Here is a 59535-nt window from a genome sequence, read left to right as displayed (position 1 = left end):
CACATGTCAGTGAAGTGATCCCTATTTAGGCTTTAAAGAGCCTGGATAACTATGTTTCCCCCTTTTATAACCATTGCTCCGTGTATATTGCCTTACTCTTTGGATTGCCACAAAGCAACCAGCGAGATTGGAGAAAGGTTGAGAAGACATTGTGAGAGGAAACGATAGCGTTGTGAAAACGAGACGGACTGTGAATGGACAGAAGCAGAAATGCTCCTACACCACCACATAATTATTATGTGGACAGTGATTCCGAGTAGGCCGTTCCTATCGAATAAATGTTCAAGGGTTTTCTTTTGTAATTTTGTTTCCCTTATAAAAAATCATAATGCTGTGCGATGAAGCGCCCAGTTTATGACTGGCAGCTGCGTTTAAACAGGGAGCCCTTCACAGACAACTTTAACACGTCCAACGTTGTTGGGCGCACATGGCTAGTAGAAAATATAAATAGATAGCAAGGTCTGGATGTATATACTGTATGTAGTCTTAGAAAGCTGGACTAAAATTAGCAACAGTGTCAAAAGAGTTTATTGTCCTGTGTGGTTTTAAGAGTCAGCAGTGAGATGATGAATGAATTGTGTCCTTCAACATTCAGAAAGAATAGTACCTCTGTCTTTGATGTCACTCTTTGGGCTCTCAGGCAGCCATTATTTACAGTATGTTAAACATTCATGTGGGGTTCTGCACCTCATTATGTTGCAAACAGATGATTATTTGCTATCTAGCTATTCTGGTAATGGAAAGGTCTGCCTAAAAGCTTTGATCCTAGTACTTTATCTGTACAATTTCTTGCTGTCTACCGTTCTTCAATTTCTCTGTCAAAATGAATAAATGAACAACCATTCTTACATATTTGAACTCACCTGAACAAGTAATTCATCATTTATATAAACCTGGTTATTTTATTCAGGGTTGCAATGCGCAAGTCTGTTCTAGAAGCATTAAAGCATTAGATAATTCTAAACGTTTAGACAAGGACAAGCCATTCATAACAAAAAAGCTTATTTGGTCCATGCACTTCATTCTTTCAAAATAATATGACATTTAGTTTTGAAGGTCCCTAAAGTCCCACTGTCTGCAACAGTACTTGGTAACTTATTCCATCTGCTTATGGTTCCCTGTGAGAAGATAAACTTCCTAATGTTTGACACATTTACTGTTAAAAAGTTTCCAGCTATAACCCGTGTTCTTGTTGAACTCATTTTAAAGTAACAATCTTGATCCACTGTACTAATCTATACTAATAAAAGGCAAAGCCCTCACTCACTCACTCATCACTAATTCTCCAACTTCCTGTGTAGGTAGAAGGTTGAAATTTGGCAGGCTCATTCCTTACAGCTTACTTACAAAAGTTAAGCAGGTTTCATTTAGAAATTCTACGCGTAACGGTCATAACGGTCAACAAAGTCCACCATGTTGAACTTTCTTATTCATGTCCCCATCTTCATGAAATTTGGTAGGCGGCTTTCCTGCTCTAACCGAAACCAATGTACGTACTTGTTTTGGTGGTATGATGCCACTTTCAGCCGCCATATTGAACTTTCCAACATCATTAATTCACCAGCTTCCCGTGTAGGTAGAAGGCTGAAATTTGGTACTTATTTCGGTGGTATGATGCCACTGTCGGCCACCATATTGAACTTTTCAATGGTCTTTGTTACTTATGGGCCCATCTTCAAAAAATTTAGTACGCGGGTTCCCAACGCTAACTGAATTCTACTTACGTACATATATACGTCCATAGCCTGCAGCTCGGTCACCGTGTGAGGCGCCGTTGGGTCCCCCATCCCAACGCCTCACACGTTGTTGGCTGCCTGCCTATATAAGGCCATCCGTCGCTCCAGTCTCTACATTCCCTTCCTTGCTTCGCCACGGGAATCACGTCTCCCTTCTGATAACTACAGCCTTTTTATTTAATCCACGGCTTCTCTGCTGTTTTATTGTTCATTTATTATGATTATAGTTATTGTGTAGGTATTTTAGACTTACTTTACATTGTTCAGGTACCCATTTCCTTTATCATTCCAACCATACCCCCATTAACATGTCTATCGAGGTGATCACCATTGATCAAAGAACTGTCACTTACCGAGTGGTTTCCATGCCCGGAGATGGCACCTACCTTTTCCATTCTCTTTGTTACATATTGCACGGCCATATCAGGCTCACTCTTGATATCCGGAGGAACATTGTGTCTTATGTATTGAATGACTGGGACAAGTTCAAGGTGTGGACTGATGACGGTACAGGAGATAATTATACTACACAGGAGCACTATAAGAGTGAAATGCTTAAGTCCTTCACCTATGCATCTGCATGTGAGTTGATGGCTGCCGCTGAATTGTTCGGTTGTCGCTTTCAAGTGTACCGAAATGGCCAAATATTTTACACCCTTCGACAACCGCCAATGCCTCTTAAACATCTTAGATTGACAGGTGATGATTTCAGTAGTGGACACTTTGATGTTTATGAATGTTTAAACTCTTAAAAGCTTGATGTGAAGTTATCGATGAAACCGGTTGTATACTTACAACGCTTGACAGATGCCGAATGTCTCTTCAACACAAGTCCTACAAATACTGTCATAATTGAAACAAACCATGAAACTCAAACCGATTATAACAGCAGCAATCCAAGCTGTGAGATTTGAAACAAGATTACTGTTCACATGGCCAACTGTACGTTGCATGCTCAAGAGTAAGCTCAGCGCACAGCTTGGTCATATTACAACCGGAGGGCCGAACTCACAATGTGATATACAAAGAGATCCTTAACAAATAATTATTGGTATATTTTCCCCCAGTTTAAAAAGGTTTAATTTTCTTCATAATAATAATTTTAAGGCAGTACTTTGCCGCTGCAAAGCGTGGGTAATTTGCTAGTTCCTTTAATAATTTTAAACATTTCAATCATGTCACCTCTTAATCTCCTTTTGTTTAAACTGAAAAGGCTCAGTTGTTTTAATGTTTCCTCATGACTCCTCCCCTGAATCCTGGAATCATAGTTGCTCTTCTCTGGACTTTTTCTAGTGCTTCTATGTCTCTTTTGTAGCCTAGAGACCAAGAATATACACAGTACTCCAGGTGAGTTCGAAACAGCGTGTTATAGAGCTTGAGCAAATCATCCTTTGAATTGAACTCTATCATTATGCTATATACCATAGCATTGTTAGCCTTCTTAATGGCTTCTGAACACTGTCTAGAAATTGAAAGTGATGAGTCCACTGCGACTCCTAAGTCCTTCTCATAAGGTGTTCTTTCAATTTTCAGACTTACCATTGTGTATTCAAATCTAACATTTTTACTTCCTGCACATAATACTTTGTTTATTTACATTAAAATTCAGCTGCCACAAGCCTGCTCAAGATTGTATGCTGTCCAAGTCCCTTTGTAATGAGTGGACTGTTTCTAGATTATCTGCCAATCCAAATAACTCAGTGTCACTTGCAAACTTAACCAAGCTTGTATTACTCCTATCCAAACCATCTTAATATAAATTAAAAATTGCGATGGGCCCCTCTGGGACACCTGGTTCAACATCATCCATCTCTGATAAGGTTCATAGGATCATCACACTCTGCTTCCTGTGTTTTAATCAGTTCTGCATGTGATAAAGTAGGAGCAAACATTGGGTAGGGCGCTAGTCTGGTGGAGAGGTCACATCGCAATCACATGTTGGATAAATTCAGATAAAGCTTCCAACATTAGAGGGCGATAACAATTTTCAAGCACATTTCAGGCTTCATTTTTTTCTTTGTTCGTAGTTGTTCGCGGAGCATTGTGGGAAAGCAGTTTCAAAACAAAAAGCTGTACGAAGAGCATTGCATATGTGTATAGAAATCCGGAAACATTTCCAAAAAGACGCCTAGGGGCTGTGGATTTCCTGGACGATCACGGACCGTCGCATCCTCTGTGGACATTTAGTTTGATAACCTTTGTTTGTAGATTACGGCTTTCTATTTAAAGTTGTTATGTTTCGTTGAACCTTCTGTCCCGCACATAGAAATAAGTAAAGAATACAAGTGCTGAAGCTTTGTTCGAATCATTTGTTTTATATATATTTTACATTTATCTGTATGCAACATGCTATCTGAGTGAAAGACAACCTGCACCCCGTGCTTTTCTTATCAGCAGCTTCTCAGTAGGGTGGCAGGAATGGCTTCCGCCGGAGCGGAGAAGTGCTCCAAAAAGAAAACGGAGAAGAAGTTTGCGGCGAAAGAGGAGGCGAAGCTGCTTGCGAGCTTCATGGGCGTCATGAACAACTTGCGGAAGCAGGTGAGCGTGGATGTGCTTGGCGGAGGCTTCTGCGGCTGGAGGGGGCCTGCGCTCCATGAGAGACGCCGGGGCCGCTTGGCGAGGACGAGGAAAGGAAAGCGCTGCTGCTTCGTGTTAGGATCTGGAAAACTGGCGTGCAGATTTGCAATGCGATATTAGTTGGCAAGGGAATGTTTGTGCAAGCGTCGTTTAACTCCTTTTTTTTTGTCTTATTTTTCGAAGTAACTTTGCATCGTTGCCCAGGACATGTACTTAACGGTTGGTTCTCTTCGTTTATGTAATATGTCTAACGATTTTATCCATAACCACTTAATACACTCATTCGGTCCAGCTGTTCATTTCTGCAGTAAGAGCGTTGCCGGGACACATGAGATAATCAGAGTAACGAGTTTAAATGCATTGGCCAGACAATCGTTGGTTAAACAGTTCAGCAGATTCTCCAGTAGGTAGGTACAGTAACTGTAGACTAGCGCGAGGAGAAAGTGGCATGTTTTTCATTTTCAAAGTTAATTTTAAGGTTATAGAAGATGTGAAACCGTGTCTACAATACAATCCTAAACGATTAATTTGTATGTAGTTTTTATATACGACAGTTAAAAGAATCACGTATGAACTCTATGAAATCACTTTTTTTTTTGTCCAGTGCCTCCTGAATGCCTAGTACAAGAAAACCCTCACATATGACATTGTTTGACTCATGTTTATGTGTAGTTATGCAGACATTCAAGATTTTTGGTATACCCCCTATATTTGGCCCACTAGACCCCAACAAAATCATTCAGGCTATTTTTGGACCATAGTTTGTGTAGGAAATTAGTGTTATGATAAAGAGTAAACCAATCGGTGTCTTTAACAAAAATACGTAGAAGAATATGTGTATGCCATATCAACCAGCCCTACTAATGTATCATGTGCTTTTGCCTTATTTTTAATTAACGACTTGTTAACATTCAGACACATTGTTTCTTTTTTTTTTTTTTTTGGAAAGTTAAAAACAGAGAAATATTGATCTGCTCTGGTCCCACAAAACATATGGATGGTGCTCTCAGAACAAAAAAAGAAAATTGGTAGTTTTGGAAACGTCTAGTGTGGCAAAATGAGAGCACCAAGAAGCCACAAAACTAAGCAACGTGTTTCAACAAATAGCAGAAATTGTCTTCTAATTAAGAATCAGAAGGCAGGCAGCGTGCATAATCAAAGCTGATTGATATTGTTAAAGTTTGTATTTCAAACCCAGACGTTGTGTGTTCAGATCCTGCTATTGCTCCTGTGTGACAATGAGCCAGTCACTTCACCTGCCCATGCTCTAATTGGAAAAGCAAAAGAAATGCGATCAGTTATATCTCAAATGTTATCAGTCGCCTTGGATAAAGGCATCAGCCAAATAATTAAATGTAACTAACAGCAACTCAAATTCAGAACCTTGAGTTAGCTAAATGTCTGTTAGGTTATTTTGCATCTCTTTATTGTTTGGCTGCTGGTTAAAGAGAAAATAATTAAGGGTTCTGTATTTTAAATAATATGTAATAAAGGAAATTTGTTGTGATCTACTGTCATTTCTTAATAGATCCATTTAAAAAATAGCAGTAGTATTGTCACATATATAGAGTATAGTTAAGTTCCTACTTAATTTCTGAACAACATGTGACACACTGCCACCATGATATACAAGAATATTACAGGTAACTTCATTCAATGGAGTAAAAAAAAAAAACAAATCGGCTTACCTGATATACTCCTTATCCCCGTATTAGCACATGTCCGCAACCTCCTCCTCCTCTTGGTCAGTACACATTTAATGTTTGTAAAGCATGGAATAGACATTTAATTGACTTATTGCGCTATATTGGATCTATATCTAAAGCTACAGTATTAGGCGGGTTGCAGTTACATTATAACCTGATTTCTTTACATGTACACTGTTGCCAGATTACTGTAATACATTTCTATTCAATAAAGCTGTAAAACTGAGTGCTAATTAGGTGAACAAATTAATTTTGTCCTGACTTATCTAAAATATTAATCTAACTCAACCTGGACCAAATATGAACTGAGGCATGAACAACCTTATTAGGGAAAAAGAATATAGCTAGCCATTATTATATTCGACAATCACCTAATTTCTTAAAAGAGCAATACACTATAGTTATCAGTATACTGTAGTTGTAAATCCACTCAAAAAGGGCAAAAAAACAAGTCTCCATAACACTGTTTTTCTGAAGGAATTCATTGTATGGCAGATAACAGCTTTTTAATGAAAGTGACTGTAATGGAAGTCTGTAACAGCGATCACTTTACTGGAATCTTCTGGCTTAGTGTGCAAGTAGAACAAAGTATGTGCACATTTGTTACGTTTTTGGCAAGTAGAAGACTTTATGTACAAGTTTGTTAATGTTTTTGCAATTGTTTGTTTTCACTTCAAACTTCTATGAAGGAGTCCCTTGCAGGAGTTGTTGCTCATGGGAGCTAATAGCAGAGAGACTGGAATGTCCAATTGCGCTTTCAAATCGAACTTTTGGGGTTCTTGAGCTGCATACTGTATAGTGTGGGACTGAGTTTGCTATATCTTGGCAAAAAAAAAAGTCATAACTGTTAAAAAATATATTGTTAGAAGAGGATGAGTCTACAAATTTGTGGATTAAATTATATACAGCCTCTCTGGTGTCCAATTATTCTTTTTTACTGTTAGTAATGTTTTTCTCAGCCGCATACTTTATAAAATATGGCAATTTGTTGGTTCTTGTGGAACATAATATTGAAAAATAGAACTTTTGAGGATGACACAGTTTTTTTATCCAAATGTAGTTATAATAACTAGGTCAAGTTAGAATGTTTTTGTCTTGAAAAGGTCAATTTGAAAAACTGACATCAGATTATAAGCATAAAAGAAACAACTAGTAAATTGCACATCTGTGTAGCAAGGTAAACCGTTTCAAGTGCAAAATGCATGGCCATTTGAACCAGTTATTTCATAATAGTCCTATAAATGTGTTCCATTTTCTCCAGTGAGTCATCTTTCAATCCATTTCTGAACCCCACTTCACTATATGGTTGTGGAGAGTTGTAACCAACGCTGGCATCACTGGGCTTCATTGAGTACCAGTCCAACTTACGACATGCTCATACACAGACAGCACACACCCTTATGACCTCTGGCACTCAACCAAATTTGAATCGGCAGCCTGCCTTCAGACATGTCTTGATTCACGTATCTTGAGAAAGTGGGATAAAAGAGTACCTAGAAAAAACTCTTGTGAACACACAAACAGTGACCAGGCTAGCTGGCCAGTAGCTAAGCCCAGATCCATAGTTCTGTGAAAGGAACACTAACTTACTGATAATGAGTTACAGGTCAAATATAAAGGGCATTTTTCAATTTCAGTTTGCTTGTTGGCATAGCAAAACTCACAACATTCAGGGTTACTATGGCTGTCATTCATTGGCTTACTATGTTCTAAAAATGGCTGACTTTCCCCTCTCTCGCGTGCTGTTCAATATAAAAGGACATTTTTCGCTTGTAGGTATTTAGATGCTTCTCAAAGTAGATCGGATGCTGGTTGTCTTTAACACGCTTCATAAGACTTGAGAAAGTTTGAGTTGTTTTCTGTGCTATGATGCAGTATATCATATTACATAAGATTAAAACAGAAATCTACTTAATCTAGGTGCCAGTTTCAGCTCTTTTATATTATTGGATGCTGTATCCAACCAAAGTCTGGGCCATTTTTCTTAAATGAACAGGTTTCCAATCTGGATTCAAGTTCCTGGCATCAGCAGCCTAAACAAAATGAGAGTTTTGAAAGGAATGTTTTTGAAGTAACATCACTGTAGATATTGCTAATGTATACCTTTTGCAAATATACTCATAGATAAGTCCTTGGATTGAACATCTAAAGGCGTGCTGGAGCAGGTACATTTCAGTTCTATTTTTTGAGTGACATATCATAATAAAACTTGCAGATGGCGAAGAATAGTAAAATAAAAAGGATGGGTGTCACTGAAACAGGTGAGTGAATAAATGAAAGAGAGGGAATTGTTGATGATAACTGTCTCCTCTTTTTCTTTTGTAACTGTAATTTACTGTATTTTAAGTATTTGTTTTCCAAAGAGAAAAGTAACAAAATGTTCATGCTTTGTTACAAAATGCATTCTCAGTCTATAAAGTAATAAATTAATGGTAAAATCTCTCTTATATCGAGATTCCTCCATTTTCTCTCCTTTATTTCTGTAGAAGACGCTCTGCGATGTCATCTTAGTAGTATCTGAGAGAATGATCCCTGCTCACAGAATTGTCCTTGCAGCAGCCAGCCAGTTTTTTAATTTAATGTTCACATGTAAGTATTAATAAATGAATGCATTTTCTGAGTACATTTTATATGCAAATTTATGCTTCAAAAATTAATTGAAGAATGATTTTTTTTGTATTATAGTATTATCATTCTTCTATTTTGATAGTTATATTTGCAGACACAAGCAATAGGTGTTTTCTGCTGTCACCATAGTATTAAATTGAATGCCAACAATATTATATTTCAGTCCTAAAACTACATAGTGCATATGTAAGCTTAATAAATCAGTTCCTTTTTGTTATGCTCATCAAGCCTGACTGTGTAAAAATAGGAAGAAGCACTTTAGGTATCTCCTGCAGCTACTTTGACCGAGCTGTGGTTCTGAGAAACAGTGATAGGAATTATAATTTAGTCTTTAAGTTTCATGTTGGCTAAAGTCCTGCACGTGAAGCTACCTGTATAAACTCCATTTCACTTAGTGTTGTAATGGGATAAGCAGGATTGGAAGCAAGGTGACAGTAGGGACATATAGATTACCTTCAACTTCAGACTGAAGTGCTAAAGCAAAAAAGAAATAGTCAAAGAGGAAAGACGAGGAAGTGCTGTAGTAGTAGTAATGGTAGTATTGTGACGGGTACAGAGTATTTTTATGTTCTTACTCTAGCACCATGAAACCAAGAATACATTAAAATACATAACTGCATGATATTAAATAGAAATCATATCAGCTTATAAAAGAAGAATACAAACATGCATAACAATATAAGAAAAGAAAACAAATCCTGCTGCCCCACTTGTGTTATTTATCAGCTAGAGTGGTTTTTCTACTTTTCTACCTCCCAATGTCAATAAAGTAGACTACCCTGCCCCACTAGCAAAAGCACAGCTAAATTCCTTTATTATTAATTTAGACTAGATTTTTCTTATTTCAGAGGTTCATGTGAAGAGGGTGTCAACTTAGGGGTTTAATTGAAAGGTTAAGCAAGGTTATATATGTTAAATACAGGTCTGTGAGGCAATGGCCTGCAACAGGTAACCGGACCTGTTGAAGTCTCAACCCCAGTTGCTAGGACCATAGATCTGGAATTGCAGAGTGAAAGTTAAGGGCAAAATTGCCTCCGTATCTCTCACCTCTTAGCCTGGAAAAGGGTGACAGATGATTTGAGTATTCCTACAGGCCTGGATCTAGACACCAGATTTGCTTAACCTTATCCATTTTATTATACTGTCTCTTACTTACTGCCAGAGTGTCTTCATTCATCCCACATTTCATTTATGGAATCCGTAGCCTAATTCTTCAAAAGCTGACTTTGGCAGTGTATTTTACAATCCTATTGCTGAGAAAAATCAAGCACTGGAGATATAATCTCCAAAGAATAATATAACAAACTCCTTACATATGCTGTGCCGTGCAGTGCATGGAGTTGTACACACTAGTTATGATGAAAGTGTTTGAGAGTAGCATTGCAACATACTCCATAGACTATTCTAGATAGTTTGGGCCACCTTTAGCTTTCTTATCACCTTAAGTAAATGCACAAATTATAATCAAGTTCCAAGATTTGGATTTAGTGTTACTCTTTGAAACTTGATTTTATGTTTCTTGGGGATCACCTCCTCCACACTGATCCTCAACCTTGAACCCCAAAACAATGCTTCAGAATGAGGTTTACTAATGATGCAACCATAATAGGCCTGAACACCAACTATAATAACATTAGTGGTGCTACAACAGTAAACTCTGTTTATGTCTGCAAACCTGTGGGTAGACCATCTTAACATCTGCCTCAGTAAGAATACTGTTGAGGGGGTCAGCAGAGTTATATTTTTTGGAGTCACTATCACTAATGACACAACATGAGCACAGTATACTTCAGCTCTCATTATAAAGGCCTAACAAATCCTTTAGTTTCTCTGACATCTGAGGCAAATCTGGGTATCATTGCTTTATGTTGGCGTGCAACAGAATTCATAATAGTAATGTGCAGTCTTAGATAGGCAAATAATATTACTGAAGACCCCATGCTTCTTTCACAGTCACTTCTCTACCTCCTCTGATCTGTAATCTAGATTTAAGAACATTTTTTATCCTTATGCTGTTTTATATGTATTTACTCCAATGTTATAATCATTGTCTGTTGTATATATTATACTGTTCTCAATGGGAATGTAGAACTCGGTGTATTTTTATACATAACAGTAAATTTGAAATTGAATTTCAATTTGTTATGCAAAAGTTGAATGATTTAGATTTTGTTTATCCGTATAAAAATGTTAGAGATCATGTATGGAACTCTTCATAGTAACAGAATGATACTGAAACTAGAAAACATTTTAAATATTGTAGCTTGTTTATCATAATAAAAAATGACTTACTTTGAAGTGCAATATAGATTGTTCTTTAGTACATTTTCTTCTTGGTCCATGTGCAGATGTCAAGTTTACACTGTGTTTCACCACAAAATGACAGTTTTTCAATCTTGATTTACAGAGGTGTTTAATTTCTGTGTATGTTTTCATATTTTGCAGCAAATATGCTGGAGTCAAAAGCATATGAGGTGGAATTAAAAGATGCAGAACCTGATATCATCGAGTTACTAGTGGAGTTTGCATACACTGCAAGGTACACTTCCTACATTTTGCTTTGATAAACTTTGCTTTGATTTTAGAAACTTTGTTATCTTTGTTTATAGCGGCTTTACCTAATCTTTTATTTTTAATATTGGATTTTTTTTTTGTTAGAAATATTTAGTTGACCTTTTAAGATTCTGCAATTTGAGTTAGGCTTCTGAAACAACTTTACAATTTTCTCAGAATTATGTGGTTCACTAAATTAATTCAGTTAATTTACATTAAACCTAGTTCACTTCACAATAATTATAAGTTCAGTATTAACAATAAAATGCAACATAAATGTGAACATAAACAGAGGAAACTGAATTTAAAAAATATGCTCAGGTGTTCCAAAATATGCCTTGTATCAAATGGTCTGCTTATTAATATCATAAAGCTATCTTTCACATTGATGTACTTCATAGTAAATCTAAATATAACATCTCAGACTACAGTTTAGTGCTTTATAAGACAGGATCCAGCCCTTAAAGAGTACCTATCTATAACAGAATATCATTTATTTTGTTGGGTTATTTTCTGAATGTTTTGTGAATTTTTGCCATGTAGGTTTGGTTCTTGCCTTCTAATTGATGCTGTCATGGATGGATGCTGACCACTACAAATCATTCCAAACAACTATTAACATACACTCTGATGCCAGTTTCACAAAATTAAGCATTATAGTAAATTTTGACATTGTGTGTTTTACAGGATTTCTGTGAATAGCAACAATGTTCAGTCATTACTAGATGCTGCAAACCAGTATCAGATTGAACCTGTAAAAAAGATGTGTGTTGACTTCCTTAAGGAGCAAGTGGATGCATCTAATTGTCTTGGTAAGATATACATTTGCCAGTTTTTTTCCATATATAGTTTTTGTAAATTAGACAGATAAGACTTAGTATTCCCCTTTTATTTTATTTTTTAATAATTTAAATAATATTAGTTTCCCTGTTAATGGTTTGAAATATAAAAAAAGTGAAAGAGAGAGTGTAATTTAAAAGCAGTGTTTTAATATTTTTTGTTCATTGAAGGTATCAGTGTCCTGGCAGAGTGTCTTGATTGTCCAGAGCTGAAAGCCACTGCTGATGATTTTATATACCAACATTTCACGGAGGTCTATAAAACTGATGAATTCCTTCAGCTGGATGTGAAGAGAGTCACACAGCTGTTAAATCAGGATACCTTGACTGTGCGAGCAGAGGATCAGGTAATTTGAAAAATTAAAAACTGCCCCTTTCAAAGGCCCAAAGTGGCAGAAATGTTTTGGGCACAGCTGTCAACATGTTGTGGGAATTCAGGTGATGGAAGTGGCCAGTTGTAACATCTGCTCTGGCATAGGATGACTCTTTGAAAGTGCAAGGAGAATGGGACGTTAAGTGCCAACAGCACCATACTGCCAGCCTGCTACTGTCACTAAGGTATACCAAGAAATGACAGTTACAGTGCAAGTTAAGAAAGTTGCTAATCTCAGCAGTGGCTCATGGATGAAAGTCTCTTGGCAGTGTGTGTTAACAATGAGCCTCAGAGGTATGATTAAACAATATAAGCTGCTTGTCAATGCATGCAAGGGAAAAGTATGTAGCTACATATACTACTGCACCACAGGTAGGATTCCACACGGTGCAAGTGACAGTAGCTGGTAGATTTAACAGTGATTTAATGTGTACATTATTGTGTTCTGGTAGTTTGCACTTTCAGTGCAGAAATAGCAAATGGTTGGTTCCATGTAGCTCTTCAGGGCTCTGTCAAATTACTGTGCTAATTGCAAGGCAATATCCATTGTCATTTTGTTATGATTTTGTAATTGTTTTGGTCTGCATAGAAAATGTGCAGGCTATGAAATATACATTTTGTGAAAGGTAGTATACAAATCAATAACTTTTACAATTATGAGATGGAAGATTTCCAAGTTAGGTTAATTTGCTGCATAAGCACCCTGTAATGATGTACTTGTTTTGTATCTGCATATTTCATTAGTATCAGGTTTAGAGATATCATGAGTTTGATACTAGAAAATTCTTGTAGCCCAGTATGGAAAGCATAGGAAATGTTAAAATGAGAACCTGGTCTCTGATGATGTTACCATCACTAAACACCACCACTTGCAGAATGGAAGAAACCACCAGCTAGTATTACATACTGTGCAGCAAGCAGAAGTTCATAATGTTAGAAGGTGAGACCTCTGCATTAAGGTGAATTCACAGCTGTGTTCAAAGGACCATCACAGGACCTTCTTATCATTGTGATGTGGAGTGTTACCCTGCTAAACAAGCCAATTTACTTAGAGATACATGGCTGTCATAAAGATCTGAACCTGATAGATAACAATATTTAGATATACTGTGTCATTTTAGTTGTTTCTGTTCCATGGGCACCCAAATCATTTCACAGCCACCCCCATGCTGAATTTTTGAACATCCAGCGGAGTGGATCCATGGAGTAATTGGAATTTCACCATACCGTGGTTCCATCAATAGAAATAAGCAAAAACCTTTGATAGAACAGACCAGGCACTGTTTTTCCAGTCACCCAGTATCTGTGTTCTTTAGCCAATACAATCTACACCTGTTTGTTTCTTGTTGATAGGAATGAAACATGGTGTGATCTTAGGCTGCCCTACCATATCGATGATGATCTCAACAATTTGTGCAGTGTCATTTTTCATCTTTTAGAAGCAAGTTGAATTCAGATGTCAGTTAGGCTAAAACCATGCATTAAATAGCACAGTCAACTTATATAAAGATGTCATTGAATGGTCGGTAATGTAGGAAAGTGCACTTGTTTCTCAGTATTTGTGTCCCTATGTATATAACACCAGTTTCAATGAGAAAAGACAATTCATTAGAACAGAGCTTGTTGCATCCTATGCATGTAATGTTTCCAAAATGTTGTTTATTTGAAGTTTGAAAGTTTACAAGGTGCTGCTTTAAACTACACTACTTTGGTAATTTGCCCCATATACAGTATCTACAGTTCTGTTTGTAAACTAAATGGTATTTCTTCTACAATCCTTTTGTTTTTGCATAAATTATTTTTTTTTTCATTCAATGCAAGTATTAATTGTATTTCTTAATTAATCATTTGGCTTTAATATTTAATAAAGATGAAACATAAAAAAGAAAGTAAATTAAAAAAAAAAAAAGTTAAAAACCTTACAAAATTCCCACACACTGTGCCATGTTTTATATATGCAGAATCTTAGTTATTTGTATATTTTTTTCACATCTGTAAATTGACCTATTGCATGATTTTTTTCTTGCGTCATTAATAAGGAATGCAATCCTGTCCGTGAAATAATTCAAAACCATAAAAACAAATAAGCCTCCAAACAGTTTTATGTATGTAAAGAGTAGTTTTAATTTTATGGTGCATTCCTGTTTATTCTTTGAATGTCCTTCTTGTTCCCCAAGGTATATGATGCAGCAGTTAGGTGGCTTAAATATGATGAGCCAAACCGGCAACAATACATGGTGGACATCCTGGCCAAAGTCCGCTTTCCTCTTGTGTCAAAGAACTTCCTGAGCAAAACAGTGCAAGCTGAACCTTTGATTCAGGACAACCCAGAGTGCCTCAAGATGGTTATCAGTATGTTATTTTTTAAAAATATTCTCACATGTTTTGCTAGAATGCTGTACTATATCTGCCGTATTTGAAATTGCAAATACGTTGAATTTCCTTCTTTTTATATATTTTAGGGAAAAGAGCTAAAGGCAGTGAATACAATGACTTATTTTGCTGTGTTGTCTATTACAAATATTCTTTTAAAAAGACACATCTAAGATTATAGAGATTTCATTTTTAAGTGTTTATTGTTGTTCTAAAACTAAATTAAATACTTTTAAACAAAAATTGCTGACTATGGATTCTCCAATGCTAGTAGTGTGTTTTGAAATAAGGTTGATAAAAATCTTTGATCTATTATATCTGACTTTCTCTAAACATATGAAGCCTCAATGTATCTTTATTCTGCTTTCAAGGCATGTTAAGACAGCAGACCCTTTATTTAGTTTTATTGCTAATGTCATATCTGGCCATAACACTTCGAAATATTAAAAATAAAATGAAAAAGTTATCAGTACAATGAAACATTTTTTTTAATTATGCTTTTTAATTTCTTTTGAAGTTACACTTTTTTGTTTCACAGAACATGGACAATAGTAAATGTTCATTGTATTGTCAAAAGATCTATTGATAGGATTTTGTTTTCTTACAAATACATCTTGTTTCCTAAGGGAAGTAGTATAACAAAAGGGGCTATGAACCTAGCTCATATCTTGCATTCAATCATGTTTTTCCTACTCTGGTCATTGTTGAAGAAAAAGTAAAGGGAATAGTGTATGGCATTGAAGCTGAAATAAATAAGAATCTTAGAAATTTTATAGACAAGATTATGTAGGCTGTCAAGCTCATTTGCAATGTGCATATTTGTTGGCAGCAACCTGTGGATCTGAGTAAAAATTGTTTTGTGGTATATGTGCCTTTTTCTATACATGAATTGTGTTTTTTTTTTAGTGTTTTAATGTTGTGTACCATCAGGTGGGATGCGGTATCATCTTCTTTCTCCTGAGGACCGTGAGGAGCTTGGAGAGAGCAGCAGACCGAGGCGTAAAAAGCATGACTACCGTATTGCGCTGTTTGGGGGGTCCCAGCCACAGTCTTGCCGCTACTTTAACCCAAAGGTAGAGTATATACAGTTGATTATTTACCACAGTCACTGTAGAGTAAGATTGAATCAGAGGTGATTAGTGAAACAAGCAACATCTTTATACTTTTAACCATAATGTATATTCCAAACAAGTGTGTCCTGTTTAATCAGTTTTCTGGTTTCTGACAATGTTATTCTTAGATTAATTTTTTATGAAAAAATGTATTTGGAAGAAAATACATCATCAGAACTCAGTTCTGTAAAATACTTGAATTTAAACTCAGTGAGTAAATGTCTGAAAAATGATAATCAATTAGACTAGACAAACCATTAAAAAAAAGAAAAATATAAACAAAAATGCGAAAAAAGTTTCCCTTATACTGTATGAACAAATCTTAAAAGCGGTTGATTGCTAAATGACATATTCTTATGTCTATGCCTGCATGACAACCCTATCATATATTTTAACCTTCAGGTTTGTTAAAAAAAATACAAAGTACATTAAGAGTTTATATAACTTCTGCTACTACTGCTAAGCAATAATCAAATCAAAATTTTAAGTACTTTTGTTTTTGGTTTTTTATTTTATTGCAGGATTATAGCTGGACAGATATACGCTGCCCATTTGAAAAACGCAGAGATGCAGCCTCTGTCTTTTGGGACAATGTTGTTTACATTCTGGGTGGATCACAACTTTTCCCTATCAAACGCATGGATTGTTACAATGTGGTTAAGGACAGTTGGTATTCTAAACTTGGTCCACCTACACCTAGAGACAGCCTGGCAGCCTGTGCAGCAGAAGGCAAAATCTATACTTCTGGAGGTTCAGAAGTTGGTATGGATAGTCTCTTAAAATAATTTTATGCAAATCTAAAATTGCTCCTAATTCAGCATCCCAATAAAACTAATGTCATATAGTTTTGCAATCCATAGTATGGAATACATAAAATAAGTTGTTACATATCTTGTCTTTTTTGATGTAAATATAAATACTTTAGCTTATTTAGCCTGTGCCAGAAATAACTTTACTTTCGTTGGCAAGACCCAATTTTATATAGAATTTTTTGCCACTTTGTATACACAGACTTTGTTCCTCAGAAACACAGAGCTTTCTGCACTGAATACATAGTAAAGTGAATATAAGACAAAAAGAATATTATAGAAATGGTTCTTTTGCTAAACTCTACAGAAAATGGAAGGGCAATAAAGAAAATGAATTAGGTAAAATCAGTGCCTAATTCCTAGTTTGTCTCTAAGTATACCCTTTTTTCTGTTGTTTTTGGTAAAATAAGGTCTCATTGAGAGTAAAACATGATGCCAAGATAAAAATAATTCAGATCAGTAACTTGAAAGAATATAACATGAATTATTTCTGTATGTAAAACATTTTTGAAAACAATAGTTTAAAAATATTTTGATGCTTTTTGTGTACATAACAAAGTTATCTTTAAAATGTGATTGATTTCATATTTTATTACTCTATAAATCACCAAATATTAAGCTATTGCTAATTTAGTACATTTAACAAATGAGAACAATTTTCAAAATGTTAAAATTAAGTTTAGGTTTATTGACATTTCTAAACAGTAATACATTAATAAACTATTGGGAGTATCAACATGCTTACATACTAACAAGAGAAGAATACATATAATTCTTAAAGTTCAGACTGCGTTAAATGTAATATTTTTGTTACTAAACCAGCTTGCACTGTGTTCCAAATGTAATTATATATTCATTGTCTTAATCCTAAAAATAAAATATAGCACAGTTCATTCCAGTGATGACAAAATGCTGATCTGTTATTTGAAGCTTAACTCAAACCAAGTCTGTATTCTTTTTTTAAGGGAATTCTGCACTTTACCTTTTTGAATGCTATGACACAAGGACTGAAAGCTGGCATGCTAAACCCAGCATGCTAATTCCACGCTGCAGTCATGGTATGGTAGAAGCAAATGGCTTGATCTATGTGTGTGGAGGAAGTCTGGGCAATAATGTGTCAGGAAGAGTCCTTAACTCTTGTGAGGTCTATGACCCTGCAACAGAAATGTAAGTTCTGAGCATCAATTGACTTCACTATAACAGAAATTGCATATTACTGAATATGGCATATATTCATAGGTCAAAAATAATTTTTAATTTGTTTAAAATCTTAATTACTAAATGGATTACCTGGAGAAATATTCAGAAATTTACTTCAGTCTCTTAACTAGATGATGTACACAGGCTGAGGTATTTGTCCATTATGACATCAGACATGACATACATTTTACAGGCTCACCATAATTTTCACAGGGTGTGTACGCTTTCTCCTTAAGGAAAAAATATATTAAGGAGGTTTCTCATTTATTAATGCCCCATTAAAGTTTATATTGCTAAAATATGTTGTTTATATTTAACTTCCTGCCTAGTTATTCAATCCAAAGCATATGTGCTATATAATGCAAATTACAATTTTTTTTTCTTTTCTTTTCATGTTACATCACCCAGCCAATGAGATACAGCAGGACAAAGATATCTGGGTTACTTGTTTTGTTTCATATAATTAAGGGTTACTTAAACGTATTGATTATTATAATTGTAGAGCCGTGCCATGTTCATGCCTACATCAAATTGTGAGCTTCTGGACCCAGACTAATTTACTTATTGCATATTTAAAGAATATACAAATACCAGTGTCATCTGCAACAGAGAAAAGACAATTCTAGGATGCTAGCCTTAGAAGCAGAGTATTAAAGAAAAAGCCATATCTGAAACTGGCAAATTTAAAAGAAAAGGTTAAAATATGGAAAAGAACATAGACATTGAATGAAAGATAACTGAAAAAGTGTATTATGGTCAACATTCTGGAATCTTCTTTTTTCTGTTGTAGAAGACATTTTGCAAGTATTTTAGGAGGAAGCCAACTGACAACCTGTAGGCATATGTTTCTTAAACAACACTCTGATGTACTTATCCTCTTATGCAGTTTTTCCTTTCTCTTGGTTAGATCTAGTCTGCCCTCTTTTCTTAAGTTAGTAACAGGCTCCTTTGTATGAAGTTTTCAGTTTCTTAGTAGTCTGTTGCATGATATAATCTTCATTCTGCAAAAAGAAAAAAAAACACACAATAGACTGATAATGTTTCTTGGGAAATCAGTTTCATTTTGAATACTGTACAGAGCTTTGCTTTTGGAATGCCAGCACCTTGCAACGCAAGTGAACAGAATAACCGGTTTCAGTTGTGCTAATGCAATCACAAAGGCTTCTGTAATAACCAATTGGCATATGTACATGACTAATTAAAAATAAGCTATGGCAGTTTACCATTAAGACACTAAATGAATGGCTGCTGAAAATAGGGCTTTGCAGTCATATATGAATAATAAATTAGTCATTCATTTCAAGCAGCAATAGCTATTAGGGACAGTAGTAATATATTGGCTATATTTTAAAACCAACTGATAAAAATGGATAAAAATGGTATCCATTTCTAGCCAAAGCATGAAAAATTCTGGTTGTGTCCAGATTTTTGACTGGAAGTGTAGTTTTTACATGATCCTACCCTTGTACCTACTATTAGAATCTTCTCTAAAAATCTTGTCACTTTTTTAAACAAATACTTACACTTGGAATCTTCTCAGTGTTTTATTATGTAATAGTTCTTTTAGACTGTAATTTCATTTCAGCAGAATCATTTAATATTGGAATGTGACCTATTTACATTTTGAGTTTTATAATTTGTCAGTTGCATTGTTGTACATGAAAATGTGGTAACATTACTTTTTTGGCCCCTATGTATATGGAGGGATGGGTAAAAGTAACATTGGTAGTGCATAACACAATTATAGTTTTCTGATACAAGAAATACATAAATAGAGTAGAATCTCAGAGTTAACCTGAAAGCCAGTATATGGAAATATAAATATCGAAAACGGACATATATATGATAGACATACTGTGTATATATAATAAATACTCACTTTCTTTCAGATGGACTGAACTATGCCCCATGATTGAAGCAAGAAAGAATCATGGGTTAGTCTTTGTAAATGACAGAATCTATGCAGTTGGTGGACAGAATGGAATGGGTATGTTGTCTTCTGGTTTTGATTGGCCCCTTTACACACCCTTTATTGAAGTGTTTATTAAACCATACTTTTGGAAATCATTACTTCACTCCTCACATTCTATCAATATTGCTGTTTTTGGAGGTCCTACTATTCTTATTTATTCTTGCTGTGCCTGCAGACTACCAATAGAGTGTATTTTTTTTATACCGTATTTACTCGTGTACCACGCGACCTCATGTAAGACCCAAATTTTTACAAAGAAAATCGCGGAAATATTTTTGCCCCATGTACGATGCGCGTTGTGATTGTATAGGAAACGTTTAGAGAGAGAGAGAGAGCGCTGTCGAGTGGGAGTGCGAGTGAGTGAGCGAGCAAGAGAGAGAGAGTGCGAGCGAGCGTGGTACACGCATAAATACAGTATATAAATTATGAATTTTATTCTACAATCATTCTGAATTCAAATGAAATAGAATAAATCATGGATTTTTGGGGTCTGTAATAATCTAACGCCCTGCTTAGAGTTGCTTGCTTCAGGGTACTCAGTGCTGACATGACACACTTTTTATCTACTCATGATCCTGTATGGGAAAGAAAACATTTGGAAAATTAAATGAATGGGTGTAGTTACTACCTTTCATATATTTTCTCTAAATTAATAAGGATTTTAAGAAGTATGTATATCAGTTTGATTACAAAAGAATTTGAGTAAAATAAAACTGACATAAATTTATTTGAAAATGACCTTTGTCAGATATTTTGGTTCTTGCTTCATTACAATGACTTAAGGTGCATATCAATTTTAAGTCTGTCCACTGTCTGTTTATTGCTGCAATCTCAAAAAAGCTAACTCTTTACATACCTTTCTGTTCATTTTACAGGGGGTCTGGACTCTGTAGAATACTATGATATTAAAGTCAATGAATGGAAAATGGTGTCTCCCATGCCATGGAAAGGGGTAACTGTTAAATGTGCTGCTGTTGGATCAGTTATTTATGTTTTGGCAGGATTTCAGGGCGTGGGTCGCCTGGGACATATTTTGGAGTACTATACTGAGACTGATAAATGGGTGGCAAACAACAAGGTGCGGGCATTTCCAGTTACAAGCTGTCTTATATGTGTAGTGGATACCTGTGGAGCAAATGAAGAAACACATGAAACATAACATTAACAGTGATCATCCACAAAGCTCTGCAACAATCATTGCTGCGCCTTTTAAATATAAACTATTATTCATTGCACATGAATTATTAAATATACACAATGGCACCAATTCATACAGAAATGTATTATAGAAGAAACAATTTCAGTGTTTTACTGCCAAAGATGAAACAAGTCCCATGATAATTGTTTTTCATGCAAATGAATACTGAAATATAAAAATACTGTGGGAGGATAAGCTTCATAAAAGATTTTGTTCAGTCACCAGGTCCACCTGGTTTCGTGGATAATTTGTATTAAATCATGAGTTGGCAGGTTGATTCACATTTTGAATAGGTTATTTCTTGTTTGCCCTGTATTTATACAGTCATTAGTTTCTTGGCTGTGCCTCTATTTCACACTAAGAAGGTATATTTCTTTTTAGAGTCATTTTAAAAATGAGAGAAAAATAATACTGTATCACGTACCATAAGTAAAGTATTTAATTTTGCCTCATTCATGTAACTTTAGGACAATGTCCTTTTATTTATGCCATACTTGTAATTTTTTATTTAATATGCGTAATGTGCAGCATGTTAATTCTTCATTTTGCCAAATATTTATAGTATTGTCTCTGCTGATTGAATAATAATGCTTATTAAACAGAGCAGTTTGTTTAAACAATTATGTGCTGGGAAAACCACATTTGCTTTGGCCCTACATCTGTGTTTTAACTCCTGGCATTCTTATACCAAAAGCTCAAAATGGATTCCCAGTCTGTTTTTAGCATTTTTCAAACTCCTGATATTACTTCTGATAATGTTGTAAGCATGAAGTAGAATGAAGGCTGCATAAGTGTAAATTGAGATTTACAAAGTATTATTTAATGGAAGCAGGCATTATAAGGAACATGGAGAGTACTGTAAACAGGTATGGTAAGACCAGAAGTCAATTTTTTACATTAATAAACAAATTGCTTGATGCATTTTGTAATACCAATGCTTCTTAAAAATATTGTAAGCAGAATTTTCTTAGTTTGGTGTTACATAGAAATAATTTTCATGCTGCACTATGTGTAAAATTGTGTATTTATTTACAAGCATAAACTTTTTGTTGTACATATTTTATAGTCCATAGTAGTGTCTAGCAGTTTAGTTTGATGCTCAGAATTCAAAGAATTGTACTATTATAATAATGATTTTTTTCACAATTACTTTTAATTAACTCATTCTATCACATGATGGGCATAAAGTCCTCCTTTATAAAAATGTTGTATAGACAAAAACAAAATCATAGTTATTTAATGCTACTTCTGAGAACTGTAGATTTACCATACTGGTAGCAGTTTTATTCAGTCTGTAGTTGTTTATATTTGATCTAGATTATTGTGAATTTATTAGTTCAGTGATTGTTGCTTTCTGCACCTCTCAGTTATTTAATGCCTTAGTGCTGTTTGTGTTATTTTAGAATTAATACATATTTATCTGCTTGTGCATTAGAAACTAGTAAGCTTCCGAGACACCCCTCATATCTGTTATTACAGTGTGTTTAGAAAACCTGATATGAAAATCCTTAATATTGACATTACATTCTTAGTAAGTATATTAATCCTGCAATTTGTTCTATATCAGAAAAGCCCTAAATGTTAGTTTCTGTAGGCATGTGCCTTGTATTTGTTTAAAGAGACTGTGTGTTTCAGTAAAGTCTTACCTGATGTTGTGTTTTGTTAAATAATGCTTGTGTCATAGCAATGCCAGGAAGTAACTTTCGCTTACAAGCTATTACTGCTATTCGCTGATTAGGTAATAACATTCTTTTCTCCAGTTGGAAACTCAGTGTTGTGTTTTAATGGTTTAGATTAGAAGACTTCAACCGTTTTGCAGAAGAAAAATAAATCATTCTTTAACCACCTGATCTGGACTGGGGAAAAAAACAACTTGTTTTGACTGAATGGCCCAAAAGGGTGGCAGAATTGATGTATACGTTTTATACTGTGTGATTCATTACTGGTTAGCCATGAAATACTTGTTTACAATGTTTGTATTTTTACTGGTTAAACCTGGCTTTTATTTGTGCAATGTGTCTGAATTCTACTAGTGCTTCATTTATTTAAGCAAATGAAATTGTGTTAACAGCGTGTGCAGTGAACTATGATTTGTGATGTGTGATTTTCATTTTGTCTTTTTTATTGCATTTTGTATTACTTGTGCTGAATTTTTGTCATCTGTTTTATATTTACCATTTAATATGTAATTATAATGTTAATTTATTCAAGAACACAGTATGGATGTGTTATCTTTCTCACCCCCACACTGGTTATATTTTGTAGTGTTATTCAAAATGTTTGCTTTGTGTTGTGCTCTCATTCATGGACTAAATTGAATCTGGGTCAATAAACAATGAATCTTTGTAATTTTCCTGGCTTTGGAGCTAACATTCTAAGAAATTCTGAAAGCTGCAAAATATTTTAATACATTTAGGCTGATTTTAAAAACGTGATCATAAGGGAAATGTGGAAATTAAAGGATAAAATATGCATTTACAGAAGAATAAATGATTATGCTAGAAAAATGTGAGGTGGTAGTAGGGAAAAATGAATGAAAAAAACAGCTTGCGGAATCTAGTAAGTGTAATTGCCTTGCATACAGTTCCACATTTGAATGATATGACAACTGAAATAAATCATTTAATGAAGAATATAGAAAGCTAAAACTTTTAAACATACTGCATAGGCTTAATGGTATTTGGAAACCATGGTTTGGAAGAGGAAGGAAACCCTAATAATGCCAGTTTCACTGGAATAGTTTAGTAAATAAAGAAATGCTATGTACAAGCAATTATATCTGTTTGAGAAACCCTGATTCCCCCTTTTTTCCTTTAGGACCCCTAAATTGTTTTCATGGCTTCTTTGCAAATGATAGACCTATGATGATTTTAGATAAACAAAAGTTACTACATGTAAACCATATCTCAGCTGGGTTACAGAGATATAGGTAAAAAAAAAAAAAAGTAAATTACCATTGTTATACAGTCCCCTCAACAATTATTGGTACCCCTGGTAAAGATGAGTAAAAGGGTTATAAAAAAAATCATCTTTCAGTGAATTATCTTAATTTCACACTGAGAGAATATAGAGGTATAGCATGGAATTGGAGATCATTGCTGTCATCTCTTGTGTGCTCTCCTCTTTAGCTCACTCTGCAGGTTTTCAGTGTGATTGAAGTCTGGGACATGTGATGGCCATGGCAGAAGCTTGTTTTTGTGTTGACAATGTTTTGGATCATTATTCTGCTGGAAGAGCCGATGTCGGCTCAGTTTCAGTTTCTTGACAAAAGCAACCTGATTTAAATTTAAAATGTCATGAGATTCCATTGGGTCCATGATACCTGTACCCTAACAAGATCCCTGGAGCCTTTGGAGCTAAAACAGGCCCATATCATCACAGTAGCCCCACCTTACTTTTTCGGTATAGCCATCCTTCTTTTCACACCCAACCCACCTTGAGTGCTTGTCAGTTCTCGTTGCTTCTGCCCATAGCACACAGTTTCAAGCAAACTCCAAGAACTTGCATTTGTTGTTAAATAACAGAAATTGCCTTGTTCCGGCTTGCCTAGTAATCTGTTGACATGGAGGTGATGTTTGATGGTAGTTTTGGAGATGTGGTCACCCCAAGATGCTACTTATTTCTGTAACAGATCATTGGGGATATTATTTTGACTCTCTTCACGGTGTGTGGAGGAAAAATTAACTTGGGTCCACTTCCAGACCAGTTGGTAATAGTCCTAGTTGGTTTAAACATTTTAATTATTGCCCTAACATTAAATAAGGCAGTTTTTCAGACGAGTAGCTATTTTTTTACAACCATACCCTGACTTATGAAGTCCCTTCTCCCTCATTTGAATTTTGTGTTGTTTTTCCCATGTTGATAAGTAATTAAGAGAATCTGAATTCCATGCCATGTCATATTTATACCCCAGTTAATCTGGAAGTCATGGATTACTGCTTGAAAGTTCCTATACACTCTGATCAACTAAGAGATTTAAGATATAAAGAGCAACAATGCTTCAGTTACACTTTGTTCATAAGAATTTCTAGGGGTGCCAATAATTGTGTTACATGTGGTTTTGTTAAATAATATTTATTCATGAGGGATTTTTTCCAGAATATATTTACTTAATTTTAAAGTTGGATTTCTTTCATTTTTTTCAATGTGAGATTAAAGTAATTCACCAAAAAGTGATTTTTTTTCACTCATTTCTACCAGGGGTTGCAAATAATTGTAGAATGAACTGTAAGTACTACAGCAAAATCATAATGAAGAACATTATTCTTAAGTTAATGAATTACAATGTCCCTGAGACTTGTGGATGCCCATGGCAAATGTGGACATGATCGCAAACTGATGGTAACTCATTTGAAATGGCAGTAATAGCTCACTTGATAATAAAGCAACATGAGGAATCAAGCACTCACCTTATGCAGCTCTGTCTTGCTCTTTTACCTTGGGAATATTTCTTTTTACTGTTTTTCCATTCCAAGTTAATTCCATACTGGTGAGGTATATCACCTCAGGATGCACAAGGCTTGTCAGATAGGAGGATTTGACCAAGTACTCTTGATTACATATGAACTGTTACCAGCAACTCTGTTGATCTGAGCACTTAATGAAGCAAAACTGAGCACTTAGTTGTATGAGTGGATATTGTCTTTGAAGTGTCAGTCCTGAGGGTTTTCTGCAATTCTCATCAGATATTTCATCACGGGCTGAAACTTGTAAATTAGTAATCCTTCCTTTTTCAAGAACATGGCACCCTTACAACTGCAGTACCTGAGCTTTTGAGACACATTAGGTCCCTTGTTTAGGCAAGGATTACATACCTTGGCATCAGAAGATGTGAACCCACACAATGTCTGGGCCAGGATTTAAATCCACCCTTCTTGATCCCTACCATACCATCCATGGATTAAGGTAAATCATAAAAATACCAACAAACATTTTTGCGGTCACTTTAAAAGCACCGCATGCTAATTTACAAAAAAAGCAAATTCAGTGAATATAAATGGTATTTGGTAATTGCACAGGGAAAAATGTATCATTACATGAGTTATAATAACCAACTGTCTATGGTGAAAATATTACTTCATTGAATGTTATTTTTTAAAGGCAGTCCTACTAGCTCTTTCTTTGTGTAGTCTCTCAGTGACTTTAGAATAAGTTTGACTATCCAGCAACTCTGTTCCTTATTATATTTGCTCCCTCATACAGGTCTTTTCCATTCTCATTATTCAAGGAACAGTAGATGGTGTAACTGCGGTGGGCTGGCGCCATGCCCGGGGTTTGTTTCTTGCCTTACGCCCTGAGCTGGCTGGGATTGGCTCCGGCAGACCCCCTTGACCCTGTAGTTAGGATATAGCGGGTTGGATAATTGATGGATGTTGTAAATTAAACTGCTATGTAGTGAGGATACTCCATCATTTAATTTCTGCTCCAGTGCCCCGTGAAAAAAAATCTTGGCAGCTTCTATCATAACTTTTTCTAACACAAACTTTTCCTCCTTTTTCCTTACTGTTAACAGCTCCTGTTACAGACATTCTCTTATTTTATTTTTAGGGATAGTGCTCTTTCCCCTATCCATGTCAAGCCTGCATTGGTTGAGATAAAGAAAGAAAAAAAATGACTTCTTTTGGATCAGTTGTGCAAGATATGACAAACTCTTTACCTCAGAATTGTCCCCTTCACTCCCACTTGATTTTTTTTTCTGCTAAACAATATATTTGTTTCTGGTCACAATCTGTGTGTACAATTATTTTGAGCACTTCAGGATTTGTTGAAGACTAGCTTCTTTTTGCTTTACTTTCCAGAAGGAATAAGGAGAAACTAAAAATAATGTAGGTGACCAGGAGAAGAAATGTTAGAAAACCAGACAAAGAGTTGATACCGAAAATCTGTTCTACCTTTTGTCTAAATCAAAAATCAAAGTTGAAGCCAGAAAACAAGGGTCTGTAAAAATACCAACAACCACACGCAGCGATTTCTTTTGATTTTTTTTCTATAAACTCGAATGACCAAGAAATGCGTAGTGGTGCTAAAGTCAACACTGTGTACCTCAGAGTGCCACAACAATTAATGCTCATTTGGTAGCACCTAGGAAAAGACACACACAAAAAAAAAGTACAAATGATGTCTAATCCGAAAACAAATGGCAAAACCTGTCATACAGATATATAAAGTAACCAGTGATGGCACACTGTAGAATACACTTGACTTGAGTATTCCTAGTTTTCATCCTCTTTCTCTGTAAGTTTAGCATTTGTTTGCTCAGAGGTTGATGCGCTCGCTGCTCCCTGAGAACTCTTCCTTTCTCAACCCCGCTTCTTCTCTTCTTTCGTCTGCATCTTTTCGTGTTAAAATTGATTAAAGTCAGTGTTTGTGTTGCAATTACTTAGTACATTTTCTTTAATTTTTTACTTAAGCTGACACTTACAGTGGCTTGCAAAAGTATTCAGCCCCCTTGAACTTTTCCACATTTTGTCACATTACAGCCACAAAAATGAATCAATTTCATTGGAATTCCACGTGAAAGACCAATACAAAGTGGTGTACACGTGAGAAGTGGAACGAAAATCATACACGATTCCAAACATTTTTTACAAATAAATAACTGCAAAGTGGGGTGAGTAATTATTCAGCCCCCTTTGGTCTGAGTGCAGTCAGTTGCCCATAGACATTGCCTGATGAGTGCTAATGACTAAATAGTGTGCACCTGTGTGTAATCTAATGTCAGTACAAATACAGCTGCTCTGTGACGGCCTCAGAGGTTGTCTAAGAGAATATTGGGAGCATCAACACCATGAAGTCCAAAGAACACACCAGACAGGTCTGGGATAAAGTTTTTGAGAAATTTAAAGCAGGCTTAGGCTACAAAAAGATTTCCAAAGCCTTGAACATCCCACGGAGCACTGTTCAAGCGATCATTCAGAAATGGAAGGAGTATGGCACAACTGTAAACCTACAAAGACAAGGCCGTCCACCTAAACTCACAGGCCGAACAAGGAAAGCGCTGATCAGAAATGTAGCCAAGAGGCCCATGGTGACTCTGGACGAGCTGCAGAGATCTACAGCTCAGGTGGGGGAATCTGTCCATAGGACAACGATTAGTCGTGCACTGCACAAAGTTGGCCTTAATGGAAGAGTGGCAAGAAGAAAGCCATTGTTAACAGAAAACCATAAGAAGTCCCGTTTGCAGTTTGCCACAAGCCATGTGGGGGACACAGCAAACATGTGGAAGAAGGTGCTCTGGTCAGATGAGACCAAAATGGAACTTTTTGGCCAGAATGCAAAACGCTATGTGTGGCGGAAAACTAACACTGCACATCACTCTGAACACACCATCCCCACTGTCAAATATGGTGGTGGCAGCATCATGCTCTGGGGGTGCTTCTCTTCAGCAGGGACAGGGAAGCTGGTCAGAGTTGATGGGAAGATGGATGGAGCCAAATACTGGGCAATCTTGGAAGAAAACCTCTTGGAGTCTGCAAAAGACTCGAGACTGGGGCGGAGGTTCACCTTCCAGAAGGACAACGACCCTAAACATAAAGCAAGGGCAACAATGGAATGGTTTAAAACAAAACATATCCATGTGTTAGAATGGCCCAGTCAAAGTCCAGATCTAAATCCAATCGAGAATCTGTGGCAAGATCTGAAAACTGCTGTTCACAAACGCTGTCCATCTAATCTGACTGAGCTGGAGCTGTTTTGCAAAGAAGAATGGGCTTGGATTTCAGTCTCTAGATGTGCAAAGCTGGTAGAGACATACCCTAAAAGACTGGCAGCTGTAATTGCAGCAAAAGGTGGTTCTACAAAGTATTGACTTAGGGGGCTGAATAATTACGCACACCCCACTTTGCAGTTATTTATTTGTAAAAATTGTTTGGAATCATGTATGATTTTCGTTCCACTTCTCACGTGTACACCACTTTGTATTGGTCTTTCACGTGGAATTCCAATGAAATTGATTCATGTTTGTGGCTGTAATGTGACAAAATGTGGAAAAGTTCAAGGGGGCCGAATACTTTTGCAAGACACTGTAAGTAATCAATCTGCCTCAAGAATGATTTAAGATATGAAGAGGTAGGGGTAGGGATGGGAACTGTGCCCATACGCATGCGGCGCACAGCCGCCTTGCTGCACGCTACTGAGAGTTGATTCTACAATAAAATAAAAAGAGGAATAACCCTGGAGGTCAATCATCACCTCGAATGCCGATAGTAGACATCATGTAGTATATGTGTGCCAAATTTCAGGTCAAAAGGTTTGCGAGATACAAGTGATTTAAAATCCTGGACAGGCAAACGGACAAACACGATAGCGTATTATATATAAATATAACCAGAACTCCAAGAGGTGAATAATTAATATTAAAATGAGTATAATTTTTGTTGATATTACTCCTTTTACCATTCTGCCTTGCATATGCAGTTATTGGTACAGTAATCAAATAATTGTAAAATCCCTAGATCCTCTACTGTTAGCTATTACGAAATCAGACTGCCAAAAGGGTCTGTTCCTTTTCTAACAAATAGAATGAGGGTGTTAGTTGAGTATCCCTTGTTGGTTCAAATTAAGATTACTGAAAACAGAAACCTTTTGAGCTCCTCTTATCTCTTCTACTGAGGTTCAAGGGCATGTCATTCATGATATGAACATACAACCCCAAATCAGAAAAAGTTGGGACAGTATGAAAAATGCAAATGCAAAAAGAGACAGTGATTTTTAAATTTAATATTTTTATTTCATTGCAGACAGTATGCACCCAAGATATTTCATGTTTTGTCTGGTCAACTTCATTTCATTTATTAATATACTGTACATATACACCCATAACTGGATTTCAGCCCTGTAGCATATACAGTACTATAGGTTGGGATGGTAAAGCATTCACCACTGTGTACTGTTGTTATTCCTTCTCACAACACTTAAAAGAGGTTTTGGCACCAAGGATACCAAGCAGTGAAGCACTTCAAGTGTAATTTTGTCCCATTCTTTCTGAATACACGTCTTAAGGTGTGCAACAGAATGGGGTCATCTTTGTCAGCTTTTTCATTTCAAAATTTTCTACACGTTCTCTATTTAGGACAGTTCAGGACCTGTACCCTCTTCTTCCTCAGCAATGTCTTTGTAATGTATGCAGAATGTGGTTTTCCATTGTCTTGTTGAAAAATGCGTGGATGTCCCTGGAACAGATGTCATCTTGAAAGCCCTAAACATCTAATTAAAATGAATGCTGCCATCACAGAATTATAAATTACCTTTGCCAAGGGCACTAACACAACCCCTTACCATGACTGACCCTGACTTTAAGACTTGTTGCTGATAACAGTCTGGATGGTTCATTTCGTCTTTGGTCTGGAGCATGCGGTGTCCATTTCTTCCAAAACACATTTGGAATACTGATTCGTCTGACCAAAATTCATGTGTCCACTGTGTGATGGTCCGTCCTAGATGCCTCCAAACCTAGAGAAGTCAACAGCACTTCTGGACATAGTTAACATAAAACATAAGGCTTTTATTTTGTTTTTGCACAATAGTTTTAAGTGGCATTTGTGAATATATCTCTATATTGTACTGCTTGACAAAGATTTGCCAAAGTAATCACTTGCTCATGTGGTTATATCAGCTGTTGATGAGTGTCGGTTGTTGATACAAAGCCATCTGAGGGATTGGAGATCACGGTTGTTCAGCTTAAGCGTGTGCCCTTGACCTTTATACACTGAAATTCCTCCAGATTCCTTAAATTGTTTAATGGCATTATGCACTGCAGAGGGAGAGATATATGCAAATCCCTTCCAGTTTTTCTTTGAGGAATATTGTTTTTAAACATTTCAATACTTTTTCTCATACAGTTGTTGACAAAGTAGAGATCCTCCCCCTGTCTTAGCTTCTTTCATGGACCCTGCTTTTGTACCAAATCATGAATGCAATCACCTGTTTGAAATCTCATCATTGGTTAATTTTTTTTACCTCACTACTGGACCTAATTTGCCCCCATCCCAACTATTTTTGGAATGTGTTGCAGGCCTGAAATGTATGACTAGATGTATATTAACAAATGACCAGATAAAACATGTACTATCTTGGGTTCATACTGTCTGCAATGAAATAAAAGTCAAAGTAAAATTATGAATCGCTGCATTTTTTTTTATTTGCATTTTCCATACCATCCCAACTTTTTCTGATTTGGGGTTTACATTAAGTGAGTCTGTAATCCAGTTAAGACACATTTACACTGCAAGGTCAACTTGGCCCTATTCAGTTGTTTTTGCGTCATCAACACCAATTGGATTTTTTTCTATTTAGGCCGTGACAAGAAAATATTGAAAGCATTCTTTGAGTCAGCATTTAGATCCACGTAAATCCATGTAAATCTTTATTTTAGTTTTCAGAGTGTGGTTTGTGTGAAGAAGCTCAAACCACATTGTTCTCTGTTGTAAAAAGTTGAGGAGCATTATTAACTTGTGCCTAAGACAAATAGTTTTTTTGATTGAAAACAAAGACATGGGCTTCTTGGAATTCCACCCTCGTTTTCTGTTACCCCTGAATTATTTTGCCAGTCTCTAACTTTGTGTTTGCTAAACTCAGTCCTAAGGACTCACTGCGGCTGCAGGTTTTTGTTCCAACCAACCTCTGTTTTTAATCGGACGCCTGGACTAATTAAATGAGCTGTTATTCCCCAGATTCTATATTTGGGGGCCAATGTAGAAATTAAAAATTACTAAGTTTGGTAATTTTTTATTAAAATCTGCTAAGCAGTTATATGGAGATAATGTAGTTTTTTTATACCTTTTAACAATATTTTCCATCTGATTTTCATTCTGCTTTTAGAAGACGATCTGGTTATTTAATCCATTACTCACTAATTAGTGGGTCTGATGCTGAAGTGGTGGCAGCCTTTCATCGTTCAGTGTTATTTGTCCAGATGTCTGCTCTGCTTGCTTTTAATTGGCTGTACTAGGATAAATAAAGGAAGCAATCTACACAGAAAATTGGCAAAATAATAGGAAAACAGCAAAAGAGACTTAAGCATTTAAAGCTACAGTGAAAATGGTAACATTTCTAAATGCCTTATAAATCATACTGCTGTGCTTTTCTGAATGCAGAACAATAGATGAGGTAAAAAAAGACCAGCTAATAAATACGATCAGTTATTATTGTGAATCTGGTTTGAGCAAAAACCTGCAGCCACAGGAGGTCCCCAGGACTGAGTTTGGGAACCACTGCTTTGGTCTATTGACCTGGGCCTGTTTGACCGATCTTTGAACCCTAACCCTATTAAATTACTTTCTGCTGCTCTGTGAAGTCCTGCAAACCAGTTTCATTATTGAGAGTGAATCAGACCAAACATATTAATGTGTAACGAGGTGGCATGTTTGAGTTTTGGTTTGGAATGGGATAACTATTGTGTAGACAAAATATACGGTAAAATTATAAAGGACTGCTCAAAGAATTATCTGGAAACAGGGCTAAAAGGGGCCTCAGGATCTCCATAGTATCTGCCAAAAATGAAAAGCCTTTGTGGAGGGGGGTGTGGCTATGGGTGGGTGGTGCCCAACCAATGACAAATCAGTAAAAGTAATGTTTTAGCTTATTAGGTTTCCCTCACTACATATGCAAATGCCCACCCGTAGGTGACATCCTAGTAACACCAATGCTTAAGGGGAAGATAAACTCTTTTGATTCCATTTTCTTCACTTGGGTAACAGAGATCTTTATTTTGCACTAACATAAACATTATGTCATCAGTCCAAGATGTCACTCGTTTTTTGTATGCTATTTGATTATAAGCATATGGATCAGATTATCAGTTACACACAAAAGTCGTAGCAGTAAAATACATCAAAATTATTTAGCTATGAATTTTTTCTCTCTCACTGGATCAATGCAATCCGAAGCAGAATAGGATGCAACACATGAAACATGTCTGCCCTGAGCACTTTCTCATACTAAGAGAGAGAGAGATGGGAGCATGCACTTGTAGCACGTTGCTGCATCCACCACACGATGAACCACCTGGATTGGGACTCGAGTGCAGTGGGTGACACCTCAGCACCACACCGGAACAGTGTGAGGTTTTTTTTATGGTGGCTGGAGTGCCAATCCTGCCACCGACCCCCAAGTTTTCCCTGCAAGTTAGAGGACCTTCTTGTAGGGTTGGATACACGTTAACATCATACCCTGGATGAAGCAATTGCAGGTTTAGGGTCTTGCTCAAGGGCCCAATGGAGTAGAGTCACTTCTGGCATTTATGGGATTAGAACCAGCAACCTCCCGATGGTTTAAAATCATGGATTAGGTTAATGAACACATCCTTAGGGTGTGGGAGGGAACAGGAGCGTCTGAAGAAAACTGACACAAAGTGTGCCAGGAATCAAACCTAGGTAAAGCATACTGTATTCTACTTAATATAGTAATAATAATAAATAAATATATAATTGCAGAAGAACTTTCTGTTAGCTAAAATATGTACTTGAATATTAATGCAGCATATTTAAGATGCTAGGATATGATGAAACCTTTGATAATGAAAATCAGGAAGTAACACCCAGTCTAGTTAACAGGGGTCCTACCAGAGAAGAGCATACTAATAAGCATACGTAAATCGTTTAATGAAAAGAAATGGGGAACTCTGATTAATATAATCACCAGGTTTTTGTGATGGTAGGAAAGTGTAGGGGTTACCTGTGTTTTACGGCCCCAGGGTTCCTAAATGATATCCTGAACAGCAGCAGTAGCTTGGGGTTTGGCCTCAAAAAGCACTTTTCATGAAGTAGGAAGTAGGAAAAAATGTTTTAAAACATAATTCTGGTACCTAATTATTTTTGCAATGTCAGTGATTTTCGGTTGTTAATGTAAAATTAAAGAAAAAATGAAAAAAAAAATAAAAGCACTTCAGCAGATGTTTTTTTGCTGACTCCAGATGTATCCAATGATCATTAGAGACACTGCCAACTCACCAGTTACACAAAGTAAAGTTTGTGTTACTTTATTGCTAAACCACCTTTCCAAACGAAGTGATTGATCAACAACAGCATTCTGTTCAGGGATGGACTGCAGTGAATCACCCTATCAGTGCACCAAAGAACCTTTTCATTTTCAAAGAGGATTTCTCACTACTGTGAAAAGTGACAAGCAAGTTGTTGGCAATGAAATGCAAACACTTGGGAAGTAAACTGAAGCATTTTTGACTTGTGATCTGCTGTCCATAAGGCATTTAAAATAAAGATTTTGCCAATCAGTACATTTCAACTTCAAGTTTCTGAATTAAATACAATAAGTGCAATAACAGCCAGAAGCTTGTCACGACTGAAATCAGAACCACTTGTGCAGCCTATAATTTGGCTGCAGTTTGAAGACCAGTTTTTGTGCATGTCTCATTCACAAATACTCTAGATTCAGAAAGTATCCAGACTTCTTCATCTTTTCATATTCTGTTATGTTGTAGCCTTTAAATTATTTTTCCCCAACAAAGGCAACACTCAATACCCCAGAGTGACAAAACTGGATTGACACAAGTATTCAGATCCTTTGCTATGATACTAGAAATTTTGGCCTATGTGCATCCAATTTCTAATGATGACTGTTGAGATGTTTCTATGCCTTCACTCTTAAAAATAAAGGTGGCACAATGGTTCTTTAGAGTGATGCCACAGTGGAACCATTTTTGGTTCCCAAAAGACCCATCCACACGAAGGCTCCACAAGGAACCTTTATTTACAGTGGTGTGAAAAACTATTTGCCCCCTTCCTGATTTCGTATTCTTTTGCATGTTTGTCACACAAAATGTTTCTGATCATCAAACACATTTAACCATTAGTCAAATATAACACAAGTAAACACAAAATGCAGTTTTTAAATGATGGTTTTATTATTTAGGAGAAAAAAACCAAACCTACATGGCCCTGTGTGAAAAAGTAATTGCCCCCTGAACCTAATAACTGGTTGGGCCACCCTTAGCAGCAATAACTGCAATCAAGCGTTTGCGATAACTTGCAATGAGTCTTTTACAGCGCTCTGGAGGAATTTTGGCCCACTCATCTTTGCAGAATTGTTGTAATTCAGCTTTATTTGAGGGTTTTCTAGCATGAACCGCCTTTTTAAGGTTATGCCATAGCATCTCAATTGGATTCAGGTCAGGACTTTGACTAGGCCACTCCAAAGTCTTCATTTTGTTTTTCTTCAGCCATTCAGAGGTGGATTTGCTGGTGTGTTTTGGGTCATTGGCCTGTTGCAGCACCCAAGATCGCTTCAGCTTGAGTTGATGAACAGATGGCCGGACATTCTCCTTCAGGATTTTTTGATAGACAGTAGAATTCATGGTTCCATCTATCACAGCAAGCCTTCCAGGTCCTGAAGCAGCAAAACAACCCCAGACCATCATACTACCACCACCATATTTTACTGTTGGTATGATGTTCTTTTTCTGAAATGCTGTGTTCCTTTTACGCCAGATTTAACGGGAATTTTGCCTTCCAAAAAGTTCAACTTTTGTCTCATCAGTCCACAAGGTATTTTCCCAAAAGTCTTGGCAATCATTGAGATGTTTCTTAGCAAAATTGAGACAAGCCCTAATGTTCTTTTTGCTTAACAGTGGTTTGCGTCTTGGAAATCTGCCATGCAGGCCGTTTTGCCCAGTCTCTTTCTTATGGTGGAGTCGTGAACACTGACCTTAATTGAGGCAAGTGAGGCCTGCAGTTCTTTAGACGTTGTCCTGGGGTCTTTTATGACCTCTTGGATGAGTCGTCTCTGCGCTCTTGGGGTAATTTTGGTCGGCCGGCCACTCCTGGGAAGGTTCACCACTGTTTCATGTTTTTGCCATTTGTGGATAATGGCTCTCACTGTGGCTCGCTGGAGTCCCAAAGCTTTAGAAATGGCTTTATAACCTTTACCAGACTGATAGATCTCAATTACTTCTGTTCTCATTTGTTCCTGAATTTCTTTGGATCTTGGCATGATGTCTAGCTTTTGAGGTGCTTTTGGTCTACTTCTCTGTGTCAGGCAGCTCCTATTTAAGTGATTTCTTGATTGAAACAGGTGTGGCAGTAATCAGGCCTGGGGGTGGCAACGGAAATTGAACTCAGGTGTGATACACCACAGTTAGGTTATTTTTAACAAGGGGCAATTACTTTTTCACACAGGGCCATGTAGGTTTGGATTTTTTCTCCCTAAATAATAAAAACCATCATTTAAAAACTGCATTTTGTGTTTACTTGTGTTATATTTGACTAATGGTTAAATGTGTTTGATGAATAGAAACATTTTGTGTGACAAACATGCAAAAGAATAAGAAATCAGGAAGGGGGCAAATAGTTTTTCACACCACTGTAATTACTTTGGTAACAGGCTCCATGCAGTAAATACCCATGAACAGATGGTAAAAGATTTGTGAACTACTGTGCCAAAGGGACATGATTTTCAAAGAACTCTTTCTGCATACATAAAGCAACACAGGCAAAGTGCAGGCTTTCTTAATCTGTTAGTGTCATGCTAGGTAGCCTATCATATATTAAAGATTTCATTTTTTTTCTTACACAAGTTTTTCAAAGCAGAAAGAACCCATCCCAGAATTAAATGGCTCTATGAGGAACCATGTAACTCTAACAACAATTACTGTGTGGTCAACTCAACTGATCTGTCATGATTAGGAAAGTCACATACCTATCTATAGAAGGTCCTACAGTTGACAATGTGTATCACAGCAAACACCATCCATGAGGCTGAAGGAACTGCCTGCAGAGTTTAGCGACAGGATTGTGTAAAGGTACAGATCTGAGGAATGATCCAAAGAATCCCTGCAGCATTGAAGGTCCCCAAGAGCACAGTGGCCTCCATCATTATTAAATGGAAGAAGTCCGAAACATCCAAGCCTCTTCCAAGATGGCAGAAAATCCTCAAATCCAAGTGTGCTAAGTTTGTCAAGTTATACGCAAAAAACCCAGACTGTAATCACTGCCAAAGGTGCTTTAACTAAGTATTGAGCAAAGGGTCTGAATACTTGTGGCAATGTAATATTTCAGTTTTTTATTTTGAATATATCTGCAAAATTTCTAACAATCTTGTTTTCACTTCTTTGGTATTATTCTTGGGTAATGAGTGTTGCTTGATGTGGGGAAAAAAAGAAAATGATTTTAAGGCTGGAACTGAGCAAAACATGCAAAAAGTGAATGGGTCTGAATACTTTCTGATTTTAATGTGCATCTAACATGCCGTCACTTATGAATAAATTGAAATTCCCTAAAGGATTATCTGAATCTCTCACGTCTGCCTTGCGCCCTGTAGATCAATGAACTGCAGCTTTGAAAGTTGACCAGTGCTCTTGTCAAACCAGGCTCTTTCAAACCGAAGTAGAGTCGAAGTTTACCTTTTGTGCAAAATCATCACCTTCGTATGCTTCACTGTCACTAGAACCAGAATCTAACATGTTGTCACTGGCTATTTCTAAATAACTGCCATTATTAAAACACAAAAATCACTTTCCTCTTCAGGTTCTTTCAAATCCAGTAGATCGCAAGTGGATCTCCCCTGCTGCCTCCGCCACTTGAAGCAGTAGACGGGTAAACTCGAAGACGATTTTTTGTGTGTTTGACTAGCGGGGGACGAGTCATCTTACGGTAAAGGGTAAACAGAACACAGTCAGCCAATCTAGCAGCAGTAATACTTCGTGGGAGAAAATTATATATATACATAGATAGATAGATAGATAGATAGATAGATAGATAGATAGAGAGAGAGAGACAGATATGTATGTGTGTGTGTGTGTGTCTTCATTAAATCTGCAGCTTGCGGGGCTCAGGGCTTCACATTTTATAGGTGTGGTAACGATTATTATTTTGCGGTAATCAGATCAAAGTATGATATGTTTTACATCGTGTTTAACATAATTATTATGTTCATGTAAATGATGTATGCTTTAATTACTTTGTCCTTGCATTAATTAATTGAAGAAGCCTACTCTCATTGGAAAGCACAATACAAAAATAAACTGAACTGAGTTTGACTTCAGTTTTCTCAGGAGGTTTAATCTACAATGCAGACATCAGTGTGTGTGTGTAGTACTCAACATGCTTTAATTGTAAACGTGTTTCTTACCTTTGTATTGACACCAAACACTCACTACTGCCTGGCTGCCCCGTTCTGCCGGCCGGTAGCAGCGTGCTGAACTTTTATTTACTGGAGCGCAGTTTGCTTTTATTTTGATATGTTCTCATGACGAAAGCACGGGAAGTAGTTCTTTAGTCCTTCATTGACCAATAGGCTGCGTGTAATTCCGGTGGGTTGTCATTATCAGGACGCAAAGACTTAGTAGCTGAGTTTTGCTGAGCCTAGAAATGGTGGTGTGCAACTTTTTTTTGCAAGGAAGGTGTCGGTTTGGGGAAAAATGTTGGAATGAACATCCGCGAGGAGGAGGAGGAGGAGGCGGAGGCGGCGGCGGAGGAGGAGGAGGAGGAGGGGAGGAGGAGGAGGAGGGGGATATCAACGTTCGAATCGTGGAGGCGGAGGTACTTGACCAATCTTGTATCGTGAGAACTGCTATAGTTGAAAAGTAAAAAAACTTGAGAAGTGTACCATCTTATAAATAGATGTGCACATGCATTTTAACAAGTATTACCCTTTTTTGTAATTGGCTGTTTAATTTATAATTCTAACATTAAGATTGACGCACATTTTGCAGTTGAAATATAGTAAATATCAGCCTTCCTAAGTAAGGATTTTATAATGTTTCGATGAGTTCTAATGAACTAAGCGTTTTTTTATATCCCGAAAACACACGTATTGAGTTTTTTGACAATTCTGTTCTGCGATCGGCTGGTTTTGCCTCTGAATCACTTCCCGCCTTCCCGGAGATCCTGAAATTGATGCGCACGTTAGAAAATGTTAGACACAACTGTATCTGTCCCAAGATGGGTAGAAAGATTTAGAAATGTTAAGTCAAGCATTAAATGACAGTTTTCACCAATGCTTTTACGAAGGACACGGTTGTATTATTTTGTATTGTTACTTTAGAATTTCTTACCCTTTCAGTGATGTATTACAGCTGAGGAGTTAAGTTACAGAAGGGTCAATAGCAATTCAGTTATTCCGGGTTATCATGTAGCAGTTAGTAGCCATACATTAGAAGTTACTGAGCTGCAGAAGAGGTAGTATAAACTGATTGGTTCTACCGGTGTTTTCATAACGGACTCTTTGTCATAGGTCAAGCAGATGGATTTACCGCCCACAAGTAAAAACTGCTAAGTGGTCAACTGGTACGACATCAGATCTTACCGAATTACTTCCTGAGGTATCCTGGTGTGGAGGTAAACACTTTGAGGTGTAAAGTTATTGAGTAGGCATCCGTTAACAGAAAGAACATTTATCTATATAGCGCCTTCCAATACAAAGCATCATCCAAGGTGGATTATAAGTGGCATTAAGTGGAAATAAACAAAAACGGTCAGATGGTCAGAGCGTATAATTAAAAAATAAATAAATAAAAAAAATCAACATACAGTGGAGAAAAAACCTCTGGGATTCCTTGAGCAGAAACCAACCCAGAACCTTTGAGTTACATACATTACATTGTATGTCTAAGATACAAAAAAGAATAAAAAGAAAGTCAACCTGTGCAGATGTCATCAGGGACAGGACGTCGGTGATCGTCTTCCTTCCGCCAGCCTCGGAGAATTTTGTCCAGAAGGTGATGGCATGGGGCCACCACCAGATACAAATAAGTTGCAACAAAACACAAATGATGTGACTGGTCACAAATTTAACAGAAAGGCAGATTTAAGAAGTAAGATTTGATTTCAGCACATCCTGCTGGTACAGTACAGTTTTTATCTCTATAGGTAGATTGTTCCAAATTTTTTGGAGCATCTCCCCACTTCTTTTTGAGAATCTGAGTTTATGATTTATATTGTAACGGGACAAACACTCTAAATTATATAAAGGTGCATGATTATTCAAAGCCTTATAAACAATTAGCAGAATTTTTAAAATGGACTCTGATTGACACAGACAGCCAGTGTAAAGACACCAATACCGGTGCATTGTGGGCAAATTTCTTCATTTTAGTTAGGACTCTTCCAGCTGCATTCTGAACCAGCTGTAATCGATAGAAAACTTTTTTGGCAGACCTGTTAGTAGTGCATTACAGAAATCTAAATGGCTAGAGACAAACACATGTATCAGATTTTTTGCATCTTTAAAGGACATAAAGGACTGAACACCTTGGGATTAATAAAGTATCTATCTATCTATCTATCTATCTATCTATCTATCTATCTATCTATCTATCTATCTATCTATCTATCTATCTATCTATCTATCTATCTATCACTTAAATGGAAAGAAATTTAGTTCCTGTGACAATTAATAAGAGGTTTAAAATTATGGTCTGAATGTCAAAGAACCCCAAAGATTTATTTACCTCAGATTTTTTACTTATTTCTACTTTTTCTATTTTTTTTAAAATTTGTATACCTTTTTATTTTAGATGACAAGTAGTTCAGTTTTCTCCTTATTTAAGTTAATTGATTTTCTGAGGCAATTTACGTGTAGATGCTATCAGCCAGACAAAGTCTATTATAGCAACTGAGACTGGGCAGGAACCAAGTCTGATATCAATCTGTTTACAATTGCTCAACTTAAAAGCTTATCTTTGTACTTTGATGGGAAACCTATTTAAACTTCATTGTACAGTAGGGGGTCACAACATTGCTTGCATTGCTACTAGAGTCCATAGGATAAGGCACAATGCAGAACTCTTCCACTTGAAAGGCCTCATTTACAGTACATGGACTTAATTTACCTGTATAGTTACAAAACCTGAATACTTCCCCGGTGTTTTGTCATTTTCTTAATAATTGGCAAGTCATTTTTATATTGATTGTTAATGGAGAATATGAAACATATGGGCTTGTTTCTAATAATTGTATACAGAAATAACCAGTCATTTTTTTTGGATTATCTTTAAAGCAATGAGTCTAGTTCAAAATTCCAGCTTCGGTCCTACCAAATACAATGCCTGGCCTAATTTCATATCTGAAACTCAAAATTCTTTTTAATGTAATACTGTATATTATTAAAAACTTTAAGGAAAGAATAAAGGAAATAGGTAGTCCTTGTGTACTGAAATCTTTAAGGTGAACAACAACAACAGCAGCTAAAAGTGGACACTGTTGCTTTACAATTGACCTCCAGTCAATCATTTAAATAACTAGCACATTTCCAGGGTAAAACTCTAAAGTTAAGGGCTCATTATTCAGGTTGTGAAAATGAAGAATAAAAAGATGGCTAAATTAGGTAAAGGGTACAAAGCAATATCCAAGTGGTTGGATGGCCCAGTAGGCACTGTTGGTTCAACCATCAGGAAATGAAAGCTACTTCAAATTACCCAGATGCTCTTTGTAAAAGGTGGACCATGAAAAACCACATATTTTTGAGAGAAGTTAGAGAGACAGACAGAGAGAGACTAACAATCATTTTGAAGGAGCTGCAGAGGTCTGTAACTGAGATTGAAGTAAAGGAGATCCAGTCAGCTGTATGAAGAGCTCTGTGCAACATTAGCCTTTATGGGATGGTAGCATCAAAGAAGTTATTACTCAAAACAAAGTGAAAGCACATTTAGTGTTTGGCAAAAAGCTTCACAGTGAGCTAGTTATATTCTTGCAGTGATATATATTGGTGGTAGTATTATGCATTTGGCCTGGTTTTTCCCTGCATGGACTGGTTATTTGTTTGAAACAAAAGGAAAAATGGATGGTGTAAATGAAAACAAATACTGAAAGAGAATGCGTTTCAGACTGCTAACAAAACACACAAATTTTAGGTGAAAGTCCATAGTTCATCAGGATAATAATCTAAACACAAGGCTAAAGTATCCTTGGAGAGGCTCGGTGAATGTCCTACATTGGCCCAGTCATCTCAGTTTTTTTTGTTTTTTTTGAAAATATGTGACATTGTTTGAAAATTGTGGTGCACCAGTGCCACCTGACTAACCTGAACAATGTGAAGCTTTCAGCCTACATGACTGGGCGTAAATAACTTGTAAGCAGTATGCACCGCTTGAACATGCAGTCTACCAAAAGATGTAAAGCTGGAATTACTGCAAAAAGTGGACCTACAAAATACTGAAGTATGAGGTCTGAATACGTACAATGAAGACAGCATTATTTCTTATTTTAAAGATTTTTTTCTAACATAGAATGTCACTTAAAAAAGCTGTTTTGATTTGCAAAAAATATCACGGAGAACACAGTCTCAATGTTGAATTTGTTCCAGTAAAACCAGAATTTGTCACGAGTCTTAATGCACATACAGTGCCTTACACTTCTAACTGAAAGACAAATGTTGTAATTTCTTAATCGTTAAAACTTTTCAAAAATTTTAAACATGAACTTTCATTCATTCATTTCATTTTTATTTTTTTTTTTTTTACACCAATGTTTTTGCTAAGTTGAGACTTTAACATTATTTTTATTATTTGAATTCAATCCCTTTTTCTGTCTTTTAACAGGGTTTGGCAACAGAGTGTGGGTTAATCCTTCACATAAGTCTCATTCCTATAATGAGTCTCCTACGTTCTCTAGGCAGACTGGCTGGGGAAGAGATGATGAGAATGATGGGCGTGGTGCCCGTGAAAGAAATCCGAGGAGGCATGGAGGAGGAGGAGGAGGTTTTGATACTTTTTCTGGATTTTCTGACACTGGATCATCCAGATTCAACTTCACCAACCAAAACAAATTCTCACATTTGAACACCCAACAAGAATGTAATGTTGATGATCAGGAAGATGAAACAGAGACACTTCTGTAAGTATGGCAAAACTTTCAAAATACTGCATTAATAATCATCCATTATCAATCCAGTTACTTTCTTTGATGGGTGGAGTGGTGGCTTCGAGGCTAGGGATCTGCGCCTTGCCGGTTAGAATCCCTCAGAAGTGACTCTACTCCTTTGGGTCCTTGAGCAAGGCAATTAACCTGCAATTGCTTCCTCCAGTGTATGATGTCAACGTGCATTCGGCCCCGCAAGCAAGTCCTCCAACTTGCAGGGAAAACCTGTGTGGGCCTCTGAGCCCTGTCAGTGACCGTGTGTACCATCAGTCCTAAATTAGTATCCACTTTCTTAAATAGCTCCGGAGTGGGGTGGATTTTGATGGGTGCTGGTGGTGTTGTTCTTGAAAATTTTAATATGAAAATTTTGTTTTTTTTTTTTTTGTTACTATACTATTTGTTTGACATCAATGAAAGCTGATTTCAAAGAAAAAAGTATCTGTTCATCACATATTTAAATATCAGTCCAGATTTCCAAACATGTACTACCCTGTAACTGCAATATAAGAAAGGGCAGAGCAGGATCTATAATGATTATAACCTGTTAACCAAAATATTTATTTACATATATTAAATAAACTGTGCACTCAATCATTCTCTGCATCTCCATAATTAATAGTTTATTTAATATGTGCCAGTATGTCAATTTAAGTTAATTCAGTTAATTTGCAAAAATCTTTAATCAAAGTAATACACTATAATTGGACTGAAACTTGATATATGTGAGGTTTACAAGGCCCTATATGAAAAGTGATTTCTGGGCTAATGGACAGAACTAAAATATAGCCCATGAGCTGACTAAGATTGTATTAAAATTGAGGTGGTGGTGTCCATAATTAATTAATTTGAAAATTCTATTTAATTTTATTTTTTTTATATAGTTTTCCCACATAGCCTCCTACTGTCATGCAAAACATTTCAATGCTCCATTATTGTTGTATTGAGAAAAGTGGTATAAAAATGTAAAGAATAATTATTATTATTGTACACAGATTTATGTTCGCTTTTTAAAAATCTGAAATTGCACACTGTTGCCATTAGGTGCCACTGTTTCACTGTTACTGAGAAACTGACTCTGGCACAGATGTCCGTACACATTTTTAGGCAAGGGTCCTTCAGAAATAAAAGTGGAATCTGACTTGTAATCCATTTACCTTAATATTTTGTCCATTGAAAGAGATCTGGTGAGGGCCCCATTCTTTGAGATTTTTAATGGGAAAAATGGGGAGGACTTTATAATACTCCATATTAGTCTAATAATATGCTAGAAAAATATTTTGTGTGGTAGGAAAAAGAAGGAAAAGAAACTTGCTTTACCTGAATTGCACCAAGAAACAGTGTTCACAATGAAATGTATTAAAACATATTTTAGATGAGGTGAATAATATGGAATATTGCCTGGAAATCAGGTATGTGCAGAATCAATATAGAAATTTCAAGATCTGACTAATTTACCCTTTCTTTTATATCACAGGGTAACCACTGAGTCATTCCTTGAATCAGCCTGCTATTACATGAATCTTAATGCATATTACTGATAATATTATTAAACAGATGCATGTAGAAATGCTCTTGAGCACAAAGTACATAGTTTTGCAGAAATTGCTGTCTGTTTCTATATAATGTTGGGTAATTTGGCACCTTTGACCTGTTTATTGCACTATCAATTAGAATCACAGTAGGAACATTTAAACCTGCCTGCTTTACTTATTTATTTATTGGCTGTCTAATATGAGTGATTTCAGCTATCCTCTAAGTGATTTGGTCTGTTTCATTTTTTTGTACATGTAATATTTAAATTTGGTGAGTTCATGTTTTCTTTTCAGGAGCATGATTAAAAAGGACATGGAGAGCTGGGAGCAGTCAGGGCAGTGGCTTTTCTCTTGTTACTCAGTTGCTAAAGATACATCTTGTCTAACAGGTAAACTATTTATTTTTTTCTTGATTAATGTTTTTACAATAATTATGAATATTTTTGTGTTTCAAAGAGTGCTTCTAAATTTGTGTAATTATCACTGTTAGAGCTTACAAATTGCTATACTGTGTTTGAGGATAATTCAGCTCTGTGAAAGTTGGTAACTCCTTTAATTTGGAATCAATATTTTTTTCTTATAGTTGTAAATGTTTTTAGATCAGAGACCACTGGAATTTACTAAAAACAAAGGAGACTTGTGAAGACTTTTAGTATATTAGATCAAAATAATTCGTCTAGTTCCTGAATATTTACAGACTTGTATCTCATAACAGTTAGTTTAGTACATTAAGACACTCCAAATTTACCTCCAGGCACCTTTATAGCTGTTCATCCTAGAGCACTTTCACATTTTCATTGCAGCTTAGAGTAACGTGCATTACGAGAGGGTGAAGCCCAGGTAACGTGAGCCCAGCTTGCAAGGTGGAGAATACACAGTATTTGGTTCTGCATCTTGTGCATGTGTAGCTTGAAGCATCTGTTTACAATTAATCTTATCTTAATATGTAATCTTATGGAACTGTGCAGCATAAAACTGTTTGAAGTGAATGTTAACTGCCAGTGTCTAAGGTACTTTAGAATTAGTCGGTGATTGTATGTATGTACTGCTCTTTTTTTTTTATCAGAGAGTGTAATGCAAAGATTAGTATTTTCCAGTCTCTTGCCTAAAACTACCTTGTTAGTTATTGATGTTATGTATAACTTTACCTGCAGGATTCCAAGATTTTTCACCAGAAGAACTTCGTTTTGAATACTGTACTGCACTGGCATCGGGGAACTTGCAGGCTTATGTAAGAATAGAGTCCCGTTATTTAAAAAATGAAATTCTGTACTGCGACAATTAGAAGCTTGCATTTGATTTAAGTTTACTTCTATTTCTTAAAAAATAACATTTGTTTAAATTGTGAAAGCAGCATACATTTGTTTGTGTAAATGGTCATAATATACCATTGTGTTTGTTGGTCATGTTTCATTAATTGAAGGTCTGATAGTTGATTGGTATCTCCCACTGTGGAATTTTTTTTCCATGTCTTAAACCACTTCCTGTCAGTATTTCTTGTACTTCACTAAATCCTGTGGAGAGAAGTAACACTAATAAGCACATGTCCAGTGACAGTGAGGTTTTAAGTTATGTAGTAACAGACTTCAAGTCCTAAACAGTTATGGTGTATTTATAACATTGTGATTGATGGTGCCACAAAGACAGTTTTGGGATGAATATTTCAGAATATTTTCAGGATATTTCCATTGTGTAGCTGGAGGCTAATGAGAGAATATGAAGTGACAAGACCACTAAAACGAAAACAAAATGGGAAAGGCATTTCTTCGTAGAAGATACGGTATTGTTTAAACACTTTCTAGGGGTTTGACTGAAATAAATACTCAAAGCCAGAACAGAAGAGAAGATACATAGAGTAACAAGTAGACAACAAAATCAAATAATATAAAAGGAAGAACACAAACTTGGTTCCATGTATCCAGCAAGGTGGTCTAGGAAGAACACTAAGGAAAAAATCTTTTAAAATAATTACTTTGATATTTATATAGTGTATAATATAAATATACAAGATCTGAGTATGATGCATAATGCACTTGGAACGTGCTTTGACCTTTTACTGCCCAAATGAAGTGACATTCATGTTGTTAATTATGCACTTGCTGATAGTTTTAATTTGCAGCACTTCTATCTTCAGAAATAAGTTTTGTAGCAAAATTGAAATGAATAGTGTACCAAAAATTGTATTTCTTTGTAACTTACCTCATGTACTTGTGTTGGTAGCAAATAAAAATGTTAATCTCCTGTTTTCATGCAGATTGAAGAGAAGGGAGTTAATGGCATTATATAACCATGGTCAATAATGAATAATGTACAATGGCAAACAATATCAAAAATGTCCATGAAAAACAAGGAGAAAAAAATCTCACGTTTCTCATGTCTCCAGATCCACATGTGTGTTTTCCAGTGGCTTGACGAACCTGTCATTCCTTGTTATTCACGGGTCAACAATCCTGTTTTCAGTTCAAAATTTCACTCTCATGAGTCTTTAGGTTTCCTGTTTATTTGCATGCTAATAATTCTGGAAGTAACTATTTGACAATATTTTAGCAAAACGAATGGTTTTTGCTAAAATATTGTAAGTTTTTAGCAAGCTGATCAGATAACACATGTAGATTATGTGACAGGAGTATCAAAACTTTTTTTTTTTTCTTCTTTTTTTCCATGGATGTTTTTCATATTGTTTGCCATTGGATAGCACTGGTCACTGTTGGCATAAATTATATCTTCTTTCTCTCCATTCTGCATGTTAGCATGAGATTACATTTTTTTTTGTTTTGTCATTTTTGGTTGGACTGTTCCTTTTTAAAAGCAGAAAGTAAAATTCTTTCATGCTTACCATTTATCGAAGGGTGATTCTTTATTCCTAGCTACCAGAGAGGGATCAATGCTTAAGACCAGAGACTACTTCTTTCTTCGTGGTGCTCTTTTATATTCTCCTGCATCATAAACGCCAGATGGGACAGGCCTCTTTATTGGTTCCTGATCTTTACCAGCTCACCTGGTTTCTCACAGCATCTGGCACACCATTGGTATATTACCTGTTCAGTGCTCTTTCAGTCCCAATTTGGGGAAAAGAAGAACTGGCTTTGAGGCATCTAGAGAGTATCCACTCCTTTTCCACTGTTCGCTGTTGTGCTCCTAGCACATTTAGCAAACTGTCAATTTACTTTTGTATTATGCACAGCTCAATATGTTGGGATATTAATTACGGCGTTGGCAGTGTGTCCTGTTGCACCACATGACATACAACCGAGCATGTTTGATGAATGTATTTATATTTTACCTTTCAAACAAAGAAAATTTTATTTACCTGCTTTCTCCTCACTAGATGACAACAATAACCTAAGTTTCTACTTTCTTCATGTTTGCCATTTCATTTTTCTGGCTACCATCCTTCTCTAATTGTGAGGGGCTGTTTTTTTTTTGCTTTCAATAGCAAATATTTTTTTTTTCTTAAGGGCTTTCTCTGTGTCTGTGAGAGTTGTTCTCCTCCATGCTTACATTAGATTTTTTTTGTTGTTTTAGCTATTCTCTTAGTCTGTACTGCTTGAACCTAAAAGATAGTTCTGCTATATGATGTGTACCTGTTTGATATCTGTGTATATAATTTGTGTAATTTCTTTTTTTCAGGCCAGTTCTGTGCAACAGTTATTAAGTCAACAAAAAACGAGAATATTTGAATTAAAGGCTCAAAATTCAGCAACTAGAGTACCCCTGGTAAGTTTCTGTTGTAAAAATGCACTTCGGTATTAAACTGAATAAGGTAACCTGGCCTCATGCACATGGATGTGCATTTATGCAATGTTTTATATTTAGTTTATAGATAAAGTAGAAAAATGTTTAAACTGAAATATGATAATGTTGAATTGGATGTTTCAGTTTTTAAAGCCAAAAGCCTTTGTATTGCCTACATTTCTGTATTAGTTTAAATCTGTGGTTTTCAAACTGTGGGCCAGCTGTAAAGTGACTATGCGGCATGATCATTTTATTGCCATTTGCCTGATGTACAGTAGTATTACCTGCAGAATTAACCTGCAAGTCATGGATAGTTGTCTAGGTTGTCTTATCTAATCTGATTTTGCACAACCAATCTTTTAGATTTTCATTTTGAAAGGCAGTTGCAATAGTTGACAAAAGCAAAGCATACAACATAATTTATGTAGACTTTCAAAAACCCTTTAATACAGTCCCATACCAAAGATGAATTGTAAAACTAGAAGCAGTAGGCATTTGGGTGACTTACAAAGCTGAATCAAACTATATAACAAATGTGGTTCACCAGCACTTGAAGCTGTGCAGACTAAAGCAACCAAACAGATTCCAAAGCTTCAAGGATGTGTCGTACTCTGACAGATTCATAGAATTAAACCTTTTTAGTCTTTAGAAGAAGAGGCGGCATGAGGTTCTTGGCAAGGTTTTGAAAATTCGCAAAGGCATAAATAATAAAGAACATTCATCAGAGTTCTTACACCCTAACAGTGAATCATGTACTCAAGAACACCAGTAGAAATTAAAGGGAAGTGTGTTTAGGACTGAAGCCCAAAAGCACTTCTGTATACAAAGAGTTGTGGGAATTGAACAAACTACCGAGCGAGATGGTATTCTATCAAATGAGGCCTTGAAGCTCAAAAAATTATATCAAAATATGCAGACAAAGCATAGTGCTTATATGCCCAAACATACTAAATTTTTAAAAACAAATGAAGGGAATACCAGAGCAACAGTAAAAAAAATCTTGAATCTGCTTGTGCAGGAAAAACAGTTGAAACATCCTTCTTTGTAATGGAAAGCTCATGCAATTGGGGAAAATTAGATTTTTCCTGCTGATAAAGAGATTGCTGGTGTCGTGTTAGAATAGAGCGCCTGTAAGCAGCTAAATTACATGTCATTATCGGGCAACACTTTTCAATGAGGGATTAATGCAATGACCTGTAACATAACTTGGCATCTGTTACAAGGAGTGCAGGAGAGTAGCTTTTATGTGCTGCAACTGCAAAAATTTGTGGGTGCTTTACATATGTTAGTGATATGTTGTGAACATAACGGGCAACTGCATGAAGACCTTCTTTTTCCCACATATTTGTTGTTTATCCACATATTTAATTGCTGTAGCCATTTCTGTTGTTTTTAAATATGTTTATTGTGTCATTTGCTACAACATAGTCAAATGTGTGAGAGTAAGCAGTGATGGAGCCTGAGGAATGATAGGACAACACAGCAGGCTCATTATGTTTTTTTTATATAGTGTCACTAAAACTAGTGAAGACTTACCAATCTTATAATTTGTGGTTTTTATCTGAGCCAGAGATGGTTATCTGCTTCTGGTCAGGTTACAGTTACTGTGTCACCACAGTACTGAAAAAACGTGTTTTAGTTTAAGGGGGAGATAACAACAGTTTTACAATTTGAAAGAACTATTAACTTATAAATTAGCCAGTTACACATTCTACCCAACACTAAAAAAAATAATTTCTTTTTTTTTTTTTTTATAATAAAGATTGCAGAACTTAAGCATTATGGTCAGCAGGGTTCATCATCAGGATTTGATGCATTTCCAAAACCATTTGTATCTGAAGGTGAGTAATATTTAAACTACAGTATTGAGTAGTGACTTAAAAGCAACAAAAATGGATTAGCATGATTTATTTTGTTTTGGCGCATGTTTATTACCAATAGTCTTGGTTAGCCTCTCCTTTTTTTTTTACTGAGAATGCTGCAAGAAACAAAGCAGTCCGAAAATGTGATGTAGTAATTGTTCGTTTTTTTTAAATAAAGATAAGATTCTTATTTAAGAGTGATTTTTAAATAAAGGCAATACACTGAAGGATATCTGCTAGCCACAGTTTTGATCAGCTATACATTTCTGTTCTTACCATGTAACCCCAAGTGACAGTGATTCGTACATCATACGAGGCTATATAAGAACATATAAGCACATGTAATTAAGAATAATTTGCACTCCTGTTTGAAACATTTTAGGGCTTTTTTTTCACATTCATACTCCACTTCCCATTAACTCCAGTATAAAATGCAAATGCATGTTAGGTATGTTTTAGAATTTGTAAAATATGCTTCAGTTTAAAATGCAGTTTCAAAAAATAATATATACCATGATTGTGAACAAGTAGCTGAACCTGTCTTTTTAAATGTGGTCAAAATCTATTTCAATTAAAATATTAAAATATATAACCTATCAGTCCCTGGTACTGGACCACCTAAAAATCCAGGTTTCTACAAAATGCATACCATGTTAAAATATACAGTAAATGTCACCAATAATACACAGCGTTATTGTATAAAATTTTAGTCTGCTAAATTGTTCAGCTTTTGATTGTTTGCTACCAATTTAGAGATGGAGCTTTCAAAACTATACTAATTAATGTTTCTTTCAATTGATCAAAATCAGGGGTCCCCAACCTTCTTGACACCAAGGACCTCTTTACTAGAAGCAAATTTTCTCACGGACCGGTGGGAGGCGGTTGGGGGTGATCGGGGGAATGGGTTTGGACGGGAGGGGGTTGCCGGGCTGGGGTTTGTGGGATGATTATGGGCGGGTTCATAGGGCAGTTTTATACACAATTTACATTACCTTTCTATTATTATTAAGTTATAATTTAGTAATAGAAATTATACAGCTTATCATAATGCAGAATCAGTGAGAGCCCTGAGCTTGTATTCCTGCAACCAGACGATCCCATCTGGGGACGATGGAAGACAGTGACACGCGAAGTGTGTTGCTTATGTTCAGTCTACTCTGTAATCTTGTTTTGGTTCCTGTCACTGCAGAAAACGCTGCCTCACAAAGACAGGATGTTGGAAATGGAAGCAGCTTCAATAGTTTTTTTCACATTATTTTAATCTTCTCCTGTCTACACGTTATGCTGATGAGAATGTTTCTCAGCATTTCCTTGCGATAATACACTTTCAGGGTGCGAATGATACCAAATCCAATGGCTGAAGCACTGCCGTGCAATTGGTTGGGAGGAATTCAACGCGAATATTATCTAAATGTGGAAGCATGTTGTGGGCAGCACAGTTATTAATCAGAAGTCAAATGATCCTTTTCTTCTGCTTCATATTGTGAGGTTTCTGAACTCTTTTGAGATCCCCCCACCCAACGGGAAAGACACGCTGAAGTGCATCCCGAAGCGCAATTGCCCCGTCTGTAATATTGTTTGTTCGTTACCGGGGCAAGGCAACAGCAGGCTCACAGTGTGTTGTCCCGTTGACGAAGGACCCAAGAGAGTTTAAAAACCTCAAATATTCTTGAATGAGTGCTGCATTAATAGGAATGTTTCTTGAATGAGCATCACTGAACCACATGAAAACGGCCTTTTCGGCATCTTCAAATGCAGCAGTTCGCATATGTTGGCAACCCGAGATTTTTCTTCTTTTTTGTATATAACAAAGACCTATGCATTGCATTTGTCATTCCAGCAGATTGCACATCACACACATTAACACTGTTATCGTTTTTTCGTGTCTGCCGTTTCTATAGGAGGGTGTCAATGAGTTAAATTCCAATGGATGTTTTTCAAATGTTGACGAACCATAAGCAAAAGGCATCAGTGAAAACCACATAAAAAAAAAAAACAGTACAAGGAAAGTTTCAAGAAAGAAAAACAAATTTACAATGTTTCTGTTTGGGGATTGTTGTGCAAATGTGCACAACTGAGCTGCGACCACAGAACAAACTGCTCTGTAGATGATTCATTCAAGCATTTCAACGCAACTTTGTTGAAATGAAAGTATCTGCTGGTGAATGTACTTCGTAGTAACGAGATTTCTATAGACTCGTGTCATATGGGGTAACTGTCAGAAACATAAAAATACATCGTAATACTCTCTCACCTCGGTCTCTCTCCTCTCTCTGCATCGCTGCAAAGCCCCGCCCGCCTAGCGTTCTGAAGAGTGTCCTCAGTGAAGTGGGCAGCCTTTTTGCTGTAGCCCTTCACTGAGCGAGTCTCCATTGCTGGCAGTTCTCTCGCGGCCCGGCTGTCAGACAGCCGCGGACTGGGGGTTGGGGACCCCTGATCTAAATGACATGAGTTTGAATCAACTAGAACATCTGTTATTTATAGCCATAATAGAAGTGCTGAAAAGTTTTGGGTAGCTGCTTGTTTTTTAAATGTTTACCTCTTGGCATGTAGGTACTTTTAGTCTGTTTTGAAATAAATTGGGCAGGATCTTTCCATCATTGTGATATTTGTAGTTACTTTTTTGACTTTCTAATAATAGCCGTCTGTCTGTGTGATATATTTTTTTTTTTTTTAGGGCTGTCTTTGTCAACGTTCTAGAAATCTTGCTGCCTGTTAACTGACATGTTCCTTGTGTGGCATTTACTTTACTTTACAATACACCTTTTAAGGCTTTTTGGGAGGCACGTCACAAATTACACTGGAGCTCTGGTCAATAGTTCCTTCTGTTATTGAGCAAAAGAACACTTAAATACAAACACACAAAGCCATTTGCAGTATTGTAAGTTTAGTAGAACTCTACCTACAATCTGTTATGATATTAATATTTTAGGATTTGACTCCTCGTGTTCTTTACTCAGTAAAACATTTCAGTCTCTGGTAAGATATTTTCCTCAGCTTGGTATTGTCAAACATTTTTATTTCATAATGTTAACGTGCTGCTATTAATACTTTTGCCTGTCTTGTATCTCCCCTCGGGGATTAATACAGTGTTCCAAAACCAAAAAAAAAACTAAGTGTCTTATATACTGTATTTCTGTATACTTTTTAAAATCATGTTTTGTACAACCTTTTAATATAGAATTTGTTTTTTAACAGGATTTGGATCCACATTATTCAGTTCAACAGAAAACACTACTAGTAACAGCTTTAATTTTAAATCTGACAACATACCTCAAAACCCAGGATTCTCTAAACCATTGTTTGGCAGTTCTACAGGATTTCCATCTCAGCCATCATTTGGTTCTGCCACTTCACATGCATTTGGAAACACTTCATCATCTCCTTCTGTTGCATCTTTTTCTTTTGCTCTTCCTGCTGAAGAGAAGTCACAGCCTGTGGGTTTTGGCAGCGTACAGCCATCTGGGTTTGGTTCCTCTTCTGTAAACTTTAAAAGCAGTTCTGTGTTTTCAGCCCCTCCATCGGCCACCTCTGGATTTGGTGCAGCCGCAGCCTTAGCAGAAGCTTCTTCTGCTGGAATGTCTGGAACATCTTCAAATGTGTTTGGCAGCAAGATTAGCACCACTCCTTCAACAGTTGCTCTTAGTACCACTACTCCTTTGAACCAGTTATTTACACCACAAAGTGAGCTGACAGAGGAGGAATTAAAAGAATTCCAAGCCAAACGATTCACTTTAGGGAAAATCCCTTTAAAACCGCCGCCAAAGGAGCTGCTGATTGTTTAGTATGTGTGTGTTACTTTTATGTTTGGAATAAATGAGTCTGTACTGATTTTGTATTTTTACACTTATGTTGCCTTGAAAATTTTTCAGATTTCAGAAATCAAGATGTGTAAAATAGTCAAGTAATACATTTTCAATCATGAAATCCTGAATGTATAAAGAAGGAAGAAATATTTAATATACAATTAAATTGAACTTCTAACGGGTACCTAACATTTTCTAAGTTTATTAAAGTGTCCCATATTTTATGCAGAAATGTAATGGATCTGTACATTTTTTACATTTGTTTGTTTGTACAACATGCACAAATGTATTTCTTGCTGTTGGTTTAAATCTGTCTGCCTGTAAAAGGGCCGTCTATGGCCAATGCCAACATGGCAGCAATCTCGGCTGTGTAATTCGTTGTTTGCCGTCGTAATGGACTTTTTACAATAACCAGACTAACAGTCTAACTGATAATAAGTAGACTATTTTGTAATATTCTGTCAAAGATTTCAGGTTTTAATTTTTTAATTTATTTTTTATTATAATTCTTTATTAGCTGAATTACCTTTTTATTGCTTTTGGCAAATTTCCACCTTTTTTGTACTATGTCTTGAATTTAAATAGTCAATTTATAATTAATTTAAATATTCAGTTTGCAATATTTCATTTAAACTTGTCATTCTGGTGATGTTTATTTCATTTTCATTATCCTACGCTACCAAAAGGAATGTGGCCATGAATATCAATTGACAGTTTAAAAAAAAAAAAAATTTAATGAATTGAATGTACATTAAATTTGATTCTGTGTACTAGTAATGAAAATGTCTCACTGATTATAAACTATCCTTGTGTACATTCCTTGAAATTGAATGGATAAATTTCATATTGTTTTTTTTTTTTTTTTGGGATGATGTTATTTTTCAGCAGTAGTGCTACGCCATCCTTTTGCCAACAGACACTTGCTTTGTTGATCAAAGCCATATTTGATAATAATGGGCACCAATGATCCACCACACCAAAGGTGAAACAAAAGCTTGAACACTTGCCTAATATGTTCTTTTTGAAGCAGCAAGGTGCTTGACTTGCCAAAATGAGTTCAGGGCTTCAGTAGTATGTTTGTGACAGAAATCAAGGTAGAAGTCATTTTAGCACAGATTGTGGTTTCCTTTTCAAGTCTGGACATTTGCTTAGAACTTTTTTCATGCTGCAGGTAGAATTTTCTTGTAATCAACAATGCAAGTGAAAAGTGCAAAGAAGGTGGTTGGAAATGTCTTATGATGGGAAATTATTAATAATCTGGAAAGTAAACATGTATGTACCCTTTTAACACCAAGTATACGCCTAGATAAAATCGTGAAGACAAATGAACATTGGGAAATACTTAGCAACTGCTGAACACCATGAAATGTACCAGGAGTTTAGAGCTGTGGAGAGTATGGTCCCTCTTTGGGCAATTGGAAGAAATGAGTAGGGCTAACTGCACCCTTTGCCATGTCTTATCAAGCAATGAAGTGAAGAATTAGAATCTATCATGAGAGGCCTGTTGACTGTCTCATCAAAAATTCAACTGAGCTGCATTGCTTGTTTTCTTATTGGATTACACTTACCGGTAAAGGATGGAAGAGGAAGAAATACATTGCATGGTCACATCCAAATATAGTTGTAATGAGAAGTCATCATATGAGCAGCAAAACCTTTCTCAATTTGAATGAAGAAACAAAAACTATACTGATTTCTAATTCTGGTAATTTGTATCACTTCCCAGTAAACAAACAGGGCTAATTGTTTATGCCTTTCCAATATTTGTGAATGTGTACAAAGAGGAACAGGTCAAGACTGGACAATGAAGCCTATCACAGCAGTATGCTGCACTGATCAGTGTTGATACTTGAACCATGTTTCACGTTCCCATGAGATGATTATTCGACAGCTAAGCTGGCCAAGTATTAACTTTGTGTTGATTGTGATGTATCTTTAACAGGCAAACTTTCATACACAAGCACAGCAGGAAAGGAGTGGGGAACTAGAAAAGATAACACAGTGACATTCAGGTAAGCCAGCTACTATCTTTCGAACTAAGCAGTTTTGGAATTAAAAGCTGAGTGGCATAATGTAGTGCATCATTGCCATTGACTGAACACTTCATTTTGTGAGTAGCATATTTGTATTGACTGTGATGGGTTGGCACCCTGCCCAGGGTTTGTTTCCTGCCTTGTGTCCTGTGTTGGCTGGGATTGGCTCCAGCAGACCCCCGCGACCCTGTAATTAAGATATAGTGGGTTGGATAATGGATGGATGGATATTTACACTTCCCATGGGCTCACCACCTGTGGGAGGGGCTAAGGTGGTTGGGTGCAGTGTGAGTTGGGTGGTGGCCGAAGGTGGGGACCTTGGCGGTCTGATCCTCGGCTACAGAAACTGGCTCTTCGGACGTGGAATGTCACCTCTCTGAAGGGGAAGGAGCCTGAGCTAGTGCGCGAGGTCAAGAGGTTCCGGCTAGATATACTGTAGTCAGACTCGCCTCGACGCACAGCTTGGACTCTGGAACCAATCTCCTTGAGAGGGGCTGGACTCTCTACCACTCTGGAGTTGCCCCCGGTGAGAGGCGCCGAGCAGGTGTGGACATACTTATTGCCCCCCGACTCGGAGCCTGTGCATTGGGGTTTACCCCGGTGGACGAGAGGGTGGCTTCCCTCCGCCGGGTGGGGAAGGGTCCTGACTGTTGTTTGTGCGTATGCCAACAGCAGTTTGGAGTATCCACCTTTTTTGGAGTCTCTGGAGGGGGTGCTAGAGGGCATACCTTCTGGGGATTCCCTCGTTTTGCTTGGAGACTGCAATGTTCACGTGGGCAATGACAGTGAGACCTGGAAGGGTGTGATTTGGAGGAATGCGCCCGCCCCCAAACTGAACCCGAGCGGTGTTTTGTTATTGGACTTCTGTGCTCGTCATGGATTGTCCATAACAAACACCATGTTCAAGCATAAGGGTGCTCATATGCGCACTTGGCACCAGGACACCCTAGGCCTCAGTTCGATGATCGACTTTGTGGTCATGTCGTCGGACTTGCGGCCATATGTCTTGGACACTCGGGTGAAGAGAGGGGCGGAGCTGTCAACTGATCACCACCTGGTGGAGTGCCCTCTCAGGGTTGGGGGAGAGATCCTGCCCCAAGTGGAGGAGTTCAAGTATCTCGGGGGTCTTGTTCACGAGTGAGGGAAGAATGGACTGTGAGATCGACAGGCGGATCGGTGCGGCATCTGCAGTAATGCGGGCTCTGCATCAGTCTGTCGTGGTGAAAAAGGAGCTGAGCCGTAAGGCAAAGCTCTCAATTTACCAGTCGATCTACGTTCCTACCCTCACCTGTGGTCATGAGCTATGGGTAGTGACCAAAAGAACGATATCGCGAATACAAGCGGCTGAAATGGTGTCTGGGCTTTCCCTTAAAGATAGGGTGAGAAGCTCAGTCATCCGGAAGGGGCTCAGAGTAGAGCCGCTGCTCCTCCGCTTCAAGAGGAGTCAGATGAGGTGACTCCTGGACGCCTCCCTGGTGAGGTGTTCCGGGCACGTCCTACCGGGAGGAGGCCCCGGGGAAGACCCAGGACACGCTAGAGGGACTATGTCTCCCAGCTGGCCTGGGAACGCCTTGGGATTCTCCCGGAAAAGCTGGAAGAAGTGGCCGGGGAGAGGGAGGTCTGGGCCTCTCTTCTTAAGCTGCTACCCCCGCGACCCGATCTTGGATAAGCGGAAGAGGATGGATGGATGGATGGATGGACGGATATTTACATTGAACAGCAGAAAAGAGCAGTGAACAAGGTTGATAAAGTGGCCGTGTTTTGTGAGTGATGTTGAGTTCTTTTTATGTCTACTTCAGTGCCACCGTACTCTAATATACTGCTATTAAATATGTATTTATATAAATAATAGTGTGAACAATAGAAATTCTTAAATCCACTAAATTCAGTTCAGGGTGACATGGGAACAGCCAGGAATTGGGTGCTAGTACCTCACAGGGCCCACTGCCCCACACACTTGCACTTGGGCCAATTTATAATCTCCAGTTAAACCTTACTAGTGGGGGAAAAATACACATATGGACAGTGTCCAGGTATGCAAGACAAACCCAAGCTCCTGGATCTACAAGGTGACTGTGCTACCCATTGCTCAACCATGTGAACATTTTAAATTGTCTTATGTTTTATAAGAGTTATTAAGCAAGGACATAGTGACCCATGAATAATAGGACAAATAAGGCTGGAGTTTTATTATTAGTTTGCTTGTTTCCAAACTCAAAACTTGAGTCACAAAAAGTTCTGCCTCAGAGCAGGAGTATGAGTACACAATTAGAAAAAATAAATTAAACAAATGGTGGGTGCTACACTTTTTATAACTGTGAGTAAGATGGATTCTGTGAGGATCTGATTATTTTATATTCACAAGGACTTTGCCTTTCTGGTTGTGTGGCCACAATGTATAGTTTAAATCCTTGTGCTTGCAGCCCTTTTGGAAAGCAAGGGACAATAAATAAATCACCAAATACATAAATAAATAAAACTGCACACATTTCCATAGCCAATCCCTTGACATTATTAACATTCCCTTCCTCTATGTTTTACATAAATAGATAGAACTTTATTTGTCCTAGGGGGAAATCTGGCCTTTTATAGAAGCCCAATAAATAAATATACATTAGAATGAATAAAATAAACAAAAAAAAAATGACTTGGCAGTCACAGTGAAGCATAAGGCAGGCGTATTGCTGTTGGTATAAAGGAGCTTTTCGATGACTGAAAGTCCTCCGTGTTTGTGTATCAGAGAGAGGATGTGCAGCATTGTTCATAATGGCACTCAGTTTTGTTTTCATTCTCTCCTTTGCTACAACCTGCAGTGTTTCCCAACTGCATCCCATAACTAAGCTTGCCCTTTTAAATTAGCTTGCTAATTTGACAGGCCTCGCTTGAAGCAAAGTCCCAGACCGCGCACACCACAGCATAGGAAATCTATAATATGGCTTTCACAAAGTTGTAGAACATGAAAATGGCATCACTAACCCCACTAAAGGAATACAGTCTCCCAAGTAAAATGAGACTGCTCAGCCCTTTCTTATGTAGTTTATCTATTGAGAGACCAATCCAACCTCTCATTGATGTGGACCCCCATTGTAGCAGAGCACCACTTTCACATCCACTCCCTGAATCGTGACTGGTGTAGGGACTCTTTACGGCAGCAAAAGTCAATTATCAGTTCCGTGGATTTGCTGATGTTTCGTTGCAGACAATTCTATTTGCACCAAGAAACAAACTTCTCCATCTGACTCCTGTACCCTGTCTCATCCCCTTTAGTGCAGAATCATCTGAGAATTTCTGCAAGTGAGATCTGCTGTTATATTTATAGTTTGAAGTGTACAGAGTGAAGAGAAAAACTAAACTGTTAATCCACTATGAAATATTGAAAGCACAAATAACTAAATACAGTAATCCCTCCTTGATCGCTGGGGGTTGCGTTCCAGAACCCCCCGCGATAGGTGAAAATCCGTGAAGTAGAAACCATATGTTTGTATGGTTATTTTTATATATTTTAAGCCCTTATAAACTCTCCCACACTGTTAACATTATTAGAGCCCTCTAGACATGAAATAACACCCTTTAGTCAAAAGTTTCAACTGTGCTCCATGACAAGACAAAGATGACAGTTGTTTCTTACAATTAAAAGAATGCAAACATATCTTCCTCTTCAAAGAATGCATGTCAGGAGCAGAGA

At 36.8% G+C, this 59535-nt stretch overlaps 2 protein-coding genes across 2 annotated transcripts; both read left to right on the top strand.

Annotated features, from left to right (window-relative positions):
• The first annotated feature begins 3729 nt into the window (after positions 1–3729).
• klhl7 (kelch-like family member 7) lies at positions 3730–23425 on the top strand. Its single transcript, XM_039736544.1, has 11 exons — positions 3730–4274; positions 8506–8608; positions 11093–11186; positions 11888–12012; positions 12211–12386; positions 14590–14764; positions 15716–15858; positions 16419–16659; positions 17672–17873; positions 19796–19893; positions 20754–23425. Exons 1-11 carry the CDS (start codon positions 4155–4157, stop codon positions 21035–21037), a joined length of 1761 nt encoding a protein of 586 aa, XP_039592478.1. The 5' UTR covers positions 3730–4154; the 3' UTR covers positions 21038–23425.
• Positions 23426–39228: 15803 nt separating this feature from the next.
• On the top strand, positions 39229–54594 carry nup42 (nucleoporin 42). Its single transcript, XM_039737228.1, has 7 exons — positions 39229–39839; positions 42564–42858; positions 44709–44803; positions 45569–45645; positions 48045–48131; positions 49912–49990; positions 53210–54594. Exons 1-7 carry the CDS (start codon positions 39752–39754, stop codon positions 53794–53796), a joined length of 1308 nt encoding a protein of 435 aa, XP_039593162.1. The 5' UTR covers positions 39229–39751; the 3' UTR covers positions 53797–54594.
• Positions 54595–59535: the final 4941 nt, after the last annotated feature.

Source organism: Polypterus senegalus, chromosome 15 (assembly GCF_016835505.1).
Source record: "Polypterus senegalus isolate Bchr_013 chromosome 15, ASM1683550v1, whole genome shotgun sequence".
In the NCBI taxonomy this organism is placed as follows: Eukaryota; Metazoa; Chordata; class Cladistia; order Polypteriformes; family Polypteridae; genus Polypterus; species Polypterus senegalus.
Note: the sequence above shows the minus strand (reverse complement) of the source record. Positions and strands in the feature narration are given on the sequence as shown.

Coding starts and splice junctions, on each gene's coding strand:
- klhl7 (XM_039736544.1), top strand. CDS start 4,155: ATGGCTTCCGCCGGAGCGGAGAAGTGCTCCAAAAAGAAAACGGAGAAG. Junction 4,275..8,505: donor TGAACAACTTGCGGAAGCAG/GTGAGCGTGGAT, acceptor TTATTTCTGTAG/AAGACGCTCTGCGATGTCAT. Junction 12,013..12,210: donor GGATGCATCTAATTGTCTTG/GTAAGATATACA, acceptor TGTTCATTGAAG/GTATCAGTGTCCTGGCAGAG.
- nup42 (XM_039737228.1), top strand. CDS start 39,752: ATGGGGCCACCACCAGATACAAATAAGTTGCAACAAAACACAAATGAT. Junction 44,804..45,568: donor AGATACATCTTGTCTAACAG/GTAAACTATTTA, acceptor CTTTACCTGCAG/GATTCCAAGATTTTTCACCA. Junction 49,991..53,209: donor AAAACCATTTGTATCTGAAG/GTGAGTAATATT, acceptor GTTTTTTAACAG/GATTTGGATCCACATTATTC.